General features: G+C 33.5%; 3 protein-coding genes and 1 long non-coding RNA gene across 5 annotated transcripts; 3 read left to right on the forward strand and 1 right to left on the reverse strand.

Moving 5' to 3' along the window:
* Window positions 1–2,723: 2,723 nt before the first annotated feature.
* LOC141482518 (uncharacterized) lies at window positions 2,724–10,667 on the reverse strand. The gene is made up of 3 exons (XR_012465573.1): window positions 9,906–10,667; window positions 9,699–9,826; window positions 2,724–3,472 (listed from the first exon to the last, which is right to left on the reverse strand). It is a non-coding gene; the product is annotated as an uncharacterized lncRNA (long non-coding RNA).
* A 10,516-nt stretch (window positions 10,668–21,183) lies between these two features.
* Window positions 21,184–22,982, forward strand: LOC111507614 (uncharacterized). Of its 2 annotated transcripts, XM_074175957.1 has the most exons (3): window positions 21,184–21,438; window positions 21,619–21,721; window positions 21,976–22,977. In XM_074175957.1, exons 1-3 carry the CDS (start codon window positions 21,308–21,310, stop codon window positions 21,994–21,996), a joined length of 255 nt encoding a protein of 84 aa, XP_074032058.1. In that variant the 5' UTR covers window positions 21,184–21,307; the 3' UTR covers window positions 21,997–22,977. The 2 variants fall into 2 exon arrangements, with proteins under 2 accessions (XP_074032058.1, XP_074032057.1); XM_074175956.1 differs by having other exon boundaries at window positions 21,619–22,982.
* A 526-nt stretch (window positions 22,983–23,508) lies between these two features.
* Window positions 23,509–28,203, forward strand: LOC141482559 (uncharacterized). The gene has a single exon (XM_074176050.1). It carries the CDS (start codon window positions 23,509–23,511, stop codon window positions 28,201–28,203), a length of 4,695 nt encoding a protein of 1,564 aa, XP_074032151.1.
* A 27-nt stretch (window positions 28,204–28,230) lies between these two features.
* On the forward strand, window positions 28,231–28,791 carry LOC141482560 (uncharacterized). The gene has a single exon (XM_074176051.1). It carries the CDS (start codon window positions 28,231–28,233, stop codon window positions 28,789–28,791), a length of 561 nt encoding a protein of 186 aa, XP_074032152.1.
* Window positions 28,792–51,887: the final 23,096 nt, after the last annotated feature.

Consider the following 51,887-nt stretch of genomic DNA (forward strand, 5'->3'; position numbering starts at 1 on the left):
TGTTTTCGTCAAATATTTTACAGAATTTATCGTTACTAGTTATCAGGTTGAACGCCAACAATTCCGATCGGAGTATATGGGCATTATTGTGTATGCCTGAATTGTAAAGATCACTATTCATTCGGCGTTGGCTAGAAAAAGTTTCAGCTGCACTGGAAATTTTTTTAAGAAACCATTTTTTTCTAAAAATAATGATTTTTTTCAATTAACATAATGCAAAAAAGAAATTTTCAAATTGCTTATAAACAATGTATTTGTTTAAGATAAATTTATTAACAATAGCTGTAAAAAATTTAAAAAAAATATTATTAATTAGTTTTTAGCCATGAGACATTTAAACAATGAAAAATAAAAAAAATTGTAATGTATTTTTTATAAAATTATAATTTTCAATTGTTAATAAAAAATAGAAAATAACAATTTTTTTATTTTGGCAACGGTTATCTATTTTTTGCCTATCAAGGATAACTTCACCAAAGGAAAAAAATGCCAGGGTTTTAGTTTAATAATTATAGGGATTTTTATATTAACTTTCAATTCAGAAAAAGTTATTAATTAACAAATTTATAATTAACGTTAAAATTGGGATACAAATTTTTTGACTACGGATTATTGTTTATTGATGTATCCCAACATCATATGAATTTTTTCATTCCTTAATATCTACATTTAATATGTTTAAATATTTTTTTTTGTTTTTATATCAGAGTGACGAAAGGCGCGCGGAAGTCAGACTACCCGCTTTTGGCTCTATTTTCAGGGCTCTGTAAAAATTATAAATAATCGAGATACAGTTTCGGGAGTCGGGACTTTTTTCACGCAAATTCATTGGTCTTTTCAAATCTTTTTTCAAATTTCCAAAATTTCGAAAATTTTCCGAGATATTAAGAAAAACCAAAGCCCCATTTTTTTTTCACTTAATTGTTTATAACTTTTGTAATTTTTATCGGCGCGTTTTTGGACCTTTCCTTGAACTTTTTAGGCAAAAATACGAATCGAATGACACCTTGGTCGTAATTTTTGGACAGGGCTGAAACATGTCACCAAAAACAGCTAAATCGAGTACATGTGAACCAGACTACTAATTCAACTTCTACTAATGCACAAAAGAATTTCTAGTGGACAAAAACAGGTACATTGAAACAGTTTAAACTAAAAAAAAAATCGAGAACGTTTCCGGGCAGAGGCAGACCTATAGATTTATTCAGACTTTAATTGACGACACGAATTGCAAAAAAACAAATAAAATGAAAGGAGAAATGAAAATTTCTATGTATTTTACCACTTTCAATTGTAACTAACGTTACTGCGGTTTCGTCCTATATGGACATTCTCAAACTAATACAATAGTTTGTATACTAATACAATGAGTTTAGAGTTCATTGTATTAGTTTGAGAATGTCCATATAGGACGAAACTGCAGTAACGTTAGTTACAATAAAAAGTGGTAAAAAACATAGAAATTTTCATTTCTCTTTTCATTATGATCTCCTACCACGTAGTAACGGCTACATCCATCAATTTATTGAAACGAATAAAACATAACGGCATCCGGAAGTACCTCAAAAATATGGTCGGCAGTCAACCCGTTATTGGGAAACCTTGTATAAAAACATATATTTTAAAAAGTCATTTGAACAGTTTTTAACAATGTCGCAAATTTTCGAAGAACTTAACAACTGTCATGAAACATTCGCCACTTGTTCGGTGTACCTGAGCCTATAAACAGTTCAGCTCCCTGTTCTAGTTAACTCCTGATGAATAGATAGCGTCCACCTTTGTACAAATCGCCAGAATGATGACCGGCAGATGAGATAACAATTGACAATGGACTTCCTACGAGCGGACAGACATGCAGACAGCATTTATCTGTCTCCATCTGCAGACATTGTTCGCAATTTTGAGAGAAGTGATGTATGTGTCTCAATTTGGTCAGAAGAGACCGCAAAGTTGCGCCCATTACGGGTGATAATATCCACACCCAAATGAGGAATTCGGGATGACCTGGGGTTGCACACAAATAGGCCAATTAATAAGTGGTGACACTTTCTATTGTCTCAATAGTGATATATTGCCGTATCGTGAAGAGGTCAGCTTGCAGTAATTTAGTTTCGAGTTGAATCCGACGTTTCGATTGATTTATTCCACCATATTCTCGAGTCAAAAAATACTGTATACAATATCATAATAAAAATTATTTGTTATGAGTGGGTGATAGTAAAAACAGAAATGATGAAGATGGCAGTTACCTCAATATGTTTTTGAGCTCGCCAAAAATGAAATAATTTTGCACAATGAATACAATTAGAAGACTCGAATTAGAAACAAACTTCATCCATGTGTTTAATCGATGAAAAGTATTTCTTACGAAACTTAATACCTACGCATGTTGAAAAATAAACCTCGAGTGGGTTGACTGAAAGAATCCTGGATAATTAAGAATTCATTTTTTTTTAATTACGCTCATTCATTCAATGAATAAATTTTATGCCAATCGATAATTGAAATATTATTCAAGATCAGCTCTCGATAGAACATGTGAGAATTTTATAGCATTAAAAAAATATTGAAATCTAAAGGAAAAGTGTTGAATAATCAAGCAGTAAATTTTTGTCAGTTCTGTAACACATGAAATGTTCCTTAATATAGTTAGCAGATAATAATAATAATAATAGTAATAATAATGTTTATTCACGAATATATCATCACATACATAGGTTTCATTTAATAGAGAACAGAGTTGAACAAACAGACAATATCACAAAAGTGACTTGTGCGTGATAACATAAATATGACAGATGATAACAATAAACACTTAAATAATAATAATTAATGAAATATTACATTTTTACAATGACATGTTGAAATATTTCAATAATGAAATAAATAGTATTGAAATATCGACCAACCAGTTTTCAATAATTGGATTTGATGGAGAAGGTGTCATTATATCCAACTAAAATGTTCACAAATGAATAAACAGTCGAGCAGAACGAATGAAACAGAAGTACATAGAAAATATCATGTATATTTGTGTATTATTATGATTGCAAGATGTTATTTTTTAATTTTTTCAATTATTTGGTGAATTTCTCTCCGGTTCCTCTGATATACATAGGTTTTCAACTCTCTTTTGAATTTTGATATCTATTGTTGAATTTTTATTTCATCAGGAAGAGTGTTGAAAGCTCTTGGACCCAAAAATTGATGACTTTTCTGGACTACTGACTTGTTCATTAGCGGCTGGACGAATCTGTTTTTTCCTCTGGTAGAAAACGTATGATCCAGATTGTGAAGGTCAATTTTTTTGGGATACTGCAATATTCAGCTGTTCAAAATATATTTGTCTCAGATGAACGTTTTTGTCTCGTTATATAATTGATCACTGGAGTATCTATTTTCATTTAGAATAATTTTGTAGACTCTTCTTTGGGATACTTCCAATGCATCAAGGTAAGTTTTCTTGTTTAATCTAAATCAAACATCCCAATTACAAAAACTTCAAAATCGCCGTATGCGAATTATTCTAAAAGTAATAGATTCACTGAAATTGGAATTATGTTACAAACTTTGCGGTGGCTACCAGTTTCTTTACGGTTGTATTACTTAACTATGACATTCATATATAAAATTCTGAATAACTTATCACCCTCATATTTTTCTGAATTTGTTAGTTTAAATTCAGAAGTGCACAAATATGCCACAAGAAATTATACTGATTTGCATTATGCAGAAAAAATAGGCCATGAATTCTTTATTTTTCGAAGGGTTTGATGCATACAATAAATTACCAACTAAAAATTTTTATTTTCAATTTTGAACTATATCTGCATTTTGAGTTTTTTTATATGATTATTTTCAATTTCTATGTTAGTAATATGGTTTATATAATAATGTGTATTAGGATTACCTATTTCAATAAATATATTCTTCTTCTTCTTCAGACCCCGCACCAATCAAGAATATTGTATTTCAAGTGTGACTCAACAAGACTTTTGTACAAAATGATTTTTTGATTTTGGTCCAAGTACTCCGTCACATACTTAAATATATATAGGATGAATCACACTGTTTTTCAATAGATAGCTAATATACTGATTCCACCGAAGATGTGAATCTATGATGATTCCTAAATATTTATTTTTTTCTTTTGATTTTATTGTACATTTTGTTGAAGTGATATCAAACGTGGGAATAAATGTATCTTAACAGTTAAATGGTAGATAGTGTGTTTTTCGAAATGTATTGATAAGAGGTTATAGTCGAACCACATTTTTTATTTATTGAGGTCTGTTTGAATTTTATTCTTCAGGTCATACCAGTTGTTATCTGTATAAAAATAGACAGTACCGTCAGCAAAGCTTGTGATTATACCACTTTTTTTCCATACACAGTACGTCGTTGGGGTATATTGTGAATAATAATAAATGTAATGGATTTTGTCCGAATTGTTTTTACTTTGAATTTTAATATTTGCCCACGGCCTGTTAGATAATTCTTTAATCTAATATATAAAAATTTTGGTTGGTTGGTTGGTACGTGATAAACTTCTGCATCGCTCAACCGATCGTGATGAAACTTGACGTGTATAAGTGATTTTTCATAGAGAAGGTTTTTAGGCTATCAATTTTTCTGTAACTCGCCACTAGATGGCGCTGTAAAACATTTTTTCCGTTGATTCTGATTCTGTCAAAACATTGGAACAGCAGCGATACAACAACATAGTACTAGTAATTCATATAATGATCCTCTTATACCTATGTCTTCCAGTTTTCGTAGAAGAATGGAATGGTCAACGGTATGATGATTATTAACTTTAATCCAGTTACAGATGAACGAATCCTTTATCAAAACATTGGAGGGTATAAGCAGCCTGAAGCGCGTATTTTATTTCGTGTTACGGGTGTGGTCACAGAAGTGCCCGGCCCAATAAAGAAAACACCAAAATTTTGGAAAAAAAATGTATTTATTTTTCAACATAATCTTCTTGCAACTCTTCACTCTATTCCCAGTGACGTTCAATAAGTTCGATACCGTTTTTATTATAAGAACTGCCTTGCTCCTCAAAATAGCCATTAACTGCCGTAATCACTTCTTCATCGTTGGGAAATCTTTGACCACTGAGCCATTGTTTCAAGTTTGCGAACATAAAATAATCCGAGGGGGCTAAATCTGGCGAATAGGGTGCATGAGGTGGCAATTCAAACTTGAATTCGTTAACTTTGATCATTGCGATAATGGATTTGTGAGCTGGTGCATTGTCTTCATGAAACAAAACATATTTCTCAGCAGAATGTGGCCGTTTTTGCTTGATTTCTTCACTCAAACGTTGCAATAAGTTCACATAATACTCGCCGTTGATAGTTTTACCTTTTTTAAGATAGTAAATGAAAATTATCCCATGCGCATCCCAAAAAACTGATGCCATGACCTTGCCTTCAGATGAAACGGTCTTCGCTTTCTTTGGAGCCGGTTCTTCCTTTTGTGTCCACTGTTTTAATTGTTCTTATGTCTCGAGTGTAAAGTTTTATCCATTGTTGTGAAACGACGCAAAAATTCTATGCTGTGAAACTTCGTTAAACACTCAATTGAAACATATTCACGACACTGTTTCTTGTCGAGTGTGAGTAAACAGGGCACCCATCTTGCACACAGCTTTTTTGAAATGCCTACTGTGTCTGCTAGCTCGCGCACTTTCAGTCGACTATCATTCAGAACCGCTTTGTGTATTTTCTTCACCGTTTCTGGAGTCGTCACCTCATTTGTTTGACCACTGCTATGCTCGTCTTGGCAGCTCGTACGTCCTCGTTTAAACTCTGCTAACCAACATTTTACCGTAGTAAACGAAGGAGCAGACTCACTCAGAGTAGAATTCAATTTAGCTTTCCGATTAGTTGGGATGAGGCCTTTCAAATAAAAGTATTGTACCACATAACCATGACCAATTTTCTTCATTTTCACAAATTCACCGAAAACGTTCGCTATTGTTGGCTGCCAAACAAATACTAAACAACGCAGCCACTTCAAACTTGAAACATATTCTTTGTAGATTATGTACTTTCTAATAACGTGATATTTTTCAAACAACTACCGCCATCTCTAGGTCAGGCCGGGTACTTTTGGAACCATCCTGGTATTAAGATTAAGGGATATTTGTGAGTGTAACTTGTTTTCATTCTGAGGCTGTCACTCTCAAGTGTATAGAGGTCTTAGACTGTTGAGATTTTGTGTCGTTTGAACAGTTCTCTCCACTGTTCAACTTTACAGATGTATCTCAAACCTTTTTTATGTTTAATCAATACACTAGCAGATACGTATGAACGACATACTCTCCAGATCGCGATCACATACCTCATGTGTGATTCTATCAAAGCAAAGTACCTATACAGTACTGGCAGCGGTAACCCAAGTCGTCAGAGATCTATCTGATTGCATGACATCCAGATGCTAATTTTCCACATAAAGATTCAATTCGACATTCGAGCGTAATTTGTGCCGAGATGTTTAGTGATATCAATTATATAGAATGAGAAAAGTAATGGTCCAAGAACTGAACCCTGCCGCACTCCGCACCTTATTTCTCTCAAATTAGACTCAATGCCATAACGAATATTTTCTTTGCGATGTTTTGAATATGTCCACCTCCATTTCTGAGATCATAAAATTCGAGCTTTCGAGGCGGTACTCCATGATTTATACAATCAGAAGGCTATAATAAATTACAGGATACTGCCGCACCCTTGTTAATGTTTACATACATCCTCGACATCATAAGGTTCTTTTGCTTGATTGAAAACCTAATTGCTCTTTAGTTATTGTCTTTTTCAGTGGGAAAACTTGAGTAAAAGTTTGCCAACCATCATTCAAGACAATTTTTTCTCAGACAACCCGTCAGTGGTTCCAACCCGTTATGCATTTTAATTAATATTTTACGATCAACCGTTTCAAACGCACGTTTGAGATCTGAAAATACTGCCACAGTGTACATGCCTTTACTCATTTTGTCTTTCCATTCAGTAACTGTACGCTGAAGTGTGGATTCGCACTTCACGGATGAATGTCTGGATCGAAAACCTGATTGGTTTGTGAATAGTATGCTTTTTTCATTGAAATATTCCAACAGTTGTTGATATACTATTGATTCTAACAATTTTTCAGTGCAAAGTAAAGTGTTAATTGGCCGATATTCATCAGATTTTTTTGTGTTTGGAACTTTTTTGATAGGCATAATTGTACTGGTTTTCATATCATCTGGAAAACTACCATTTTGTAACGAGGTGTTCACAAAATGACACCACACATGTCCCATTACATCAAAACTACTTTTTATAATTTTGCTCGATACTGCATCTAATTCTGATCCTTTCTTTGCTGAATTGGATTCAATTACTTTCAATTCTGGAGAGTTGGTATTTTAAAATCACTGAAACCCTCTTTATCTACGTATCTACTTAATATCTTTAATATCAGAAATAATGTATGTAATACTATTTACAAAAAATGAATGAAAGTTTTCCACATTAAACGTGGGTTATGTTTATTGCTGTCAATCTGATTAACATAAAATTGACTTTTCTTCACCTTTATAATATTTACGAAAGCATTACATTTATTTTTATAATTATGCCAATTTACATCATTGGCATTTCTTTTTAATAACTTGCAAGCAAAATCTCTTTCTTTACTCAGCCTTCTGATTTGACCATCATACCAAGGCAGATCTTCTTCGTGAAAAGTAACTGTTTTTAAAGGTGCGATTTCATTTAAAATGTTTTCACAATTTTCTTTAATATAATTATAAATCTGATTCACATTTGTATTGTAGAATGAAAAGTTACAAACTATTAAATTAAGATTAATGTTGAACAAATCTTTTTCTAAGTTCCTAACATTTGTGTTTGTTTGTTTCTGTAATTCACTCTTTCGCTATAAAAATATTTAACAGATATTAATAGGTGATCCATGAGTATAGGTTCATCGAAAACAGTTACTACAGTGATGTCCCAATTGGTTAACACATAATCAATTAAGGTAAATTGTAGGATGTAGCCGTTACAACGGGGTAGGAAATCATAATGGAGAAAAGAGAAATGAAACTTTCTATGTTTTTACCACTTTCATTTCTAACCAAGGTTACTGCAGTTTCGTCCTATACGTACATTTTCAAACTTATACAAATACAGTTTATTGTATAAATTTGAAAATTGTACGTATAGGACGAAACTGCAGTAACGTTATTTACAAATAAAAATGGTAAAAAACATAGAAAATCAATTAAGGGCTTACTGTTATTAGTAATTCTTGTAAAAGTTGTTACTTTCCGAGATATACCATATGTATTAAAACTTCCTTTGATCTTTTTGACATAAATTGCCTTAGATTAGTAAAATTCAAATTGAAATAACGGACTAATTCTATGCGAAGGTTTTTACAGAACAAATGCTTTCCAGATGTTCCAAGAATGTAGAATGACTTAAACTTACACCAATAATTGTTTCTGTGAATAAATGTTTCATAATGTACGAATTGGATTCCTCTTCATATGTAAATAACAAGGCCTTCAGTGTATCTAGAGTCTGAATCACATCTAACAAGTGTATAATTACTAATTTCCAGTTCAAAATCGTGAATATCAGTTGTTGTTCTAGATTCACTGAGCAGAATCACTGCAGGATTGCAACAGCAAACATCTGCTATTAATTGAGTTATATTTGATAATAAACCTTCAATATTCAAATATACTGTCTGAATTATATTCTAGTTTAGTGCAGTTCCGGATTAGTTTTTTGACTTATTTTGTACATTCTGTTTGTTGATAATTTTGGGAATCCTGTATATATTTTATACATTTCAAGTCACCGCCTGCATTAATAAGGGAGTTCAGTTTTACTTTTAATTGTTTGTAGTAATTCTAACTTTTATGTCTCAACAAACTAAACAAGCTAAACAGCTGAAATTGTGAACATATGTTCGAGACGAGTATACCAATATAGAAAAATGAAAAAATCTCTAATCGAATGTACGTATCCTGCGAAATATTAACATCCACCTAATATTTTTAACAGTCCACGTACATATTAGAAAATAAATATGTCGTACGTACTGCCTATTTACTTACACAGTAGGTTCTGGTGAATGCCTGCCAGAAAACAACTACTTCCCCGGTTGATTCAATGTCCAGAGTGGTACTAGCCAGGAAAGTTGTTGTTTTCTGGCAGGCATTTATCAGAACCTACTGTGTGGGTACGTGATGATGACAACTTGATTAGCGAAATGTGCGTTAAGAGAAGGTATTTTTGCTCTGATGTAAGAAAAGCGTTTTCAATAGGTTAAGTTTAAGTTGCATTCACCTTACTGGTCGATTTAGAGAAATGTTTCTGGGTGTGACTAGGATTCAAAGGGTTTAGGTTAGGTTGAAACTTCATTTTTGCTTTTTTTTTCATTATCGTTAGTTGTGGCCGTATACTGTTTGACTACTTTTTCTAATGAAGAATGTAAACAAATTTCAATTAGGTCGTGAGGATTGAAGTGATTTTTTGCCATTTTTTTTGATAGATTCTGCCAATTATAAGAAATATCTACTGTAATTTTTCTGGGTGTATATGTGGTATGAAATCTATCCTGATATTACTGTGTTGAAAAAATTTCTGCAGTTGTGAATATTTAGTTGCATTCAAAACTTTCGGTGAAATACACACCTGAACCAAATCAATACGTCATGAATCGAAATTCTTTGAGTAACAAGTTTTATAACCCAGTTGAATCTTTCCAAAATTTTCTCCATTTCAACCAGATTTACTCTTGAATAGAACAATTTTCAGTAAGGCTAGAAAAGTAAAGATAGTTTTAAGAATCTTAAAACACGTTCAAGACCAATAATGAAATTTGTTAAAATTCACTAGTACCTAATTCGGATCCCAGGTAATAAAAATATGAAACTTTCCTCAGTTCAACTTCGTATGAGTATTTTTTTCAATTGTGGCTCTACAAAAAATGTCATGCTTGGCGAAAGATAATTTTTCTTAATCTAAATTCAAAACAAAATGTAAACCATCGGAGACACACTGTATGTTCAATAAGTATCTTTCTTAAATCATCTGCACATTAATATCCTTCACCCTGTACTCAACATATACGTTGCCATTAATGCCAGTAAAAGCATTTGAGGACGAGTAACAAGATCCCGTATTATATGGTACTTACAGCCCTAATATATCTTTTGAGCGTTTATCAAAGAATCTCCAGTCTCTCTTGTTGTGTAATGTACACCTCTAATGCCAAAATGGGGATTAAGCTGCTGTTGAATACAGCAACATGATCATATCTAGGCAGAAGACATCTCAGCACAAAACGAAAATGGTGTTGAATAATGGTTAGTTTGGTGGGAATGTTTTGCATTATTTTCCACCCATTTTGTCACTTATGTTAATTTCATCAACCAGAACAGATTGTTATCACACGATTGAAGGTCATTTCGCTTCATTAAATATGAGAGGCCGTTTTTTTTGATCCACCGCTAGGATTATAAAATGAAACATTAACCAAAAAAGTCTCAGGTTTTCTGTCAGTGTCGGAAAACGTACGTCAAAGAAACACTGAATTTTATTCTTGATCAAAAGTGTCTCGGTTTCTACTTAGCAAGATATTCCTACGGTTATAATTTAAAAGCGATAATTTTCAAAAAATAATAGTTTTTGGCCTACTATTTCTATTAAACAAAAAAATGAAAAAATTCCGAAGAAAGGAAGAACCGAATCAACTTCAGTAAAAACTGTGCGAACATGTGTAGATCATATACAGGGTGGGTCATGGAAAACTTGACATGGAGGTTTTGGGTACTAATCTTGCAAACCCTAAAAAACGCTCAGACAGGTCGATTTTTATTGGGAGGGGGACAGTTTTTCCCCCATTTACAGCGTCGTCACTTCAACCCTGGAGAGTGAATTGTTTAAAAGATCTTGGAATTCTCTAAAGAACAATGTATTTTTTTTTAATTTGGACGAACCATATTGAATTTAGGGTTAAAGTTATTTACTTTATTCTTATGTTAGCATATGCTCGAAATGGACACCTCCAGCTTCCATGCAATAATAAAGATTCTGCTGGAAAGGTTTTCGAACATTGTGGAGCATTTCTGGAGTGATTTGGCGAAATTCATTTGTGATTCGTTGCTGTAAATCTTCGAGAGATACAGGAGCAGTACAGTTAATTCTGCTTTTCAAATGACCCCACAGAAAGAAATCTAACAGCGAAAGGTCTGGTGATCGTGGTGGCCATTCGATAGTGCCCCGCCTCTAAATCCAGTGATCCGGAAAAGTCTGATCTAAATACGGCCGAACAGGCAGAGTATAGGGCGGAGGATACCCATCTTGTCGAAATATCAACAGATCCTCCCGATAATTGTGATCAATTTCAATAATATCACTGAGAAGGGGATCAATAGTATCTTCCAGAAGCTCCAGATACATTTGTCCGGTTAAAATGCCTTCTAAAAACAATGGGCCAACATTACGGTCACCAAAATTTCCAGCCCATACATTTAATTTTTGTGGACGTTGAGTATGCACTTCATGAAAAATGTGAGGATTTGAATCGGCCCAATAGCGACGATTATGGCGATTAACCGTGCCATTTAGAAAAAAAGAACATTCATCACTGAAGCAAATGTTGAAAACAAAATATGGATTTTCCACCGCTCGTTCCCTAACCAACTCGCAAAATTGCAAGCGTCGATCGAAATCGTCTTCATTGAGTTTTTGCGTTAATTTAATCTTGTAAGGATGCATTTTTTGGGTTTTTAAAATACGCCGAACGCTAATTCGTGACACCCCGGAAACAAATGCTATCAGAAGGCTATAAATTACAGGATACTGCCGCACCCTTGTTAATGTTTACATACATCCTCGACATCATAAGGTTCTTTTGCTTGATTGAAAACCTAATTGCTCTTTAGTTATTGTCTTTTTCAGTGGGAAAACTTCAGTTAAAGTTTGCCAACCATCATTCAAGACAATTTTTTCTCAGACAACCCGTCAGTGGTTCCAACCCGTTATGCATTTTAATTAATATTTTACGATCAACCGTTTCAAACGCACGTTTGAGATCTGAAAATACTGCCACAGTGTACATGCCTTTACTCATTTTGTCTTTCCATTCAGTAACTGTACGCTGAAGTGTGGATTCGCACTTCACGGATGAATGTCTGGATCTAAAACCTGATTGGTTTGTGAATAGTATGCTTTTTTCATTGAAATATTCCAACAGTTGTTGATATACTATTGATTCTAACAATTTTTCAGTGCAAAGTAAAGTGTTAATTGGCCGATATTCATCAGATTTTTTTGTGTTTGGAACTTTTTTGATATGCATAATTGTACTGGTTTTCATATCATCTGGAAAACTACCATTTTGTAACGAGGTGTTTACAAAATGACACCACACATGTCCCATTACATCAAAACTACTTTTTATAATTTTGCTCGATACTGCATCTAATTCTGATCCTTTCTTTGCTGAATTGGATACAATTACTTTCAATTCTGGAGAGTTAGTATTTTAAAATCACTGAAACCCTCTTTATCAACGTAGTCGATGTGACAGGTGAATCCAATATCTTCAATATCAGAAATAATGTCTGTAATACTATTTACAAAAAATGAATTAAAGTTTTCCACATTAAACGTGGGTTATGTTTATTGCTGTCAATCTGATTAACATAAAATTGACTTCTCTTCACCTTTATAATATTTACGAAAGCATTACATTTATTTTTATAATTATGCCAATTTACATCATTGGCATTTCTTTTAAATAACTCGCAAGCAAAATCTCTTTCTTTACTCAGCCTTCTGATTTGACCATCATACCAAGGCAGATCTTCTTCGTGAAAAGTAACTCTTTTTAAAGGTGCGATTTCATTCAAAATGTTTTCACAATTTTCTTTAATATAATTATAAACCTGATTCACATTTGTATTGTTGAATGAAAAGTTACAAACTATTAAATTAAGATTAATGTTGAACAAATCTCTTTCTAAGTTCCTAACATTTGTGTTTGTTTGTTTCTGTAATTCACTCTTTCGCTATAAAAATATTTAACAGATATTAATAGGTGATCCATGAGTATAGGTTCATCGAAAACAGTTACTACAGTGATGTCCCAATTAGTTAACACATAATCAATTAAGGTAAATTGTAGGATGTAGCCGTTACAACGGGGTAGGAAATCATAATGAAGAAAAGAGAAATGAAACTTTCTATGTTTTTACCACTTTCATTTGTAACCAAGGTTACTGCAGTTTCGTTCTATACGTACATTTTCAAACTTATACAAATAAAGTTTATTGTATAAGTTTGAAAATTGTACGTATAGGACGAAACTGCAGTAACGTAAAAATGTAAAAATGAAAAAAATCCGAAGAAAGGAAGAACCGAATCAACTTCAGTAAAAACTGTGCGAACATGTGTAGATCATATACAGGGTGGGCCATGGAAAACTTGACATGGAGGTTTTGGGTACTAATCTTGCAAACCCTAAAAAACGCTCAGACAGGTCGATTTTTATTGGGAGGGGGACAGTTTTTCCCCCATTTACAGCGTCGTCACTTCAACCCTGGAGCAGTGAATTGTTTAAAAGATCTTGGAATTCTCTAAAGAACAATGTATTTTTTTTTTAATTTGGACGAACCATATTAAATTTAGAGTTGAAGTTATTTACTTTATTCTTATGTTAGCATATGCTCGAAATGGACACCTCCAGCTTCCATGCAATAATAAAGATTCTGCTGGAAAGGTTGTCGAACATTTTGGAGCATTTCTGGAGTGATTTGGCGAAATTAATTTGTGATTCGTTGCTGTAAATCTTCGAAAGATACAGGAACAGTACAGTTAATTCTGCTTTTCAAATGACCCCACAGAAAGAAATCTAACAGCGAACGGTCTGGTGATCGTGGTGGCCATTCGATAGTGCCCCGCCTCTCAATCCAGTGATCCGGAAAAGTCTGATCTAAATACGGCCGAACAGGCAGAGCATAGGGCGGAGGATCCCCATCTTGTCGAAATATCAACAGATCCTCCCGATAATTGTGATCAATTTCAATAATATCACTGAGAAGGGGATCAATAGTATCTTCCAGAAGCTCCAGATACATTTGTCCGGTTAAAATGCCTTCTAAAAACAATGAGCCAACATTACGGTCACCAAAATTTCCAGCCCATACATTTAATTTTTGTGGACGTTGAGTATGCACTTCATGAAAAATGTGAGGATTTGAATCGGCCCAATAGCGACGATTATGGCGATTAACTGTGCCATTTAGAAAAAAAGAACATTCATCACTGAAGCAAATGTTGAAAACAAAATATGGATTTTCCACCGCTCGTTCCCTAACCAACTCGCAAAATTGCAAGCGTCGATCGAAATCATCTTCATTCAGTTTTTGCGTTAATTTAATCTTGTAAGGATGCATTTTTTGGGTTTTTAAAATACGCCGAACGCTAATTCGTGACACCCCGGAAACAAATGCTAACTTTCTTGTGCTCAAAGTATGGTCAAACTCAACATGGCCCAGCATTGCCACTTGTGTTGCCTCATTTGTTACTGGTGGTTCGATTTGCCGTTCTTTATTTGCTTCAGATGCAGTTGCGTGAAATTAAATCGAAAACTTACTTTCGCGAAATATTCTTCCCATGTTTCTGATTGAACAGTTCAGCGGCTCTCGCAGCACAACGTCTATTTCCACAGTACAGTTCAATTAACTCAACTCTCTCTGCAGTTGTGTAAACCATTGTTCCATTAGCAACAGTTTACAGCACTCACTACTAGTAATAATGTAGATATCACTTTTAACATAAAAATGAGAAATAGTAACAGAATTTTTAACCATTTCTCAATTGTAACAGTCCTCTTATCAGAGAATAACTAAAAAATTAACAAAACAGTAGCATAAGAAACAAATGAAAGAGTTCCAAATACATTCCAACTGAGCAGTGGCGTACAACAATTTGTTGCTATTAACAATATTGAATAATTTAATTATCGCAAAGAACTCTCTTAAATACGTCCAAATTTAAAAAAATATACACCATTGTTTAGAGAATTCCAAGATCTTTCAAACTATGTGCGACCTATTCCCTATTAAATTTCAAGGGTTGTTTTCCTCCCAATAAAAATCGACCTGCCTGATCGTTTTTCCGGATTTGCAAGATTAGTACCCAAAACCTCCATGTCAAGTTTTCGATGGCCCACCCTGAATAGAAGTTTCTTCAAAAACAAATTGAAATAAAAATCAATTGAATAAATTGCACGGAAAACACTTTTCCCATTCAATTTGTACTCCAAGCATTCGTAATATAATCGAAACAAATATCATCTACAATAACGCTACACTACTTAATATACTGGATGTCCGAAAAGTCTCAATACCGTCTAATATCTCCGAAAGTGAATGAAGATGGAAAAACAAAACCTTAGCGAACTACTTCTTTACGCATTAAATTCACCTTCGCAGGGGCGGTATCAGGAGGCTGCATCCCGAAATCTTGAAGCTCATTTTAAAAGCTTTGAAGAAACAAATATCTCTGCACAAACGGTCACTCGTTTCTGAGCAATAAAGAAGATCAATAATGAAGTCCAGTCGTGAAAAAAAGTTTCAGGACAGTAAGTGAAATTTCACCTCTTTCATATAATATATTGTGTAGCAATCCTGTGAACGCTATCTGAATCAATTCCATAACAAATGTTTGGAGTACAAACAGAATAGGAAAAAGTGCTGTATAGAGATGAAGAAATAGGAAGCCAAACATTTCTTTCCCAAAAATTAGTCTCTCCTAAAAATAAACTCCTTCCAATTTTAACAAGACTCCTATGGGTGGAATTCAATCTGTCTAAAAAAATCTGTTTTTCCGTTAATCAGCTGTCGCCCCCATTCGAACGACAACTCTCAGAAGTTGAGAAACTTGTGCGAGCTAAGGACTAACGAGGTCTTACCTTTTAACGTGTGATTCCTAACACGGTTGCAGAATCATTCCAGCTTCAACCAGATATATTCTCTCGAGAAAAATATCTGGTCGAAGCGGGAATCGAACACACGACCTTCCGATCGTGAGTCGGACGCACTACCACCGCGGCCAATTCCACAGCCACAATGAATCAAATGAGCGAATGAATGTCATTACGTATTGTCATCAATGAAATTAGTAGATTCAACTCATCCGCGACAAAAAATCGTAATTTTTTTTTAATAAAGTAAGTTCTTTATCTTGTAATGTTATCCAGATTAGTGCTGAAGAGGCAATGAGGCATCGAAATATCAGATGTCCGCCATTGAGGATGACAGTGTTCCATGTAAGTGAAATTTCACCTCTTTCGCATACTATATTGTGTAGCGATCCTGTGTATGATATCTGATTCAATTCTATAATGAATGGTTGAAATACAAATTGGATAGGAAAAAGTATTTTTTTGTATAATTAAATATCCATTGAACGAAAGTCAATTTTTGTGGAGGAAAGACAGTTTTTTCGACCTTCTTTGGGTATTTTCACCATCTAGAATCTATGAGAGATTGAAAATCATGAGTAACTTGCATGTCATTCGCAAGTTCATTATGTTTTCTATATCCAATGTGAATTATTTGTATGAATCAATCATAGTGTAAATTATCACGAACTTTCGGAGAACGATATGTCTATAACAGACATCACAGAAATCGATGACAATATCACTGACGAATAGATATAGTTTCAGCAAGATGTAATATCTCAACTCTTTGCAGTCCCAGTTAGTCTTATATAGTGGATGCAGGTACCAAATAATAGCCTCGCGAGTATGTCATGTGAGTTGCTCAGATGATGGTGTCGTTTGACCAGTGCTACGAATCGTACGTTAAAAAATAAGATCCCATGAATCCTTGACTTATAACCAGAAAACTGATCTTTCAATCAATAAAGCTCATATCTGAATATTCTAAATGAATTTTCACAAATTTCATCATAGAAATAGTTTTATTCATCACTAAAATTTTCACACATACATAATTACAAGACTAAATACGTGAGAAAACTTATTGGACTAGTCAAAAGTAAAACGCTAAAAGCAAAACAAAAATGTTTGAGGGTTTGTCCACCCTCTTTTGGGTGGACTTTTTCATCCTCTTGACTTCCACAACATAGGCCGAAAATTACAAACAATCAAAAAGTGACTGAACTCTCACACCTTTCACTAAGGAACATCTGAAACTAATGACGATTCCTAACCGGCTACAGCTAAGTCATCTTCATGAAAGAACTATAGAAAGAAGTTATTGAAATCCAAAATTACCTTTTCAAATTCTACAAAAAAATTCCACTTCGTTCAATCGTATGTTTTTTTTCCTTCTCCAAAGTATTGACTGGCAAAATACTTAACACCTCTTCTGAAACTACACATTAGTAACACAAAATCGAACATAAAACATTCCAAGAATTTGTAAAATGTAAACTGGAATAACAAATTTTACAATAGCGCCAGAGGATATCTGGCAAATCTGTTTACTGAAAAATTCTTGACTTTTACATTGAACAAATTTTCTACAACTCTTAGTAGAGCCATGTATCATTGAATTTGTTTTCGTTGCATCAACTGCCATTAAAAAAGATATTTTCGAAGAACTTCCCTCATCTGCAAAGACTACCACTGATTCGGATAACAATAAGATCAAATAAGAAGATTATTGCCAAATGCAGTTCTGAAATTGGAGTAGAATATAGACCTGATTTTATGCACAATTGGACAGTGAATCTTGTTTTTGGCGAGCATTTCCTCTATTCCTGGTCATCTGATACGGCAATTCAAATCCCATAATACTATGAAAATATCTTGTTTCGATGGACATAACAATAACAGAAAAGAATAAACAGGAAAGTTAAGGGCTTCTAGGGGAAATTTCGATTTTTTATTTATCTGATAGCATTGTCCTGGGATTTGTTAGAAAAGCTTAAGTAGTGAGATTTTGTCGTTCTTCAATTGAGCAGAGAAAGTTCAAGCGAAAAGAAAGATCGCAATCGTGGGAGTAATAGGTAGAAACCGAATTTGATAGAAATATGAATCAGTTTTTTGGAAATTGTAATTCATATTTCAACTCAGGTGTATTAATTTGGTGAATGTTCCTTCGCTGTTTTTCATTATTACAAAAGTGGCATTCGAATACGCAGAAATTAATGAATTGTTTCACATTAACCTTAATACACAGTGAGGACGTAAAAAGTCCTTTCCCTCCCTTAACTTTTGAAAGGAACAATCTATCGAGGTCGGGTTATATTCAGGTGAAAAGGTAGGGAAACCAAAATCCTACCATAATTTAATTTTAATGTTTGTATGGCAACACTGAATAGCTGTCATCCATAAACATTTGACAGATCTGCGAAAACGAATGGCGTCACTAGACCACATCAAAGATTTTAGGACCAAAAAGTGAGTTCTTTTGCGTTTATTTCATTTGTTTTACAAAGAAAGGCGCAGCATGAATTGATAAATTGATATGTTGTATTGTTTCGCATATATTTAACATTATTGTACGATAATATTGATGTTATAATGTTTACGCGAAATAGTTGTATTTTCTATGACAAAATGTTTTGATAGAGCTACTTGTGGAGGCTTTGAAAGAGACGGCTCTTTCATGGCACGAAAATTGGCTCTTTCAATACACTACAAACGTTTAGTTTCAAATTGGTGTATTTTCAATATTATATTTACTTCAAGCTAAATAAACTGCCGCAATAGGAGAGGCTGTAAAGGAGGGTCTTGCCGAAAACCAATCTATAAATAAAACGGCATCAACCTTTGGCATATTCAGGGCCTATTTGGCGAAAATTATTAAAAAGGCTCAGAATTCTGAGGAGGAGTATGTGTTACTTAAACAAAAGCATTTTTTCTAAACATCAAAAAGACTTATTGGTTTCATATTTGAAAACTGCGTCTAAAATGTGCCACGACTTAACGAAAAAACAAACAAGAGAGTTTACACTCCAGTATATGCTGTGGCAAATGCTGTCCAGCAAAATGGAATGTTGACAAAATTGCATCTTTGGAATGGCTTCGAAAATTCATGATGAAGCAAAAAGACCTGAGCATCAGAAAGCCTTAGAGCACTTCTTCGTCCAGAGCGGCAAGCTTCAGCAAGATAAACGTCAGCACATTTTTTGAGAAACTGACCAACCTTTACGAAAAGCATAATTTCCAACCACATATGATTTTCAATGAAGACGGAACAGGAGGCGGTACCGTTTCAGCCCCTCCTAGAGTCATCGCTGAAAAAAGAGTCAAAACAAATTGAAAAAGTTACTTCTGCTGAACGAGGTACGCTCGTGACGAATTTTTTTTATTATTACTGCAGGTGGTACTCTACCACCCGTGTTTATATTTCCACGGGTAAATTATAAAGAGCACATGTTGAATAATGGGCTTTCTGGAGCATTGGATTTAGCATTGCCTATTGCCTATTTAGCAGCTTTTAGCCTAACATATTTTCTAACGATGCGTAGGTACCTTGCATCATATTTGACCGACAGACCTAATTCAGCTTCTTCAGATAATTCTACACCAGAAAACTTGAGACCGACAACACCTCAGAACAGCACTTTCCATAACAACACTTCAGAAGTTCAAAGAACTCCAATTGTCGAACAAGCAGATAGTTTATCAAAAACATAGCTTTGACGTCAACATCACAAATCGAAAGCCCCGGAAAAAACCTAGAAAAGTTGGTGTTAAGAAAATGTCTACAAAACAAAATATAAAAAAGTTCCAAGGCACAGGATGTATCCACTGATTCCGGCGCCAACATAGGTAGGTTTTCTTCATTTCCAAGCTCAGATGATGAAATTAATCTATTGGAATTGAAAAACAAGAAGATTACTTCACAGCAAGATGAAACTTATTCTATTGTGTGTAATGGAGAATACTCTAAGAGAAAAGTAGAATGGTACCAGTGTAAGATTTGTGATTATTGGGCACATTAGTCTTGTTGCATTAAAGGTGTTACAAATTTCTTTTGCCAAAAATGTTACTAGTTAATTATGTCACAAGGAGACTGATTGGTAAAAAATTATAATTGTATCAAGATGCTCAAGAATATTGTAAGATTGTGATTTGAAACTGATGAATAACTGTGATTTTAATAGAACTAAGCAATATTCAACTCGGCTCTTTCATAGCACATGCCCAGCTCTCTCATACACATGTTGCTTTGAAAGAGCCGATTTCCCTTTTTTTTAAGTTGCCATATTACTAATTTCTGTCATTGTTTCTCATTTTATTTTGATTGGATCTGTTTAAAATATGTTTAAAATCTGTTTTTCCGATAACCAGCTGTCGCACCCCTATGAACGACAACCATCAGAAGTCGAAACTTGTGCGAGCTGAGGATTAACGAGGTATTACCTTTTAACGTGTGATTCCTAACACGGGTTGGACGATAGCAAGTGAAGATCGATCGTTCAGACTAGGGCTTGAACCACCGACCAACACGGCAGTCAATTCGAGTGAGTGAACAAAGCATCCACGCCGAACCGCTTGGCTATCGACCGACCGTCATGGATAACCATGACTATCAAACTAATCATTTACAAAAAGCTATTTCATTCAATAACCGTCACCTGACGTTCAGTTTTTATATGTTTTTCAAAACTGGCTCTTTCGTACACACTCTCCCCTATTAATTTTACTACGTTTTGGCATAAAAGTTATTGTGGTCACGTAGCCTAGTGTGAAGAGGGCAACATCAACTTTTTTTTAATGTTAAGGGGGTTTTGAAAACCTTCCAATTCTCTATACAACACTGCTGTATTTGTGAAAATCGGCCAAGCCGTTTCAAACTGACAAGTGTTTGAAATTTGCTCCAAATATTCAACAAATAAATGATTTTAACTATTAATTAAGCCAATTTTTTGTGGTAAAACAGGTGCGCATATTATTGGTATTTTGAATAGGTCATATGCATGTAATATAAAATAGCTCATTTTAATTTTTTTCTCAATCTATTTTGATACCAGATCAATGAAAATGGGTTCACATGACTATATACTTTATAAATTTTAAATAGTTCATGATTGAAAACGTAAAAATTACGAGACAGATTCAAATTAGGTAAAACGCAACGGGATAGGTAGGATCTCAGGATGACGTCAAAGTCCATGTCAACAACATTTATTGACAAGCTGTTCTGTATTATTCTATTATTGTTTGTCCGTCTAATTAGAGTTTTGCAAGCGGTTATTTGGCTATTATCATTTTATCATTACTGTGAACGTCCCAGAAAATAAATACAATGACTGAAGCCGGATTTATCATGGCACAATCTGACAATTTGCCGAGAATACATGTCTTCAAGATGACAAGTTTTTTCGCAAATCATCCCGATTTTACTTCAGCTGAGATAAGAGGCGTCAAAGCTGCAAGGTACTTGAATAATTATTGTGTATAAGTGTCTTTGATTTCAGCTTTTCGTTCAGTTTTCTAGTTATTTGCTTACTAACATTGAGAAAGTGTACATAACCTCAAATAATGTAGTGAAAAATTTGTTTGTAAAAATGTTTACAATCACTTCTTATTCTAACCTGATAATATTTGTTTTTTTAGGTCCGAAAGATATTCTTATGGCGATTCAGCTATTGGATATGTTCAAGTAAATAGGGAAGCAAACATATGTGTAGTGAAAGCTCGTATTACTCCCGAACATAATGTGAAACAGAAGTGTTACTCTGTAACAGCAGTGTGCGATGAAGCTGAACAGAGTGTCTCTGCAGAATGTGAAGATTGCGCAGTACATTTAGGTACATATAATTGATTGGTAAAGTATTATTTAGAGGGCACGAATGAGTGTTAACACAAGTTGCAACTTATACATTTTGTTTCATAAAAATAAGAGTCTGATTTCAAAATGTGATCATGTTTTATCCAGAAAATATAATTATTATATATATTTTTAATTTTCAGGTGGATGTAAGCATGCAATAGCTTTTATAGCTTGGTTGCACAGGCGTAGCGAAGACCCTGTTACTGGAAGAAGTCCAAATTATCCACGATAGGCACAACCCTAAAGTATATAAGAGTTACAGAGTTAGGTAGTAGTTCAAAAGCCAAACCTGCTCCATCTGCCAATACTCGAAGCCTTCTGCCAACTCTAATAAACCATAGCAAAAGCATCGGTCACATGGGAAGTCAACTCATGAAATACTACAAGGAAAGAAGTAGTAGAAAAATTATCCATTCATCATTTAGTAAATACACTACCAAATAAACCGGCTAACGCCAAAGAGTTCATCAACTATTGCAGGAGTATGATGGACACATCATCTTGCAATGAAGCTAATCTAGCTACAATTGATCAGAATAACTGTCCGATGTGGCATGAGCTACTGTATGCTAGGATTACTGCTTCGAAGATGCATGAAGCAGCACACTGCAAAGTTTTCGAAGGCACTTTATGTGAAAGTATAATGGGAGCAATTAAATTAAAGGACACAGAGGCGATGAAAAGAGGGCGTTTGCTAGAGAAAAAAGTATTGAAAGAAGTCGAAAAAAAAAGACCTTAAACCCTAATAATCCCGTATTTGGTGCATCTCCTGATGGTGAGAGTATTGATTACAGTATTGAAATCAAATGTCCATCATCTGAGAAAGCCATAAGTAGATATGTTTCAAAAGATGTTATATCCTCAAAATATATGGCTCGGGTCCAAATGCAGATGTATTTTTCAAATAAAAAAAAGGGCTTTTCTGTGTTGCACATCATGATTTTGAAATATCAAAGGAAGTAGACATTTATTTTGTAAATTATGATGAGAACTATTGTGCAAATATTTTGGAAAAAAGCATGCTCTTCTGGAGTAATGCTATTTTTCCTATTATATGTAAAAATATCAAATAAATCATAGTATGAGAAGCAAGTTGAAATTTTAATTGTCAGTTAGCTAAGTTACTTGTAACCTACATTCATTCTATTTGGAGTTTGTACATTGAAAATAAGGTACCTTCTGAGTGGCCACACCAATATGAACAAAAATAAAACACTTGAAAATTTCATTAATTTTTTTATTAAAACGTTTTTCATATTGATTATGCCACATGCTATTACTATTACATCATCTACTATCGGAACTAAGCTGTGATGTACACATGCATGAGGCAATAACATATGAAATTCTCTCAACCTGCTTATTACACGCTCTACATGAATTCTTAATGCTGCTATTCTTTTGCTTCTATTCTTTACAGATTATATATTTTGTTTATTTGTTTATCATTCAGTATATATTTTTTGTTCCATTTAGTTAGCTATGAATGAGATATGTTTATAAAAAAAGTTGTTGTTGTTGTTGATTGTCAAAAAAGGTCAATAGACGTCAAAAAGTATAATTTGGTATTTTCTTGAAAAATAAAGTTTCTAAGGAAATTACATGGTCCTTTAACCAGATTAGACATCAAAATATAGTATTTACAGTCCACAAATACGTACTGAAAAGGAAACATGTCTGAATATCGAAGAAGATCTCAGAGAAAAAATGCTGGCAAGACCAATAATTTTGATGATTATGTTCGATGGCCGCTGGCATTAGAGAGTAATATTCAAAGTATTCATGACACTGTTCAGTCAGAATCAAATATCTTCATGTCTTCGCATCAGCAAGGAGACGCAACTCAGGCGCTGAAAATTGTCCAAACAGCTCCCATAGAAGAGCCGAAAGGTTCCGGATTTCATGTACAATCTAATAGAACTGGCAGTAGGGATGGAACAGATCTAGGATCAATCAGGTATCCATCAAAAGTATCAGATTCTACTAGAAAATCGGCAAGGAAATCAAATGAATCCAAGGTATCTTCAAAGAGGGTAGAAATTGAAAAGAAGCGTTTGGCGTTGGAGACTGAGGTCGCGAGGACTGAGCTAATGAGGGAAATGAAAAAGCAGGAATTCGAAAATCAAATGAGGATTCTGGGTCTTCAGAAAAAGTTAGCTGAAACTAGAATTGAAGAGGAAGAGTTATGCTCTACAAGAGATATCGGTTCGAAAAAATCGCTTGCAGAGAGCACAGATAAAGAAAGCATGTTCAGAGGAGTACAAGAATGGGTTAATAAGTGTGAAGTGCATTCTGTTACTTTTTCACCAGAAAAAACGAAAATTCAAAATACAAATATGTCACAGGAAAATGACATTTCAAAATTATGTCATGTTGTCGCCGATGCCATTAGAAGTGTTTCGAGGGTAAATTGTTCGAATAATCAGGCAATTGCTAAGGAACTACCTTTTTTTGATGGCAAACCAGAAGACTGGCCGTTATTCATCAGTCAATTTAACAGGAAAACTAATATGTATCAATACTCAGAGGATGAAGTGATGCTAATGTTACCCAATAGTCTGAAATTACAATGGGGACAGAAGATGGTGCTGAAAGGAGGTAAGGTGAATTTGAAAGATTTTGGAATCTGGGCAAATGAATTATCTTCAGCTGCATGTTACGTAAGTCAAAAAACTTTCCCTACTACCAGTCACCATCAGAAAAAATGTAATAATTCAAGATCGGAAAATATCTTGGTTGCTACAAATCAAGCAAACGATGACCCTAAATGCCTTTACTGTAATAAAACTGGTCATGAAATTTACAATTGTTCCATATTGAAAAATGATAGCATAGATATTCGTTGGTCAAAATTATACAAAACCAAAATTTGCTTCTGTTGTTTGAAAACTGGTCATTCAAAGAGGTTTTGTAGATCAAAACAACGCTGCGGCTTTGAAGGATGCAAATTACGCCACCATACCCTTCTGCATAAAAGTAAAGTTTCTAATGAACTTTCTCATACTGAAAAAATTGATGAAAGTGTTCAAACAGTTTGTCTCACCAACAATAATTCTAAAGTTCTTCTCAGGATAGCTCCTATCAAAATTTATGGCCCAAAGGGGTATATAAATACTTATGCTCTGTTCGATGAGGGGTCAACCATATCTTTGATAGAAAGTCAGATCGCAGAACAACTAGGATTATCAGGGGAAACCAAACCTTTGTGCATGCAATGGGCTAAGAATATTGTTTCATATGATGAAGGTTCAAAATGTATCAATATGAAAATTTCTGGAGTTCATGAAGGGGCAAGAATCTTCCAAATGAGTGGTTTGAGAACAGTAACAAATTTGTCTTTACCTTCTCAAACCATCGTGATGGATAATTTCAAAGATTATGTACATCTTCAGGGACTACCTATTCAAGATATGGTAGATGCAAATCCTACTGTTCTCATAGGTCAAGACAATATCCATTTAACAGTAGCAAGAAAAGTTTATCAGGGTTCTGAACATAGTCCAATTGCTACTAAAACTAATTTAGGATGGGTTATCCATGGTAACACTTCAGAATCTGATCAAAATGTGTATAGCTTCCACATTTGTTCCTGCGATAACAGTGATGAACTGAATCGTCTAGTCAGGGAATCTTTTAGTACCGAAACATTTGGCGTTTCCGTTAATAATAGAATTATTGACATTGCTCATAGAAGAGCCCTTGATATTTTAAAAAAAACCACAGTTTATTTAGAAAATGAAAAACGATATGAGACAGGGTTGATTTGGAAAAATGACAATGTAAATTTACCTGAAAGTAAATCAAATGCTATGAGAAGGTTGATTTGTATTGAGAAAAAAATGTTGAGGAATAAATCATATTTTGATCAGTACTGCAACAAAATCAGTGACTACTTAAAAAAGGGTTACATTCGAAAATTAGAAACTTCCGAAGCGATTGAACAAAATTCTCGCACATGGTATCTTCCACATTTTGGTGTCGTAAATCCTAATAAGCCTAATAAGTTGAGACTTGTTTTTGACGCTGCCGCTAAGAGTAATGGTACCAGCTTAAATGAAAACCTTCTGCAAGGTCCGGATTATCTGACTTTATTACCAGGTGTTCTGATGCGCTTTCGTCGATCGAAATGGGGTTTCTGTGGGGATATAACCGAGATGTTCCATAGAGTAAAAATTCGCAAGGAGGATAGATGTGCACAGCGGTTTCTTTGGCGAAATGGCGAGCAACATAGGCAGGTGGATGAATACGAGTTACAGGTGATGATGTTCGGTGCTTCTTGTTCTCCATGTTCCGCACAATATGTTAAAAATTTAAATGCCAAGCAATCGAGATATCCTGAATTGATTAAAGATGTCGAGAGAAATTTCTATGTTGATGACTATCTGGATTGTTGTGATACAGAGCAAGAAGCACTCTCAAAAATCGAAAGAATCATTGACCTTCATAAAAATGGTGGTTTCGATATTGTTAATTGGTCTTCAAATTCACCTTTGGTTATCTCAAAATACGAAAATGAACATGTTGAAAAATATTTCAATAAGTCATCGTTGGACCGCATTTTAGGAGTATGGTGGGATGTGAAATCTGATTCGTTTACATTTAAAGTTGATTATCATAAGGTTCCCAAAGAAATAACTGACGGTACGGTGATTCCTACAAAACGCCAAGTTTTGCAGTTGGTTATGTCGATTTTTGATCCCTTAGGCTTTCTCACATTCTTGTCTATCAAGGGAAAAATCATTCTACAGGCAATTTGGCGAAGTGGCATCGGATGGGACGATAAGATTCCAACAACAATCTTCCATAGATGGTTAGAATGGTTGAAAAGTTTAGATTTAATCTCTTCACTCATGATTCCCCGATGCTACTCTCTCTCTCTTTCTACTGCTAATGCAACAGAAATCCACATATTCTGTGATTCGAGCGAGGAAGCATTTGCGGTGGTAGCCTACCTGAGAATAATTTTCGAAACGCACATTGAGATATCTTTCGTTTCAGCAAAGGCCAGAGTGAGTCCCCTGAAGCCTATTTCAATTCCAAGTCTAGAGTTACAAGCTGCAGTGATGGGTAGCCGATTGTTATGCACGATATTGAAAGAAATTGATTTTCCTGTCGATAGTTCTTTTTTGTGGACAGATTCCAAAACAGTTCTGTGTTGGATCAAAGGTGATGGACGGAATTATAAACAATTTGTCGCACATAGAATCGGTGAAATACAAGATTTAATAGTTGCAACTCAATGGAAATATGTCCCTGGCAAATTAAACGTTGCTGATGAAGCAACAAGAATAAATTCATCGAATATTGACGCAAATTATAATAATTGTTGGTTTCGAGGTCCTGATTTTCTGTGGAACTTGAATGATCCACCACCAGACTTCGATTTTTCAAATTATCATCTCGACGATGAAAATGAGAGAAAATCTGCCGAACATTTTGTTGGTTTCGTTGTTCCGTCTTTTGACTACCTGCCAGAAGTACACCGGTTTTCCAAATGGCGAAGACTTGTTAGAAGTGCAGCATGGGTGTTAAGGTTTTGCAGACTTCTTCTAGGAAAACATCGTGGGAAAACCGATATTCCTTCTGGAGAATTAACTATCCAGGAAATAGATGATGCAAAGAGATTGTGTCTCAAAAGAAGCCAAGAGGAGAGTTTTGGCAAGGAAATTGAATTACTTAAAGCAAAGGGTCAACTTGACAGAAAAAGCTCGCTTTTTAATCTTTCAGCGTTCATTGATGGTGACAAACTTCTTAAAATGCAAACTAGAATCAGCCAGGCTCTTTGTTTAGATGAACCCGTAAAGAAACCGGTGATTTTAGATCCCAAAAATGCTACTGTTGATCTAATATTACAGCATTTCCATGAAAAGAATCATCATCAGGGAAAGGAAATGGTTTTAAATAATATACGTCAGGAATATTGGCTAATTAAGGGAAGACAAGCTGTAAAAAATATTTTTTATAGGTGTCGTTACTGTAAATTGAAAAAATCGAAACCAAATACACCGAAGATGGGAGATTTGCCATTGATGCGCCTCACACCAGGCTTAAAACCATTTGCTTATACTGGTATTGATTATTTCGGGCCATTGTATGTCACAGTTGGAAGGCATAAAGAAAAACGTTGGGGAGTTCTTTTCACTTGTATGACAATTCGTGCAATTCATTTGGAAATCGCACACTCCCTCACTGCTGATGGTACAATAATGGCCATAAGGAGGATGATATCACGCCGGGGTCCCATCAGACGCCTTTATTCAGATAATGGCACAAATTTCAAGGGAGCAAACGAAGAACTTTTAAAATTGTACCGTGAACTTGATCACCAGGAGCTAACTCGAAGAATGACAGAGATGGAGATAGAATAGCACTTCATTCCACCTGGTAGTCCACATATGGGTGGATGCTGGGAAAGGTTAATAGGCTCGGTCAAGAAAATTTTGGGGATTACTTTAAAGGAAGAATCGCCTAAAGATGAAATTTTATTAACATTGTTCGCGGAAGCTGAGTATGCAGTTAATAGTAGACCATTAACTCATGTTTCAACCGATCCTTCCGATCCTCAGTGTTTAACGCCAAATCATCTTCTGATTGGTTCACCCTCAGAAAATCCATTTCCAACAAAATTCGAAGAACAAAACCTAAGAAAGCAGTGGAAGAAGTCTCAAAGGCTGGCAGAAATATTCTGGTCAAGATGGATCAAGGAATATTTACCGACTTTATCGAAGCGTGCAAAATGGATCAAGGATGATGAACCTGTTGCGGTTGGCGATGTAGTAGTTGTTGCAGATGGCCATCTTCCGAGAAATACTTGGCCACTGGGTAGAATCACGGCAGTATTTCCAGGAAAGGACAATATTACGAGAGTAGTCGAGGTGAAAACATCTACAGGGGTCTTCAAACGTCCTGTAACCAAAATCTGTAGGGTGGATGTTGAATTTGGTGAAAATTGTTAAGAACTTTCACGGTGGGGAGAATGTTACAGATTATATATTTTGTTTATTTGTTTATCATTCAGTATATATTTTTTGTTCCATTTAGTTAGCTATGAATGAGATATGTTTATAAAAAAAGTTGTTGTTGTTGTTGATTGTCAAAAAAGGTCAATAGACGTCAAAAAGTATAATTTGGTATTTTCTTGAAAAATAAAGTTTCTAAGGAAATTACAGACTGCTTCACCTCATGTTTTGTACTTGCTGTAGACTTGAACACTGAAGGAGGCCGAATGAGGATATATTTTTTATTTTCTATCAAATGAGACAAGTCTTTGAAGCCTCTGTCTGCCATAATATCTGTGTTTGGAGGTAAACATTCTAGTCACAATTTTCTACTATAATGATGTCAGAAGCCCTTCCACCATATCCTTCTGAAATAAAATTGACTAACCCATCTGAAGTACAAGAAATAAGGTATTTCAGAGTAGAGTATTACATTTCTTATATTGTGACCATGACAGAGACTGGTGGATTGCATTGGACGGTTTTTCAATTTCTATTTCTAAGCAATCTATAATTAGAAGAACTTTAGAATACCGTGCTTTAAAAGCGATAGGTAAATTTTTAAATATATCAGATGGTTTAGGCCACACAATCAACTCCCTCATTTTTTCTGCTAGAACAATTACTGTTTTCGAAAATGTCTATCTACTTATAGTGGTCTGTGTATAGCCAAATTGTAGGTTATTAAAATGTCAATAGTGGAAACTGGGATATTATCACTTAATAGTTTTATCAGATGGTAACTGTCTTTAGGCAGTCCTAACATCATTTTAGGCTCTTTTTCCACAGAGGTCAATGTTGCACTACGCATTACATTTTGAAATTGTCTGTCCTTGTTATCTTGAGACCAACTCGCTTCGGAAGAAGTAGTTTCTTGTTCATACTCACTAGAGATTGATGAAGATTACGATGTAATAGATAAATCGTCTGTTGGTTTTGTATCTGGGAATAACTCCCTTTTCATACCGGCAATCTGGGCGGTTTTAATAGGTGAAGTTGATGTGTTTTTAACTGGTACTAGAAACGGTGATAATGCTACATTTTTTGTCTTAGGACCAACAGTGACACCTTTGCTTCTATATTTTATTGTCGTTGGCTTCATTGTGTTAACTTGAACGGCTTTGTCACAAGCAAGGCTTTTATTTTCTGTTGAGAAAACGTCGTGTGAAGATGAACTAGGACCAGCTTCACAATAATTTATTTCTCTGGTGATTGTTTTATCTGCTGTATCCACAGGGCTTACACATAAATTAGTTTCTTCCATAACTTCTCTGGGAGCAGCTTCTGATAGAGTCTCTTGAAGCAACCTAAGTCTTTGTCTTTTGAGAGCAGCCTCTCTCACAGGTTTTGGCCTAGTTACTTTCTGACACTGAAATTTGTGGGGCACAATACCTTCACGTAGACGTAATGTAACAGGTACCCCTTGTTATTTATTCATCATTTGGTACTGAATGAAGTTCTCTGTATCCTTTTCTTCCTGAAAATAAAGAATAACAGCAGTCAGAAAGGTTTTATATTCGAGAAGTAAATATGTTTATTAGTGTTTTAGACTATGACACTAAATATAAATATACCTATGTAAATATAAAAATACTTACATCAAAGTAATCTTCACAACAGTATATGCAGCTCGTTGCAGACAGTTTCGGGTTCTTAAATTCGTCCTTTTTATAGCTTTACACCACTTTAATCGAATGTTTGCATTCCTCGGCACAAGAAAAAATACTTTTTGAGGAGCAGTTTTCGTTGTATTGTTGCACTTTGGAACTATACAGTACTTATAAACTCATTTTCCACTACTTTCCATCTTCAATTTATTGAAATTATCAAGTAATACAATATAGAATCAACTATGTTTACTTCTCTGTGCTTTGGATCGCTTTGTAGACATATACTTTGACGTCATATATTCCCGCCAAATGGTCTACTTTTTGAATTGACAATATTTGATATACAATTTCATAAATTTTTTTCTGACTAATTATTCATATTTTTGGCATCTATCTCATGTTTCCAGTATTTGTATGCATTATATAATCGATTAGAACAATTAGAAAAAAATATGCATGGAGACTCCAAATAGCATTTCATTTTAATGACAGTCTGATATTGACGTTAATCATACCAATAATTTTGATAGTTTTCATAGGTTTCATAATTTTTTTATAATTTTCAAATGTCTCGTCCCCGTCCTTTAGAAAAAAAACCGAAGCAATTTCAATTTACGCTGAAGGCAGGCATAATTACATGAAGCTGAAAAATTATTTAATGAGCGCTCCCCATATAATCCAATATCACGTACCTACTTAAGGGAATTGGTCAGTAAATTTCAAAGAACTGGTTGCATAACGAGGAAAAAAGGATCAATTTCAGAAGAACAGCAAATCGACGTTCTTGCAGCTGTTGTTAATAATCCGCAACAAACAAAGAAAACGGTATCCACGGATTGTGACGTATCCACTGTGGAAAAATGTCTTGAAAAACACATTTCACCCATATAAATTAAAAATTCTGCATCAATTAACAGAAGATGACCAGGATAGAAGACTGCAGTTTTGTGAGGTCACGTCTGACCGCATAATCCAAAATCTTGGTTACATTTAATCTATTTATTTTAGTGGTGGAAGTACGTTTTTTCTGAATGGAACAGTAAATAGATAGACTGTGCGTTATTGGTCAGAGAGGGTCATATTCAAACTACAGAGACGATCAACATATGGGCTGGTATTTTGGGTGACCATATCATAGTTCTAATATTTATGGCAGAAAATGTAACTGGGCATCTGTATTCAAATATGTTTTAAAATCAGAATTATCACAGTATTCAAAAAGTACTTGGGGCAAACCCAAATGAATTTACCTTGGATGTTCCATTTGAAATAACCACCATCATCAGTGACAACAATCAAATAGAAAAACAATTTATTTCATCATGAACTTTTGGGAAAGATGAAACCGATACGGAAAATCAAAGCTACATGGCAATCTACATCAAGGGCTCGAATTGACGACCTCCTTGTCGAATGCACATAAGTTGTCGGTCCAGACAATTTCTGTGGCAATTTTCTAGCATAATAGGTATAATACTAATACAAGCATCTCTTATTTTTTGTTTGAGATGATCGATATCTGTATTTGGTGTTAAAAAAACTTTATCTTTTATGTACCCCCAGACAAAAAAATCTAGATGAGTAAGATCTGGGGATCGGGCTGACCAGTTAATTGGTCCATTGTTTCCAATATATTTTCTTGGGAATATTGCATCTAAATGTTCCCTTACTATTGCTGCATTATGAAGAGGAGAGACGTCTTGTTAAAAATAATGTATTTCATGACGGATATTCAGTGGCAATTCACTTAAGTAGCCATCGAATTCGTTGAATAGAAAATGAAGATATATTTCACTATTCAAATGATCATCGTAAAAGAAAGGGCCAAGTATGTTTGTTCCCACAATTCCCAACCAAACATTTATTCCGAACCTTTCTTAAAAATTGGTTGCCCTATGTAAATGTTCATTTGTATTATACTACCTATAATGGATATTTCTGTTAAACCAACCATTGTTGGTGAATTTTGATTCGTCTGTCCATATTATTTTTTTACAAATATTTCCGACTTCCCTATTTCTACGTCTTAACCACTTCGCAAATCGTACTCTCCTTCCGTAATCCCTTTCATTGAGGTGATGAGCTTTGCTTATCCTGTAGCACTTATATTTGTTCTTTTTTAGAATAGTTCTGGTGGATTTCACAGAAAACCTCATTTCGTGGGCAATTTTTCGTAAAGAACAATTTTGATTATCAGAATTTTGTAACTGGCCAATCTTAAATTGTTTTCACTGTGTAAATTTTTATGTGGTAATATTTACTTACCCATAACATTTACTTGATTCCTCACACTTCCAGTAACCACACATTTCCTTTTTTTCTTTTTGTCAAATGCACCATAAATATTCAATTTTTTTCTAATCGTCTAAACATTTGGATGTTCGGAATACGACGATTCGGGTATAGCTCAACATACATATTCCTTGCCAAAAGCGGATTTCTATTTGATTTTGCATAACTATCAGTCCTTTCATCATTTGAATACATATTTGATATGCTCGTTAACGTCTGACAATTCTCAACAGATATCAACAACGCATTCATTTTTCCTGCCACAGAAACTAAGCAAAGCCTACGCGTTTAAGATGATAAATGAATTGAGATGCTATTTGATTATTCCAAATCATACAACAATCGAATTTTAACTAAGAACTGATATATTCGTTACTTCCAGGATTGAGAATTATAAAAATATTACGAATTATAATTGATTACGGAGAAATAAGCGTTGAAAGAAGGATTACGGCAATACAAAAATTTCCAAAACGAAAAAAGTACAAATTTTCATTGTGTTAGGGTACCTACCTGTCGAATTTATTGGATTGTCTGAATTATATTTTGAAAAAATCGAAACAATTCACAAAAGAAGTAATGACAGGACCGTAATTCACAATTGTTGTCACTGATGATGTTAGTTATTTCAAATGAAACGTTTTAAAAATATCAGATGTGATATACCCTTAGATTGTGAATTTATTGCTTCATCAATATCTGTAATAAAAAAGTTGATGGTGGCCATGTTGACACGAAACGTTTTATCAAATATTTATTATTACACCGTCATAGTACACTTCGAATACAATAACACTATTTTTTTACATTTTTTGATATTCTCCGAAATAACAATTCCATTCAAAAGAAAAAGAAATACAGCATTTTCTGTTTTCCCCGTATAACTCGAGAAAAGCGAAAGTTCCGTAAATTTTCTTCGACCATTGCATTCAATCGTCTTCGTATCTGTTACGGTTTGGAATATAGCAATGTTACCACATGATAAAAGAAACGGCCTGTATGTTAAAAAATATGTAAATTGTTTGGACGTTTGTCAGATTGTTTATATCTTTTTATGTATTTTTTGTGTTTTCCCCTAAAAACAATGAATGTTTCATGATTTCCTTTGTAAATATTTATTTTCTTAATTGTCACCTTTTCACTCGTTCTTTAAATTTTATTCAGTACAATATTTTTTAAATCTCGAAACTAACATAATAACCCCTCAGAAAATTGAATTGAAGAATATTAGCATCTGGCACGTTTTTTTGGAAGAATTGTCGGCTTACCGTATAAAATTTCACATATGAATGGATTCATTCTTTAATCGGATCATGACAAAGGTATTGACAGCTATCAGGTATCTGCGAGTCAGGAAATAAAATACAAAAGCAAAGAAATTATAAACGCAACCGTACACTAATTCGTTAAAATTCTGAATAACTGTCAGAAACATCAACGAATCTTACATATTATTAGAAAATACGTATTATGTGCGAAGTGTGCGTCGGCTAGTTCAAAGTTTAGATAAACAAGGGTGTTTGGCCAGGGGTATATTCAACTTTGCCTCAGAATGCACCCTGAAAACTTTCATCATGTAACAATAATAAAATTGAGAAATATCATGTGAATCAATTTTAAAAGAGGAAAAACAAACAAAGAATATTACTGAGGTATTTACTATCAAACATTATAATCAAGTTGGAGAGATAAGCTTTGAAAAAATTCAAAACTCCTTAACATAACCAAAAATTTGATAATGTGTAAAAAATATCTAAATAATATTTAGCATTATGATCTGAACATCATTTCGATTTTATAAAACTCACGATAGACCAAAGGAGTCAAAACCGACTGAATGTTTTACACAGTATACAATATTTTTCACGATTATGGTTAACTTAATTGTATAATGGGCGATCTCTTGAAAACGGTTAATATTTGTCGGTCTGTAAACAACAAAAAGGCATATTATATTCATGTCAAGTATTACAAAATATTTTTTTCCGGTCTTTCAGAATATCCAGATTTGATTTTTTCTGTTCATGAAGTTTTGTTTCAATCATTTTTCATAGTTTGTTCAATCTATACAACAATCAAATAAAAATTACTGAACAATAAGACCTATTTGAAATATTATTTTGTTAACACTTCATATTCCTCGAATAGTGCCTTTATATTGAATATATCTCATGTCTATGTTAATTTCACCTATATTTCGATATTGACATAATTGATTCCATCCTAACCAGTCAGTCAATAAAGAAAGATAAAATAATAATAATGATGACAGCATCTTCCCATTTACAGAGCAAAATATACATCATTAATAAAAATAATTTTTATACTATTTTATGTAATATTACTGGAGTTTGTCCAAAACACCAAACCGTTATTTTAACACCTCGACACGTGTTTCGATCATCTTCACAGAGGAAGATTAAAACTAGAAACTGATGCGAGCTAAACCTATTTATGCTAGTGATCATCTTCAAGAGGAAAGTGAAACTAAACATACTTACAATGTCAACCTTATTTATACCATAGATACCTCTTCTGCGTCATAAGTGACTTAAATTAATTTCACAATATTGCCTTATCTACTAGTCTTAAATTATTTTACAATGTTTTCTTATATTACAGTCAGGTAAATCTAGTAATTGAAATATTATTTTAACAAGCTATATAGTATAATACTATTAGGTATTGGTCCACCATCGTTATTATCTTAATCTTAATGAACTAAAGTGTATGGAATGATTTTGTTGCAAAATATGATGGGCAACCGCTGATTTTTCTGATATTTCATTTTTTAGGTGTGCTAAGTGTTTCTTATATCTTATTTCTATAGATCTTTTTGTTCTTGACCTAAACTTTTTCTTTCTTACTTTATCGAGAAACCGGTAGTGGCTGCTATTTCCTGAATTGTACGTTTTTTTTTGTGAACCTTCCATGTGTAAGAGGAAAAGTCAAAATGCGATGCACTAGAAAACTTAGCCCAGCACGTTCGTGCTGTCCACTTCAAATGTAAGGACTGCGATGCAAAATATAATGGATAGACAAAAAAATCTATTAAAAATAAGATATAAGGATCACACTTAAAATATGGAAAACCTGAAAAATCAGCAGTCTCCCGTCATATTAACGGTTTGGTGTTGGGAAAAAACTCCAGTAATACTCATTACTACACCAAAGGTTCCAAACAGTGCATCACAAGTATTTTATGTAAGAGAAAAAAAGAAGAACATAAGTAAAAGAAAAAAACATAAAATAAAAGATTAGGAACGATTCTATACATATATTGACTATGGAGACGCACGCGACTTATCTTCAATTTCATATAGCTGCAACAAAAAATATCGATATTGTTCGTTTGTGCCCTTTTTCATGAAAAAGTATTATTGTGCCTAGACGCTAGTCTTGGAACAAAAATTTCAATTTCAGATAGTAGTGAGAAAATTCCAAATAAGCGTGTTATCATTTTTTATAATATTTCGAATATTTTCAACAAAATTTTCATGGGCCTTTCCAATTTTTATTTTCAATTCGGTTATCTAACTCTTGAACTTATTTAAATATAAATCTGCCAAATGTTTTTTGCCTAAACTATTCTTTGAATCTCAGATCACCTTTTAGTTCTGACGTGGTAGATATATTTTTCGGGGTTTTTACACAATGCTTGATGAAAATATCACAGTCATCAAACGTGTTGAAATTGACCTAGTATTGACTAAGCAAAATCTCTTAGAAGTTGAAAGATATATTATACCCCAACAACACGGCTTTGTAGCGAATAAATCTATCAGCATACACCTGTTCACTTTCACAAATTACGCATATGAAACTTTGAAAGCCAAATCGCAACTTGATGTAATACATATATACTGATTTTCGAAAGGCGTTGGACACAGTTGATCATGATGTACTCTTGTGTAAATTGAGTAAGTTGGGCTGTCATATATGATCTTCTTAAACTGATAAGTTATTTGCAACACAGATATCAAATGGTAAAATATAACGGCAATACATCGAGTAAACTCTAATTTGGGGCCCCTTCTGTTCGTTCTCTTCATTAATGAGTTACCTTCAGTATTAAATTATACTGAAGGTGCTTTGTTCGCTGATGATTTGAAATTTTATAAGAGAATACAAAACTGTTAGAGACTATGTAAGATTAAAATAGCATTTTTGAATAGAGCATCAAAAATAAACCGTATTTTGACTATTACGCGATTAAAAGAACCTGTTATGTTCGAGTACAGAAGTAATGAAGAGGCCCTGAATCGGTGTTCTGAGGTAAAGGATTTGGGAATTACTTATGACCATCTATTGTCCTTTTCTACACATATTAAAAATATAGCTGAGACTGCAAACCATTTGCTAGGTTATTCAATTAGACAATTATTTAATTTTACCAATGTACATTTCCTTAAAATTTTGTATTATAGTATAGAAAGGCCGAAACTAGAAATTGGTGCAATAATTTGGCATGGAGAATGCGCTCTTTTGCTACATTTAATATCCCTATATTCATATATACATATATATATATATATATATATATATATATATATATATATATATATATATATATAGATATATATTGCTATATTTATTATTGTTTTACTGTTTTCTTTTGTAACTGTCTAAATGTTTGTTTATCCATGACTATGTGAAGATCTTCACAACCTGGTGTTGGAAATATGACCTGTAACAAACATTATGTATCGTAGCTGAATAAACTATCTACTCGTATCTATCTAAATAGATCATAGTCTTTCAACATGTCTATCACAGCAATAGCTATCAAAATCGGCTATTTTGAGAAACTTTCGTTGGCAGGTTAATTTCAGATCAACGAAAAACTCGTCAAATTATATTCAAACTCGACCTGTCTGAACTACTCAATCAAATTATTTCATACTGTTTCTTCACAAATAATAACCGTCACCTCTTTGTAACTTCATACAATAAACTATTGTGGAAATTTTATATCGTCAAAATAGCTGCGCCACCATGGAGCGCCTGTTACCACCAAGGTAAACCGAACAAACCCCAGTTCGACCCCTAGCGGAATCAACAACCCTCAGTATATGGTATCTCACCAAATACTGACTCCAGGTACGGACTCAGACAAATTTAGGGAATGCTAGTATGATGTCTATACTAGCATTCATCAGTGCTGATCACAATGTCGTATTTCATCTTCTATCTCGATTATTTTAATCGTTTTATGGTATTTTCATTTCACGTTTTATTGCTTAATATAATTGATATTTTAGCTATTCATTCTAATTTTATTTGTTCTTTCATAGCAAAATGTTGTATAAATTGTTATCGTTGTTGGGTACGTATAAAATGGCTCAAAATTGATTTTCCCGTTATCACATGTAGTCTCCCTTACGAACGACAACCCTCAGAAGTATTTTGGAGACTTTCACCGATTCAGCACGGATAGAGAAAATAATGCTATTATAGAAATACAAATAAAATGATTGAATCCTTAGTTGAGATCAATCTCTGTTCCAGGCATCTTAATTATAAAAAGTATGGGAAAGATTTTCACTGTTTCGAATGTATTTTACAAGAGGCACACTGTATTTTCTATATTTCTCATAAGAAGTTTAGTTTCTTTTAAGTATTCCTAAACAATTTTTTTCAAATATAATACTTCCACTTATTATTGCAATTTGTAGAGGTTCCTTCATACTTTCATTAATCTATGTATCACACTTCAGGCTCTCAGAGTTTCAGTTCCAGGAAACATCGTCAAGGCAAACTGAAAACTAAACATTGAAACAAATGGTAAGAAATGAATGATTTTAGCGATGCCCTATCGAAAGCCACGTCCACAGAATTTGATTATGATAACTTTAGTGTTCTTTCAGATCTGATTTCGAAGTATCTGATCAGATATTCAGGGCCTATCATGGATCATGAAGTTCACAACCATATGGTTGTGACACCTCTTGAAATATCTAAGTAGAGGTGGGTAATTTGTCTAAAACTATTTATGATATATTCAGACATTTATGGCATTCAAATTTCCATCTCTCATGAGTAGACCAATGATTGGATTTCCATACCAAGAGCTAACAGAAAATCTGACTTTGTTGACTTCTCAATTGAAATTATATATATATATATATATATATATATATATATATATATATATATATATATATATATATATATATATATATATTAAAATCCATTGAAATTTTTGTTTTACATATATATATATATATATATATATATATATATATATATATATATATATATATATATATATATATATATATATATTTCTACTGATAGACGTTATATATGATCCATACACTGCAATTCATTTCTCCAAGACTGAAAACCTGGTCTGAAGTTGTTCAATAGAAACTATAAGAAATATATTAACAGACGGTGACTTTATTCGCCTTGGTTTCTTTTATAATTATATCTTCCACATGACAAACGAACAAGTTAGGTCCAACCCTCTACCTTGGGGCACAACAGTTTCACTGTCGCTATTTGAGGCTACAACTAACCTGACCACGTAGGCAGCTATAGCTACCTGTTGCCTATGAATGATAGGTCTCCTAACTGGCTCCTGTTGTCGACTCTGTACACTTGTTCACAAAAAGGAGTTGAAGCTTTAATAACATCTAATTATTATATGCGAGCGTTTTCGATAGCAGACTGTGCAATCATCTTCATGGCTCTGCTCAAACTGAACGTTTTATCTTCTTTTTTGTTCCTTAATACGCTCAGATCGCCTTAGTGAATTTGTTAATGTTGTTGATGGTTCATTAATTAGAGATGGGGCAGGTACTTGCCCTCCTCCTTCATCCGGATGTCTCATCGAAATTGCCTTTACTTGAGTTATACCAGGTAATATCCTTTGTGTTGGTGTGTCTCTAGGATATTACCTGTACAGTACAGGATAATACAGGATAGGGGAGGAAAAATACCTGCCCAAGCCCTAATTAATGAACCATCAACAACAATAACAAATTCACTAAGGCGATCTAACCGTATAAAAGAACAAACAAGAAGATAAAACGTTCAGTTTGAGTAGAACCATGAAGATGATTTTCCGTTTTTTTATGCATATCAGATTAATTCACTAAACTATCATCTGTATCATGTATTAGACCCGGACCTCACGCAGATGGCTGATTCTGCCTCCGTGGTGACTTTAGTAAAATCTCCAACCCGAGGTAACCTTTACGAAACCACAAAGTGTGGCTGGTTTCTGTTAATAAATCCATGTATTTTTGTTGTTTCCTGCAGCCAACTGTTTCCTAAACTTGCATTTGGCTATACCGTACTGATGACAGCTAAGGAGCCAGAAACACGTATCAAGTAGTTTCTGCGGTTTGCATTTGTACGCATGATTTTATATCAAATCCACTCATATAGGAGAAGTAAGTGATTGATAGTATCAAAGGTTCGTGTTGCATCAAAATGAATTGTACGAGACCAAGTACACAGATCTTCAATCCACATTGATATACAGAAAAATCAATGTTTTGGAAGTAAGAAAGTTCATTATAAGTACACTCTTAATCCTTTATACTCTAAGCTCCTCCAAAATATTTTTAAATGATTCTTCTACAAGTGACTATGCTACATCTTGATATTTATCACAAATGCTCAACATTCATGAGGAACAATTAGTTTTTGATTGTCTAGATGCCGAATGATTTTTTTTTCTTCTTGCCGTTTGCAAGTCCTGTCCTGAAATTCATTCGCTACCCCTTTTAGAAAGTGCATTCGTAGTCACAAATAAATAATGCCGGAGATTAGAATGAATGCAGTGAATAGTAGGGAGAAGCCAATTTCGTACTTTAGGATGTGTTAATGTGTTGGGGGTTTTTGAATGAAATTTTGGAATTCGCGTTGCTTTTGAAATGCTTTGCATTAGAAAGGGCACGCAGGGCGTTTTCTATATTATTGAGTTACTCTCATTCATTAGAAACTTTTCAGTTTAAATACGAGTCTGCAGTTGTGTTTTTCCTAATGAATTGTATAATTCATATTACCTGGATTTGAATCAAGTTGATTTGGTTTGGGCTAGACTGTAAGATTATGTGGGAATGAAAATGTTTCTTTCAATTTCAGCATCCAATATTGCAATACATTTTTTGAACAGTTTTCTTTCGAGCAATGTAAATCTCGTTGTGAACGAGTAAAGAAATTTGAGGATGATTTTATGTCAAATAATCCCATGATAGATATCATGGTGGACGATCTGATTATTGATTTCCTTGATGAGGATAGCGACACTGATTCAGAACAGGAATATAGGAATGACGTTTCAGAGGATGAAGATGGTAATCTATCCGGAATCGAAACCCTTCCTGACGAAAACTATGTATCACCAGCAGGCGAAAATCATATTATAACCTTAAAGCAAACAAATATTGTATGAATTTAGTGTCCAACCGAAAGTTCGGTTTATGTTTCGGTCGAGTTTCGGCAAAAGAACGGGTTTACGTTTTGTTTCGGTTTCGGCGACAAACCTGCCGAAACTACGACCGAAACCGAAACTGCAATCGGGAGTTCCCGCGCTGTGATCGGTCATGTTCGGCTCGTTAAATTTCATACAAGTGATATTAGGTAACAACTCAAATAAGTAATTTAATATTTAATATTTTTGAAAACCCATCAATGATATTCTAAAGAAAGATCTTCACCTACTCAAATAAACACCACACCTATTTCAAGTATTTTTGAGGTGCAATTAATATATTTTCTTAAATAAGGGTTTTCTTATGTTGATTATCAATAAGTAAAAATGTCGAAGACTGCATAACGTTGTGATTTAAAGATAAAAAATAAAGACTGACTGATTACAATAACGTTTTCTTTATTTTTCCCTCAAAACATAACCCTTGTGAGGAAGTTTCAGTTTCGGCCGAAACTGAGACCGTTGCCGAAATTCGTTTTTGGTTTCGATTGTAAAAACCAGTTTCGATCGGACACTATATAAATTGATTCATGTATATAGTGGTATGTTGTTATCAATATAGCAATATAGCAAGCAATGTTTTTTTAATAACTATATTTATCTATTAATTATCGCCTGTATGATAGAGCCAGGCTTTGAAAGAGCCGATGTGATTTTCTACCACTCACCAAAATCCTACCATAATTTAATATTAATATTTGTATCGAAACATTGAATAGCTGCCATCTACATAAACATTTAACAGTTCTGCGAAAACTTAAACTTAAATATTTTGAAAGAGCCACTTGTGGAGGGTTTGCAAGAGACGGCTCTTTCATGGCACGAAAACTGTCTCTTTCAATACACTACAAACTACCAAATTGCGCAGTTTGTTAGAAATGCCTATTTAGCAGCTTTTAGCCAACAAGATTCATCAAAAGTGGCATATATCATATATCCCTTAAATTCTAACATATTTTCTGACATTTCATCAGTTCGGACTTCCATTGTCTACTATGATATAAATTGATTTGAAATCCCTGAAAAAATCTGTAAAAAAAAGAAAAGATTAGCTGAAAGAACAATTTTATTAGGCAAAAAACTGAAATTACAATGAAATAACATGCAAGCAACAACCAAAAAAAAACAACTGATGAAATGCACCACGAAACATTGCCACCACCTTCAAAGAAATATTTTCTTCAGAAAGAAAGTAAAACGAGGAAAAAGAGAGTGAAATTAACCAAGATAGAAGAAGTTTATTAAGTGATTTCTATTTGCTGAAAAACTGTTTTTTTGTAAAGACGAACCCGGCTCTTTCATAGCACATGTCCAGCTCTTTCATATACATGTTGCTTTGAAAGATCCGATTTCCCTTTTTTTAAGTTGTCATTGTATCTCATTTTATTTTGATTAGATAACCATGACTATTGAACTACCTATTTACAAAAAGCAGTTTCATTCAGTAACCATCACCTAACGTTTACTTTTTTTGATGTTTTTCAAAACTGGCTCTTTCAGCGAAAGAAAAAAGAAAAAAGAGATATGATACAAATTTATTACAAATACGATAGAAACAGTGTTAGGACATCGGAAATGTATTTAAACTTGTATCCCAAAAGACGAAAACCACCTCGAACTATGTTCAAGATACTGGATCAAAATCTCACCGAGTTTGGTTCATTTGAAAAGCCGAGGAAAAAATACGGAGACAGAATGGACCAAGGAACTGAAGAAAATTTGATAAATGAGGTATGTATGTATGTTCCAATGAAAATTAATAAATTGCAGATAAACATGAATCCGGGGAAATCTTCACTTCAAATTTTCTCCGAAATGAGTATTTGTCATACAAGTGCTTGGAGACATCTCAAAAATAGCGATTTAAAATTTTGCAAAATACACATATCTCAAAAATTGCATCCAAGTGATCCCGAAAGGCGATTAGAATTTTGTAATTGGCTAATGTGAAGGCCTGATTTTCCTGTTTTCCTGGAAAATATAATTTGGACAGATGAAAGCACTTTGACGAATTGTGGGATATTCAACGAACACATTTGGAGCATAAACAATTCCAGTCAGTTCAGAGAAATTCGACCTCAAGTGCAATTTAGTATTAAGCAGTATTAGTGTGGGCAGGAATTTACAAAGATAGAATTTTGGGTCCTCATTTATTTGTTGGATTTCTGAATGGAGAAACACCAATTTTTAATGTCGATTTTTGAAGACTATTTGGATTATCTACCTTTGGCTAACTATAACAACATCTGGTTTCAACATGATGGTGCTCCACCGCACACTACCAGACGAGTATCTAATTACCTGACTGAAAGATTTGATGATAAATGGAAAGGGAATGATGTGCCGGTGAGGTGGCCAGCAAGGTCTCCAGACTAACGTGTTATGGATACATTCTCATGGGGTACACTGAAAAATAGAGTTTATGGTCAGAGAGAATATCAAAATGTTGAGAACCTTCAACACAACATTGTTAGAGAGTTCGGAAGATTGAGATTAATTAATCGTGCAGTGAATAATATTCGAAGAAGGGCACAGTTGTGTTATCATGAACAAGGCCAGCATTTTGAGCATTTGCTGAGATTTACTTTTGTCTTTACATTTTAGTTAATTATTGTTATTTGTTCAAAGTTCTATTTTCATTGAAAAAGACACAATGTCTAATCTACTTCATACACAACTCATTTATCAAATTTTGATTTGTGATTCTGTCTTCGTATTTTTTCATTAGCTTTACAAACGAACCAAAATCGGTGAGATTTTGATCAAATAGCTTGATACAAGTTAACATACATTTCCGATGTCTTAACACTGTTTCTATCGTAATTGTAATAAATGTGTATCATATCTCTTATTTCTTCATTCGTGAAAGCCATTTTTCGCTAAAAATTCAATGACTTGTACAATAACAAAATGTCATTAAGTGTAACAAATTAAAAGTGGAATTTGAAACATCAAAGTCAAACCCTGTTAGGATAAGAATTATTTTTTTCAATATCTTCAATTTTTCAAAAAAGAATGATAACTTATGATACATCGATGAAAAGGTAAAAGTTGGTTCTATTCAAAACAGCAATGAAATATAGCGCCCATAAGAAAAAATAAAGTTGATGATGGTAGCCGGAAGACGAAACGTCGGATAGCAAATCTGAAAACACCATTATGTAGCAGGAAAAAAGTAGCAATGTGGAAGTGCAATTCATTTTCGAATCCTTCGAAAAATAAAGCCAGAAAAAAATAAAAACCATTTTCCGAAATTTCTGTTTTTTTCGGATATCTTCAGATTACTCGAAATTTCATAACTTTCTCAACGGCATATTGTTAGTCAGGTAAATGCGCAACTTTGCCCCAATTTAACCATCTTCATATCTCTCATAATTTCCGAGATCCCAATGGTGAGGATCGAATTTGAAACACCCTGTATATTGTACACGGTTGTGTTCACTACAATATACATAATCTGTGTTTTACTAAATGAATACTTTCTGTAAAGAAGGCAAAATCACACTACGACACAGTATCAAGTCATCAGTAAGTTAATTATATTTTTATATTTTATAATTAAAAGGTGCATTTATCTGTGTATTAAACCCGCGTATATTTGGTCTATCTCAAGGGTCACTAAATGTAAAATCTCTTCTCTTGGTAGATTGAAATTTGCACAATTTTCATAGCATATAATATTTTCAAATTAATTAACAATTTATTTTAATTTCATTCTTATGAAAAATAATGCATTAAAACATAAAGACTGGCCAAATTGTATTTCAAAATCAGCGGATAGGGAGTAGCGCACGAATTTTTTTATTATTCTTTAGTAAAGTATACAAATATATTAAAGCCACAGCAAAATTTTTTCATGTATATTTAAATTAAATACATTTTGTTTTATAAGAGAGAGGACATTGGTGGATCAAGATCTTCAGATGATGAGGTGCCGGAGGTTTTCCCGGGTTTTCCTGCAGCTGAAAAAGCAAATGCGCCACTGGAATCAGTGAAGTCGCCCCTGAGCGCCAATTAATTTTTATTGTTGTTTTTATTTTTATCGTTGTTTCAATAAAATAGTTAAAGAGGAAAATTGAATATTTGGTAAAAATATTTCAGTACCCAACAGTCATCACAAAGGTCAGAAAATATTATTATTGATGTTTCACATCTGCTAGGCGTCCCGTAGCGGCTCACAATTTTTTTCTAGTTCATAGAAGTGGTGAATAAGATTCAGGAAGAGAAAAATCTTCTCGGAAGCATGTAACCTTTCATCTTTCATAAAAAGGTACCTATAAGTCAATGAGGGACTGAAACTGAGAACATACTTAGCACGTATTGTAATGAAATTGATTCATTAAAATTAACAAACACAAATAATGATATTTCAATACCAATTGTTCTCTCTACTTTCCAAAAGGGGTACCATAATTTCATTATTAGGATTTTTATATTTATGAATTGTTTTTTTTTTGAAAAGGCTTCATTATCGCCGTCTTTCCGTAAAATTTTGCAAATCGCTAGTCCTGAAAAATTGATACTAATTTATTTTACAACTGTTAAATTATAATTAGTGAATATTTTCTAGAACGATTTTGATAGTTTGACGGTGTTCAAGTTTAATGGTAATAAGTAATTGGAGTAATTTATTGACTATTAATTTCAAATGTTATATGTACTGCCATCTATAAGAAAAGAGACACATTGCTATACGGAGACTGTCACCAAACATTTTAGCAGAATTCTTCAATGAGGTACACTTTCGGTTGCAGCACATAAGTTATAACTGTATTATAGAGATGACGATAAAAAAGAAAGTGATTTGACGTTTTGTAAAAAATATGTGTGATGTGGTACGTTATTGATAGCTAGCGTTATTGACTGGATTATTCGATGTTGTTTCAGTATTTTCAACAATTCGGTGAACGTCACTTTCCAATTACCGAAGACAATTCATCAGAAATCTGTAACATCGAAAATTATTCAGTAGAACATTGGGATTCGGTATTAGAGATGGCACTAGTATCAATATTTTAAAAAATATATACAGCGTGTCAATTTTAAAACTTACAATGGGCTATATCTCACGAACGAAAGCTGATATCGAAACTTTTTCTAGAATAGTAAGGGAGAACTAAAGTGACATAAAAAAGAACTCACCCCCATCAACCCCCTAGGCCCCACCCATCAAAATACAAAAAGCTTAAATTGCAAACCCTTACTTGTGATACATCATTGAAAAGACTATAAAAAATGCTTTCCACTGGTATGAATAACAATTGTACAGGGTGAAGCAATTATTGTGAAATTTTGGCTTAAAAATATTTAATGAGGTTTTGTTGAACTGCAAATTTATTAAAAATGTCAATTAAGTATATGTTCAAAGTGGGTTCCGTTGTTTTGTAAACAATAATACACGAACTATGGCAAATGTTGTTCTAGTAATTGCGCGACCTGCTTGCTTAATTCTTTCCCACAAGTCCCCAAGTGACGCAAGTTGAGTTTTATAAACAACTGGCTTGAGGTGACCCTACAGAAAAAAGTCAGGAGGCACCAAGTCTGGTGACCTCGGTGGCCACTCACTATGACCTTTCCTTCCATTTGTTCGGATAATTAGTATCCAACCAGTGCCTAACTGGAGCTGCATAGTGAGGAGGTGCTCCATCTTGATGGAAGTGCAGCAACTCTTCGTCTACAGCTAGGTTGCCTTGTTCGTCCCTTTGGTGCTCTAATTCATACACAATTAAATTTTCAATGGTGTTTTCCAGCATATCGAGATAAATGTCGTCACTCAAATTGCCTGGTATGAACAAGGGACCAATTATACCATCGCCTAATATTCCTGCCCAAACATTCAATTTTTCAGGATATTGAGTGTGACCTTCTCTGAATCGATGCGGGTTCGCATCACTCCAGTACCGTCAGTTTTGTTTATTTACATTACCATTCAGCTTAAAAGTACATTCATCACTGAAACGAATATTTTTTAACATTCTTGGTTCAACGCGATTTCTGTCAGTCATGAGTAGTTCACCAAACTCAATTCGTCGGTCTGGATCATCATCGCCTAGTTCTTGAAGAATTTGTGTTTTGTACGGGCGAAACTTATGTAATTTCAACACCTTTCCAACCGACTCATGTGAAAGTCCTGTCACTGCAGATACTTGACGTGTTGATGCAGTAGGCTCCATTACAAAATTTCCACGGACCTCAATATGGGTTGCTTCATTCAGTAATCTTGGGGCATTCCTTTTTTTATTTTGCACTGATCCCGTCTCTCTAAACTTTTCAACTAAATCACAGACGTACACGTGACTTACATTTTTGTCCGGATACCTTTCATGAAATATGTGAGCTGTTTTTGAATAACACTGGTTCTGGGAGGCAAATATGAAAATTATCTCCACGCGCTCAGGTATACTGTAAACCATCGTGACAACTACAGCTGAATGACAGTACAGATGGTACAAATGATGAAAACTAATGACCCAAACAAAACAAAAATGATTGACTCTGACAGAACCCAAAAACAGATCTTTCCAACTTGTTTTGCAAAAACGGCAAATTGAGTTTTTATTCAATAAAAAAAGTATCGACGGACACTTATCATTTAAAATAATAGTCCGGGAGGTAGCATTACAAATAAAAAAGTCATAGAAAGCCGGCTGATATCAAAGTTCGTGCAGACTTTGACAATGGGCTGTATTATTGTTTACAAATCAACGTAACACAATTTGAAAATTTACTTAATTGACATTTTTAATAAATTTGTAGTTCAACAAAAACCTCATTAAATATTCCATTCAAGCCAAAGTTTCACAATTATTGCTTCACCCTGTACAATTATCATTTATACCATTGGATAGCATTTTTTATAGTCTTTTCAATGATGTATCACAAGTAGGGGTTTGCAATTTGAACTTTTTGAGTTTTGGTGGGTGGGGCCTAGGGGGTTAATGGGGGTGAGTTCTCTTTCATGTCACTTTAGTTCCCCCTTACTATCCTAGAAACGGTTTCAAACATTTTTCGATATCAGCTTTCGTTCGTGAGATATAGCCCATTGTAAGTTTTAAAATTGACACCCTGTATATATATTCTTATTACATTACTGTAGAGTAGGTACCTATTTGTAAAAGAAAAAAATGTTTTATTTTCTACAGTAATGAGAGTTTTAAGAAAAAACTTCTGGAATATCTTTTAATATGAAGGAACATACCTACCTATATATGTATTCATTTAAAAAGGAATCACCATCAGCCGAATATTATAAAAATATAGGTGATCTGAACTTTTTCAACTAGATGCTCTACGAAAATGTCTCAATATTGCAGAAATACCAGTTTTCAAATTTTATTCAATATATAAAAAGTACCTAAAGCACCCAAGACTTCGATGATCTTTAGTTTATATTAAATTCGATTTCGTAAGGTCTTTCATTTTCTGATGTGGTAGTCAAGTTCCAAACTATATCACAAACAGTGAGCCTAACTTTTGAAGCACAGTTTATATTCGATTATTACACATGGATTTTCATCAGACCGCCCCTTGTTTGGTCAATAATATATTCATAGAGAAAGAAGTATGGTAGATAGATACTGACTTTTTTAGTGTGAAACTCATCTTATGAAGTTCTAATTTACAAATTTTCAATTCAAGTATTTATAAAAAGATGTCATTCATAAAAAAATATTTATTGTTACGAGAAACTAGGGGTAAGTGCTGCTTAGATTATAATTAATTTATAGCAAAAAAAATAATTGGAAAATAGTAACATGCACGAAAGTAATACATTATTTTTCCGAAAGTAATATCACAAGAAATCAAAATTCGTTCGAATGATTTCCATTTTTTAAAGAAAACTTTGTTATTCAGCAATATCACGCGGTGTGCCGGTTGCTCAACTGGCATTGCTCAAAAATAACGAAGTTAGAGTTTATGAAAAAAAATTGTGAACCGTCACGGGACGCCTGGCAGATGTGAAATGTCAATAATAATATTTTGTGACCCCTGTGATGATTGTTGGGTACCGAAATATTTATAAAGAATATGTAATTCAAATATACATGACAAAAATTTAATGTGGCTTTAATATATATGAAACGCCGTTTTACTTTATATTGTCACAAATATTCATTCCTCAATTTATTCAACTAACAATTTGTTTGTTTGAATTTAATTGATTCATGCATTTGTTCGACACATTGAAAACGATTGTTCGCAAAATTTGTTCTATTTTGAATGACACTTGATTTAAAATGTTACATGAATTAATTTGTTTGATGAAAAGTTGCGAACAGTTATAATATAGATTCATTGTTTGAAATTTTTGGAAGTAAATGTTTGTCATATATACTTTTTTTGTAACTATCGAATAATTTACTACAATTTCTCTGAAACATTAATAAAATTGTTTGTTGATAATTATAGTCACATGAATTAAAAAGATCGTTGATAATTTTAATTCGGCGCTAGCGTCGAGCGAATTTTTGCAGAAGCTGAATTTTTAAATCTGACATGATAGTCTAGTGATAGTAACACAATATTCCGTCCGACCGCAGCGCCGAATAAAAATTATCAACAATCAATTTAATTCATGTATCACCTAAAAGCAACAATCAAAACAATTCATTTTTACAAAATACCAATAGAAAGTGAAACGGCGTGCCATGCCGTTTTACTTTTTATTAATATTCCTTTGAAATGAGCTGAATCATTTTGTTTGTTGGATTTCAGTGATACATGAATTAAATTGATTGTTGATAATTTTTATTCGGCGCCACGGTTGAACTAGCATGTTGCCATATATAACACTTTAAGTTCTTGATAAATCCGCTCGATACCAGCGCCGAATTAAAATTATCAACAATCGTTTTAAATGTATCTTTCAAATACAACAAACTTTTTAAATCAACAAAAAATTTAATTCTTTGTCAGAAATTAGCTTTTTAAAAAGATTGATGAAATAAAATGATACTTGCTTGAGAATGTTTTGCACAAAAGTTGTAACCAAATTTTAAATTGAATGTATTTAAGTGAATGTTGGAAATATTCAACACTTTCAATAAAATTGAAATATAACAATCTTTATTATTCATAGAAAAATATTTGGTATGGAAAGTTAATTTGCTATATTTTCAGACAAACGAAAGTCTATTTTTATTACCAACAATGTTTCATGGGAAAACTTTAACAGACATTCAAATATATTCATCGAAATTTTATTCGCAAAGTTACTTTTAGAAAGTGAATTTAAAGTTTCATTATAATTCAACAGTCATATAAATAACTGAGATTTCATTCAAAGTTCAAAATGATATGCCGAATTGAAACGTTTTTTGAATTTACTCAAATAATACATTCCATTGACTGTTGAATAAAAATGTTTGTTCATTGCTTAGTTGAACTATATGTATATAGATTATTTTTCAGCATAATATATAGTAAATTGGCGATCCATTTTCCAATACTCTGAAACAATATTTTTCTTCGGAATCAATAAAAGCTTCAAGTTATTTCATTAGTCTTTTTCATTCAAGTAACAATTTTATTCATGTAACATTTTAATTCAAGTGTCATTCAAAATAGAACAAATTTTGCGAACAATCGTTTTTAATGTGTCGAACAAATGCATGAATCAATTAAATTCAAACAAATAAATTGTTAGATGAATAAATTGAGGAATGAATATTTGTGACAATAAAAAGTAAAACGGCGTTCGATAAATATACTAGTAATCTCGAAAATCTTATTGCAGTTAATGGTGAATGTTTCAATTCAAATTCCACCATCATTAGAAAATTTATTTTTTAATGTTCCTATTAATAACATTTGGATTTGAAATACAATTTTGTCAATCTTTATGAAATGTATTAATAATAATGATAATAATAATTAATATTTATTTTGCGTTGACAGTTACATGTATGGGAAATGTCAAGCCTAATTCTAAGTTTATTAAAAGTATTAAAAAATAATATGGTTTTGAGATAAGGTAGTCACATAAAAATTTGGAAAGCGAATAAAAACATTTCTCCAATAAAAAATGTTTCAAGTCTTTTTTGAAATGTCTCACATTTTAATGCTGTTCAATGATATCTGGGAGTTTGTTAAAAATTCATGGCCCTATGTAATTGGGAGCACAATATGCAGTAATCACTTTCGCAAATGGAATATACATGGAGTGTTTATTTTTTGTATTATATCCATGAATATCTTCATTTAATTCAAACAACGGCCTATTTTCAAAAATATGAACAGCTAAATCAAAAATGTATATACATGGAAGAGGTAAAATTTCCTAAATTTTGAAAATAGTTTTACATGAGTCCCTAGATGAAATATGTACTAAAGTACGCAATATGCGTTTTTGACAGATGAAAACATCCGATGCTGAGGTGGAATTTTCCCAGAAACATATAGCATACCTAAGCCTTGAATCAATTTGGGTATAGTGAATTGCCAGGAGTTGTGCCTCATTCAAAAGAAGAAAATTCAGGGAATTCAATTCACCCATTAGTTTATTACAGTGGTTTTCCAACTCAAAAATTCATCTAAATATACCCCAAGAAATCTGACAAATTCTTGAGTATTTGTCAAAATTGTCTGATTTACTCTAAAATCCAGATTTTATATTGGCTTCTGACGATTGTGGAAACGTACTACCTCTGTTTTTTCCGTATTGAAAAATAAAGAACGTTCATTAAAAAAATTTGATATATTATTCA

The sequence above is a fragment of the Leptinotarsa decemlineata genome, unplaced genomic scaffold (genome assembly GCF_025532065.1).
Source record: "Leptinotarsa decemlineata unplaced genomic scaffold, Ldec_3_MD MMD2_tig00001393_RagTag_RagTag, whole genome shotgun sequence".
In the NCBI taxonomy this organism is placed as follows: Eukaryota; Metazoa; Arthropoda; class Insecta; order Coleoptera; family Chrysomelidae; genus Leptinotarsa; species Leptinotarsa decemlineata.

Bases quoted from the DNA above. Each gene is read 5' to 3' on its own strand.
- LOC111507614 (XM_074175956.1), top strand. From the start codon at position 21,308: ATGACTGAAGCCGGATTTATCATGGCACAATCTGACAATTTGCCGAGA. The intron at 21,439-21,618 runs GTACTTGAATAA...TTGTTTTTTTAG, and splicing joins AGAGGCGTCAAAGCTGCAAG to GTCCGAAAGATATTCTTATG.
- LOC141482559 (XM_074176050.1), top strand. From the start codon at position 23,509: ATGTCTGAATATCGAAGAAGATCTCAGAGAAAAAATGCTGGCAAGACC.
- LOC141482560 (XM_074176051.1), top strand. From the start codon at position 28,231: ATGGGTGGATGCTGGGAAAGGTTAATAGGCTCGGTCAAGAAAATTTTG.